At 35.8% G+C, this 54,316-nt stretch overlaps 2 protein-coding genes and 3 non-coding genes across 5 annotated transcripts; 1 reads left to right on the plus strand and 4 right to left on the minus strand.

Annotated features, from left to right (window-relative positions):
- Positions 1 to 7,810: 7,810 nt before the first annotated feature.
- On the plus strand, positions 7,811 to 7,914 carry LOC148549371 (small nucleolar RNA R71). The gene has a single exon (XR_015897971.1). It is a non-coding gene; the product is annotated as a small nucleolar RNA R71 (small nucleolar RNA).
- Positions 7,915 to 18,492: 10,578 nt separating this feature from the next.
- Positions 18,493 to 20,695, minus strand: LOC107612281 (auxin response factor 1-like). Its single transcript, XM_088497402.1, has 6 exons — positions 20,560 to 20,695; positions 20,435 to 20,480; positions 20,293 to 20,348; positions 19,575 to 19,664; positions 18,931 to 19,044; positions 18,493 to 18,788 (listed from the first exon to the last, which is right to left on the minus strand). Exons 4-6 carry the CDS (start codon positions 19,629 to 19,631, stop codon positions 18,654 to 18,656), a joined length of 306 nt encoding a protein of 101 aa, XP_088353528.1. The 5' UTR covers positions 19,632 to 19,664; positions 20,293 to 20,348; positions 20,435 to 20,480; positions 20,560 to 20,695; the 3' UTR covers positions 18,493 to 18,653.
- Positions 20,631 to 22,175, minus strand: LOC110266006 (putative UDP-arabinose 4-epimerase 2). Its single transcript, XM_021109668.2, has 5 exons — positions 22,038 to 22,175; positions 21,462 to 21,575; positions 21,254 to 21,361; positions 21,047 to 21,138; positions 20,631 to 20,755 (listed from the first exon to the last, which is right to left on the minus strand). The coding sequence occupies exons 1-5, from the start codon at positions 22,074 to 22,076 to the stop codon at positions 20,749 to 20,751; spliced, it is 360 nt and encodes a 119-aa protein (XP_020965327.2). The 5' UTR covers positions 22,077 to 22,175; the 3' UTR covers positions 20,631 to 20,748.
- A 6,860-nt stretch (positions 22,176 to 29,035) lies between these two features.
- On the minus strand, positions 29,036 to 29,143 carry LOC148549372 (small nucleolar RNA R71). Its single transcript, XR_015898835.1, has one exon. It is a non-coding gene; the product is annotated as a small nucleolar RNA R71 (small nucleolar RNA).
- Positions 29,144 to 49,366: 20,223 nt separating this feature from the next.
- Positions 49,367 to 49,474, minus strand: LOC148549373 (small nucleolar RNA R71). The gene has a single exon (XR_015898716.1). It is a non-coding gene; the product is annotated as a small nucleolar RNA R71 (small nucleolar RNA).
- Positions 49,475 to 54,316: the final 4,842 nt, after the last annotated feature.

The following is a 54,316-nucleotide window of genomic DNA, read 5'->3' on the forward strand; positions in this document are numbered from 1 at the left end:
CAAAATCTCAACACTTTTCTCCATGAAATTTGAAATTAAGGGATGAAGAACTGAACTAAAATTGTGGCTTATCTCAAGAACAAAGTAGTGGTTTTGTAGAGCTCTTCACGGTGAACGCGTGGCTGTAAATAGTGCGGCAATCAGAGCTCTAGATCAAAAGTTATGGTGGTTTGAAGATCAAACAAGGGTGAGAACTTGAGAGAGTGTTCTTCCCCTTCCCATACTCATTTTCAGCGTGTTTAGTGTGTAGAGAGGAGAGAGAGTGCTGAAAATTATGGTTTTAGGTTTAGTTTAGGTTGGGCCAAGGGCCCAATATGGGTCCGGTTGGCCCGGTTTGGCTCGTTCGGTCCAATCTTGGGCCGATTTCTATAAAATTGGTATCGAAATTCTCGTATCAATCTCCTCTATCATATTAAGCCATAAAAATCACATTTTTGGCTTTCTAGAATAAATTCTCATTTATGGGCTAATTATTCATTAATTAATTGGATTTTACAACAGCGCCCCTGTTTCTGCCTCCAACAGCAATGTCGCCACCGTCTCTCACGTCCTGAGCATCCGTGACACTTGTGTTCGCCGCCTCCGATCCACCAATGTAGCCGCATTCTTCATCACCATCTCTAACGTCTACACTCCTGACATTAGGTTAGGTGTTCACCTGTTCAAACAATGAATTTCATTTTTTATTTGTGATTTGGGTTTTTTTCGATGATTGCATGTTCAAACCGTGAGTTTCATTTTGTTGATTTTTTATGGATCAAATTTTCTGCCATGAATACAATTTTTTGAGCTGTATATCTACTATATAGATTGATCTTTTAGAATAATTGCACTATATGTTATGATTGGCTCTGGAATCTGAAGTAATCACTCGCCTAATTGGAATTATCTTTTTAGTTGTTAAGCCAGTATAAGTTCGCTGTTTAATCCTAAAATTGCTATTTGGATTCTTCTTTCATTATCACTCCAAATTACAAAAGAAAAAATAAATGATTGGTTGTGTGTATACCAATTCCATGAAAAGCATTTGCATTAGTCAAACAGGTTGCTGACCACTTTGCGTTCCTTGAAGTAGTCTTCATATTTTTTATCCATTCACATTTTAAGATTCTGGTTAACAATGAGAATTAAAACATTATCCCCAATAAATTATTGTCAATTTAGTAGATTAAAGTTTTAGAAAAAAAAAAGAATGAAGAAAAGGAATTATGGTAATTGGCTTGCCGGGATAAAATAGTCGGAGTTCTTGCTGAAGCTTGCTGGTGCACGAAATTGTGATCTCGATGGTGCCAACAACTTGGTACGCACAATCGTAATCTCAACTCTTTTTCACAACTCCGCACAACTAACCAGCAAGTGCACTGGGTCGTCCAAGTAATAAACCTTACGTGAGTAAGGGTCGATCCCACGGAGATTGTCGGCTTGAAGCAAGCTATGGTCATCCTTGTAAATCTCAGTCAGGCAGATTCAAATGGTTATGAATTTTTGATAATTAAAATATAAATAAAATATAAAATAAAATAGAGATACTTATCTAATTCATTGGTGGAAATTTCAGATAAGCGTCTGGAGATGCTTTGTTGCTTCTGAACTTCTGCTTTCCTACTGCCTTCTTCCAACCATGCGTTACCTCCTTCCATGGCAAGCTGTATAATCCTCTCGGATGAAAACAAATCCATCTGCGCTGTCACCGCAGGGCTAATCATCTGTCGGTTCCCGCTAGCATCGGAATAGGACCATTGTCCTTTTGCACCCTGTCACTTGTGCCCCACATTCGCAGGTTTGAAGCTCGTCACAGTCATCCCTTCCCAGATCCTACTCGGAATACCACAGACAAGATTTAGACTTTCCGGATCCTAGATCCTACTCGGAATACCACAGACAAGGTTTAGACCTTCTGGATCCCAGGAATGGCTGCCAATAATTCTAGCCTATACCACGAAGGTTCTAATCTTAGATTAGAAACCCAAGAGAATATACTCCAGCTGTCGTCCAATGACTACGTTGAACATCATGTAGATCGCTTTGTAGTTGTCAGGCACGCGACCTTGGCTAAGCAAGTAACGAAGATTGGGTGATTATCACGGGTCACTCCTTCATTCTGACTTAACTGAATTAAGTATAAGAGTATATCTTGGAAAAGAAGTAGGCGTGAATTGAATAGAAAATAGTAGTAATTGCATTAATTCATGAAGAACAACAGAGCTCCACACCTTAATCTATGGGGTGTAGAAACTCCACCGTAGAAAATACATAAGTGAAAAAGGTCTAGGCATGGCTGTGAGGCCAGCCTCCCAACGTGTAAAATATGGCATAAGCTCCAAAATAAATCTCTAAAAGTAGTTTTTATACTAAACTAGTAACCTAAGTTTACAGAAAATGAGTAACTAAGTGCAGATAGTGCAGATATCCACTTTTGGGGCCCACTTGGTGTGTGCTTGGGCTGAGCATTGAAGCTTTTTCGTGCATAGGCTGTTCTTGGAGTTAAACGCCAGCTTTGGTGCCAGTTTGGGCGTTTAACTCCAATTCTGGTGCCAGTTTAGGCGTTTTACGCCAAGATGTTTTAGGTTGTCTTTGAACGCCAGTTTGGGCCATCAAATCTCGGGAAAAGTATGGACTATTATGTATTGCTGGAAATCCCAGGATGTCTACTTTCCAACGCAATTGAGAGCGCGCCTATTGGGCTTCTGTGGCTCCAGAAAATATATTTCGAATGCAGCAGGGTCAGAATCCAACAGCATCTACAGTCTTTTTTCAGCCTCTGAATCAGATTTTTGCTTAGGTCCCTCAATTTCAGCCAGAAAATACCTGAAATCATAGAAAAATATAGAAACTCATAGTAAAGTCCAGAAATATGATTTTTGAATAAAACTAATAAAAATATAATAAAAAGTAATTAAAACATACTAAAAACTATGTAAAAACAATGCCAAAAAGGGTATAAATTATCCACTCATCACAACACCAAACTTAAATTGTTGCTTGTCCACAAGCAACTAAAAACAAAATAGGATAAAAAGAAGAGAATATACAATGAATTCCAAACTTATCAATGAAGATTAGCTTCAATTAGATGAGCGGGACTTGTAGCCTTTTTGCTTCTGAACAGTTTTGGCATCTCACTTTATCCTTTGAAGTTCAGAATGATTGGCATCTATAGGAACTCAGAATTCAGATAGTGTTATTGATTCTCTTAGTTTAGTATGTTAATTCTTGAACACAGCTACTTTATGAGTCTTGGCCGTGACCCTAAGCATTTTGTTTTCCAGTATTACCACCGAATACATAAATGCCACAGACACATAACTGGGTGAACCTTTTTAGATTGTGACTCAGCTTTGCTAAAGTCCCCAGTTAGAGGTGTCCAGAGCACTTAAGCACACTCTTTTTGCTTTGAACCACGACTTTAACCGCTTAGTCTCAAGCTTTTCACTTGACACCTTCACGCCACAAGCACATGGTTAGGGACAGCTTGGTTTAGCCGCTTAGGCCATGATTTTATTCCTGTGGGCCCTCCTATCCATTAATGCTCAAAGCCTTGGATCCTTTTTATTTTACCCTTGCCTTTTGGTTTAAAGGGCTATTGACTTTTTCTGCTTGCTTTTTCTTTTTTTTTTCGCCATTTTTTTTTGCAAGCTCTGTCTATTCACTACTTTTTCTTACTTCAAGAATCAATTTTATGATTTTTCAGATTATCAAATAACATTTCTCCTTTTTCATCATTCTTTCAAGAGCCAACAATTTTAACATTCATAAACAACAAATTCAAAAATATGCACTGTTCAAGCATTCATTCAGAAAACAAAAGGTATTGCCACCACATCAAAATAATTAAACTAATTTCAAGATATAATTCGAAATCATGTACTTCTTGTTCTTTTGTAATTTAAAAAATTTTTTATTTAAGAAAGGTGATGGATTCATAGGACATTCATAGCTTTAAGACATAGACACTAGACACTAATGATCATGTAATAAAGACACAAACATAGACAAACATAAGGCATAGGAAACGAAAAACAAAAAATAAAGAACAAGAAAATTAAAGAACGGGTCCACCTTAGTGATGGCGGCTAGTTCTTCCTCTTGAAGATCTTATGGAGTGCTTGAGCTCCTCAATATCTCTTCCTTGCCTTTATTGCTCCTCCCTCATGTCTCTTTGGTCTTCTCTAATTTTATGGAGGAGGATGGAATGCTCTTGGTGCTCCATCCTTAGTTGTTCTATGTTGGAACTTAATTCTCCTAGGGAGGTGTTGATTTGCTCCCAATAGTTTTGTGGAGAAAAATGCATCCTTTGAGGTATCCTAGGGATTTTATGATGAGGAATTTCCTCATGCTCTTGTTGAGGTCCATGAGTGGGCTCTCTTGTTTGCTCCATCCTTTTTTTAGTGATGGACTTGTCCTCTTCAATGAGGGTGTCTTCCTCTATGACAATTCCAGCTAAATTTCATAGGTGACAAATGAGATGAGGGAAGGCCAACCTTGACAAAGTGGAAGACAAGTCTTCCACCTTGTAGAGTTCTAGGGATATGATCTCATGAACTTCTACTTCCTCTCCATTCATGATGCTATGGATCATGATAGCCCGGTCTACAGTAACTTCAAACTGGTTGCTAGTAGGAATGATAGAGCGTTGGATGAACTCCAACCATCCCCTAGCCACGGGGTTGAGGTCTAGCCTTCTTAGTTGAACCGGCTTGCCTCTTGAGTCTCTCTTCCATTGAGCGCCTTCCACACAAATTTCCCTAAGGACTTGGTCTAACCTTTGATCAAAGTTGACCCTTCTAGTGAAAGGGTGAGGATCTCCTTGCATCATTGGCAAGTTGAATGCCAACCTCATATTTTCGGGACTAAAATCCAAGTAGTTCTCCCGAACCATTGTGAGCCAATTCTTTGGGTTCCGGTTCACACTTTGGTCATGGTTCTTAGTGATCCATGCATTGGTATAGAACTCTAGAACCATTAAGATCCCAACTTGTTGAATGGGGTTGGTGAGGATTTCCCAACCTCTTCTTCGAACTTCATATCGGATCTCCGGATATTCGCTCTTTTTGAGCTTGAAGGGGTCCTCGGGGATCACCTTTTTCTTGGCCACAACTTCATAGAAATGGTCTTGATGGACCATTAAGATGAATCTCTCCATCTCCCATGACTCGGAGGTGGAAGCAATTGCCTTCCCTTTCCTCTTTCTAGAGGTTTCTCCGGCCTTAGGTGCCATTGATGGTTATGGAAAAATAAAAAGCTTTAACTTTTCACACACCAAACTTAGAAGATTTGCTCGTCCTCGAGCAAAAGAAGAAATGGAGAAGATGGAGATGTGTGGTGGGTTCGGCCAAGGTGTGTTGAGTGTGTATGAAGTGTGGAAATGAAGGTAGTGAGGAGGGGTATTTATAGGGTAAGGGAGAGAGGGTATTCGGCCATTTGTGGGTGGATTTGGGAGGGAAATGGTTTGAATTTGAATGGTGAGGTAGGTAAGGTTTGATGATGGATGGATGTGAGTAGTGAAGAGGTTGTGGGAAAGAGGGTAGGATTTGATAGGTGAAGGGTATTTGGGGAAGAGGTATTGAGGTGATTGGTCAATGGTGTTTAGGGAAGAGTGTTATGGAAATGTGTGAAGAGGAGAGAAGAAGAGGTGGGGTAGGTGGGGATCTTGTGGGGTCCACAGATCCTGAGGTGTCAAGGAATTTGAGTCCCTGCACCATCCTGGCATTCAAACGCCCATTCTGTGCCAATTCTGGCGTTTAACGCTAGCTCTACTACCTTTCCTGGCGTTAAACGCCAGTCTGCTGCCCATTTCTAGCGTTAAACACCAGCCAGATGCCCATTTCTGACGTTTAACACCAGCCTGTGCCAGACAGCCCTTTCTGACGTTAAACACCCAGAGTGCTGCCCATTCTGGCGTTTAACGCCCAGAATGCTGCTAGGCTGGGCGTTAAACACCCATTCTGCTATCCTTATTGACGTTTAAACGCCAGTAAGCTTGTCCTCCAGGGTGTGCTATTTTTCATTTTATTTTTTATTTTTCAATTATTTTTGTGACTTCACATGATCATCAACCTAAAGAAAACATAAATAAAAATGGAAAATAAATAAATATAGTTAAATAACATTGGGTTGCCTCCCAATAAGCGCTTCTTTAATGTCAATAGCATGATAGTGAAGCTCTTAGAGAGCTTCACAGAGACTCAGAGCTTGATGTTGGCCTCCCAACACCAAACTTAGAAGTTGAGTGTGGGGGCTCTGTTTAACTCTGTATTGAGAGAAGCTTTTCATGCTTCCTCTCCATGGTTACAGAAGAAGATCCTTGAGCCTTAAACACAAGGTAGTCCTCATTCACTTGAAGGACTAACTCTCTTCTGTCCACATCAATCACAGCTCTTGCTGTGGCTATGAAGGGTCTTCCGAAGATGATGGAATCATCTTCATCCTTCCCAGTGACTAGGATTATGAAGTCAGCAGGGATGTAATAGCCTTCAACCTTCACTAAGACATCCTCTACAAGTCCATAAGCCTGTTTCCTTGAATTGTCTGTCATCTCTAGTGAGATTTTTGCAGCTTGCACCTCAAAGATCCCTAGTTTCTCCATTACAGAGAGGGGCATGAGGTTTATACTTGACCCAAGGTCACACAGAGCCTTCTTAAAGGTCATGGTGCCTATGGTACAAGGTATTAAGAACTTTCCAGGATCCTGTTTCTTCTGAGGTAATTTCAGTTGAAGCAGATCATTCAGTTTATTGATGAGCAATGGGGTTCATCTTCCCAAGTCTCATTACCAAATAGCTTGGCATTCAGCTTCATGATTGCTCCTAGATACTGAGCAACTTGCTCTTCAACAATATCTTCATCCTCTTCTGAGGAAGAATACTCATCAGAGCTCATGAATGGCAACAGTAAGTTCAGCGAAATCTCTATGGTCTCTATATGAGCCTCAGATTCCTTTGGTTCCTCATTAGAGAACTCCTTGGAGGCCAGTGGACGTCCATTGAGGTCTTCCTCACTGGAAATCACTGTCTTTTCTTCCTCTCCAGGTTTGGCCATGTTGGTTAAGGTTATGTCCTTGCACTCTCTTTTTGGGTTCTCTTCTGTATTGCTTGGGAGAGTACTAGGAGGGAGTTCAGTAGCTCTTTTACTCAGCTGACCCACTTGTGCCTCCAAATTTCTAATGGAGGACCTTGCTTCAGTCATAAAACTGAGAGTGGTCTTAGATAGATCAGAGACTACAGTTGCTAAGTCAGAGTGGCTCTACTTAGAATTCTCTGTCTGTTGCTGAGAAGATGATGGAAAAGGTTTGCTATTGCTAAACCGTGCTCTCCCACCATTATTATTATTGAAGCCTTGATTAGGCTTCTGTTGATCCTTCCATGAGAGATTAGGATGATTCCTCCATGAAGGATTGTAAGTGTTTCCATAGCAATCTCCCATGTAATTCACTTCTCCCATTGCTGGATTCTCAGGATCATAAGCTTCTTCTTCAGAGGAAGCTTCCTTAGTACTGCCTGATGCAGCTTGCATTCTAGACAGACTCTGAGAAATCATATTGACTTGCTGAGTCAATATTTTATTCTGAGCCAATATGGCATTCAGGGTATCAATCTCAAGAACTCCTTTCTTCTGAGTTGTCCCATTATTTACAGGATTCCTTTCAGAAGTGTACATGAACTGATTATTTGCAACCGTTTCAATGAGTTTCTGGGCTTCTGCAGGCGTCTTCTTCAGATGAAGAGATCCACCAGCAGAGTTGTCCAATGACATCTTGGACAATTCCGATAGACCATCATAGAATATACATATGATGCTCCATTCTGAAAACATGTTAGAAGGACACCTTTTGATCAATTGCTTGTATCTTTCCCAAGCTTCATAGAGGGATTCAACTTCCTTCTGTCTGAAGGTTTGGACTTCCACTCTAAGCTTGCTCAACTTTTGAGGTGGAAAGAATTTGGCCAAGAAAGCATTGACCAACTTTGACCAACTTTTCCCAAGAGTTCAGGCTATCTTTAGGTTGTGAGTCCAACCATGTCCTAGCTCTGTCTCTTACAGCAAAGGGAAAAAGTATAAGTCTGTAGACCTCAGGATTAACCCCATTAGTCTTAACAGTGTCACAGATGATTTGCAAGAATTCAGCTAAGAACTGATGAGGATCTTCCAATGGAAGTTCATGAAACTTACAATTCTGCTGCATTAGAGAAACTAATTGAGGCTTAAGCTCAAAGTTGTTTGCTCCAATTGCAGGAATTGAGATGCTCCTTCCACAGAAGTCAGAAGAGGGTGCAATAAAGTCACCAAGCATCTTCCTTGCATCTCCACCATTGTTGTTGGGTTCGGCCATCTCTTCTTCTTTTTCGAAAAATTCTGTCAGATCCTCTCCAGAGTGTTGTGCTTTAGCTTCTCTTAGCTTCCTCTTTAGAGTCCTTTCAGGTTCCGAATCAGCTTCAACAAGAATATTCTTATCCTTGCTCCCGCTCATATGAAAAGAAGAGAATAGAAAAGAATAGAAATCCTCTATGTCACAGTATAGAGATTCCTTTATGTGAGTAAAAGAATAGAAGAGTAGAATGAAGAAGAGAGAAGATGAAGAATTCGAACACAGAGAGGAAGAGAGGGTTCGAATTATAAGAAGAAGAGAAATGTTAGTGAATAAATAAATAAATAGAAAGAGATGAGAGAGAGAGAATTCGAATTTTAAAATTAAAATAAAAGGAAAATATTTTTATTTTTATTTTAATTATTGGTTAGTATTCGAAAATTAAGAGAAGAAATAAAATAGAATTAAAAAGACTAATTATATTAAAAAGATTTTTGAAATAGTGTTAGTGATTTTCGAAAATTGGAGAGAGAAAAGTAGTTAGGTGGTTTTGAAAAAGATATGATTGAAATAGAAAACTTTTAAAATCAAACAAAAATTCAAGTAGTTAATTGAAAAAGATTTGAAAATCAATTTTGAAAAGATAAGAAGTTAGAAAGAGATTTTGAAATTAAATTTTGAAAAAGATATGATTGAAATTTATTTTGAAAAAGATTTGAAAAGAAAATTAAAAAGATTTTATTTTTGAAAATTAAAGTTGATTACTTGACTAACAAGAAATTAAAAGATATGATTTTAGAATTTAAAGATTGAACATTTCTTAATAGGCAAGTAACAACTTGAAATTTTTTACTCAAAACATTAAATGCTAGCAATAAATTCGAAATTATGAAATAAAAGTAAGAAAAAGATTTTGAAAATAAAATTTGAAATTTTTGAAATTGTAAAAAAAATCGAAAAAGATTTGATTTTTGAAAAAGATTTGAAAAGATAGTATTTTTAAATTGAAAATTTGACTTGACTTAATAAGAAACAACTAAATTTTTAAAACTTTTTGACCAAGTCAATCAAAATTTCGAATTTTATGGGAAGAATAAGGAAAAGATATTTTTTTATTTTTGATTTTTAATGAGGAGAGAGAAAAACATAAAAATTGATGTAAAACACAAGAAATTAAGATCAAAACTAATAATGCATGCAAGAACACCTTGAATGTCAAGATGTTACCAAGAACACTTTGAAGATCATGATGAACATCAAAAACATATTTTTGAAAATTTTCAAGAAAAGAAAAACATGCAAGGCACCAAACTTAAAAATTTTTATTCTATAGACACTAATAATTCTAAAATGCATATGAAAAACAAGAAAGACACAAAACAAGAAAGATCAAATAATGAAAATCATCAAGAACAACTTGAAGATCATGAAGAACAAAACTCAATGCATGAATTTTCGAAAATTAAAAGGATGCAATTGACACCAAACTTAAAATTTGACACTAGACTCAAACAAGAAACATAAAATTTTTAGTTTTTAATGATTTTAAAAAATTTTTTGGATTTTTCGAAAATTATTTGAAAAAAAATAAGGATTTCAAAATTTTTAATAAGAATTTCAGGAATCATGCAATGTTAGTCTAAAGCTTCAGTCTAAAAAGATTAGACATGGCTAGCCAAGCTTCAGCAGGACATTACATACAACAGCCAAATTGATGGGAATCAATTAGCTCCTGTGATGATAAAAGCATCATCTGAAACTCTGGAATTCATTCTTAAAAATTCTAAAGTCATAGAATAATTTATTTTATTTTATTTTATTTTTTTGAAATTAAAATTAAAAAGCTTAAACATAAAATAAAATTACCTAATCTGAGCAACAAGATGAACCGTTAGTTGTCCAAACTCGAACAATCCCCGGAAACAGCGCCAAAAACTTGGTGCACGAAATTGTGATCTCGATGGCGCCAACAACTTGGTATGCACAATCGTAATCTCAACTCTTTTTCACAACTCCGCACAACTAACCAGCAAGTGCACTGGGTCGTCCAAGTAATAAACCTTACGTGAGTAAGGGTCGATCCCACGGATATTGTCAGCTTGAAGCAAGCTATGGTCATCCTTGTAAATCTCAGTCAGGCAGATTCAAATGATTATGAAGTTTTGATAATTAAAATATAAATAAAATAGAGATACTTATGTAATTCATTGGTGGGAATTTCAGATAAGCGTCTGGAGATGCTTTGTTGCTTCTGAACTTCTGCTTTCCTACTGCCTTCTTCCAACCATGCGTTACCTCCTTCCATGGCAAGCTGTATAATCCTCTCGGATGAAAACAAATCCATCTACGCTGTCACCGCAGGGCTAATCATCTGTCGGTTCCCGCTAGCGTCGGAATAGGACCATTGTCCTTTTGCACACTATCACTTGTGCCCCACATTCACAGGTTTGAAGCTCGTCACAATCATCCCGTCCCAGATCCTACTCGGAATACCACAGACAAGGTTTAGACCTTCCGGATCCCAGGAATGGCTGCCAATAATTCTAGCCTATACCACGAAGGTTCTAAATTTAGATTAGAAACCCAAGAGAATATACTCCAGCTGTCGTCCAATGACTACGTTGAACATCATGGAGATCGTCGCTTTGTGGTTGTCAGGCACGCGCCCTTGGCTAAGCGAGTAACGAAGATTGGGTGATTGTCACGGGTCACCCCTTCTTTCTGACTTAACTGAATTAAGTACGAGAGTATATCTTGGAAAAGAAGTAGGCGTGAATTGAATAGAAAATAGTAGTAATTGCATTAATTCATGAAGAACAGCAGAGCTCCACACCTTAATCTATGGGGTGTAGAAACTCCACCGTAGAAAATATATAAGTGAAAAAGGTCTAGGCATGGCCATGAAGCCAGCCTCCCAACGTGTAAAATATGGCATAAGCTCAAAAATAAATCTCTAAAAGTAGTTTTTATACTAAACTAGTAACCTAGGTTTACAGAAAATGAGTAATTAAGTGCAGATAGTGCAGAAATCTACTTTTGGGGCCCACTTGGTGTGTGCTTGGGCTGAGCATTGAAGCTTTTTCGTGCATAGGCTGTTTCTGGAGTTAAACGCCAGCTTTGGTGCCAGTTTGGGCGTTTTACACCAAGATGTTTTAGGCTGTCTTTGAACGCCAGTTTGGGCCATCAAATCTCGGGTAAAGTATAGACTATTATATATTGCTGGAAAGCCCAGGATGTCTACTTTCCAACGCAATTAATAGCGCGCCAATTGGGCTTCTGTAGCTCTAGAAAATCCATTTCAAATGAAGCATGGTCAGAATCCAACAGCATCTGCAGTCCTTTTTCAGCCTCTGAATCAAATTTTTGCTCAGGTCCCTCAATTTCAACCAGAAAATACCTGAAATCATAGAAAAATACAAAAACTCATAGTAAAGTCTAGAAATATAATTTTTGAATAAAAACTAATAAAAGTATAATAAAAAATAATTAAAACATACTAAATACTATGTAAAAATAATGCCAAAAAGGGTATAAATTATCCGCTCATCACTTGCATATAGGTATTAGATCTCGAAATCACTAAGAACAGCTTACATGAGATTAACCTGTGAAAAGTAAATTTTTAAATTATAATTTATTATTCAGAATACATTTGTTTTAATTTTTTTTACACGTTTTTTGTAAACTTTGTATGTATTTTAATTAATTATTTTGGCCACTTCATGAAGCTCAGTTAAGTTCTTTTCATTTTTGTTTGAAGTTTTGAAATTTAACCTATCATGACAGTCTTAGTTGTGACTTTTCTACTTGTCTAATATATGAAATTATAGGAAATTGTAGTCATGGAACTTATGCCTATTTCGTTTGATTTATGCCTTGGATTGTGTTTTTGTGTTTGGTTCTCTAAAATAGCATAATTAGCATTAAAAAAAGATATGATGTTATTCACTTTTGAAACTAATTAGTAAACTTTCAAAGTACATGAGAATAACATGTGAAAGTCCCCCTATTTCAAATTATGATTTATTATTCAGAATACAGTTGTTATGTTTTTTTATGGGATTTTTTGAATATGGGGTTTTTGAATTTGACGGATTATAATTGCTTAATTTATCATTTATTTTATTTTGTTAAGTTATTTTTCGTAAAGTTTGTTAGTATCTTAATTAAATATTTTTATGATTTATTTTTTCAATAGAATTTTATCATAAACATGAACATCGATGACAATAAGAACTTAGATGAGTCTATCGAATGTGATGAGTTGTGTCTTGGGTATGATAGTAGTTCTGATAAGGAGGAGGAAAATGAGGGTAAATTTAGTGAATCCATTGAGGTGTCGAATTGTAGCTATAAAATTCAATAAGTTGAGAAGAAGTTAAACGAATTAAGCTATGATGACATGTGGGGTATTGAGTTTGACACCGTTGATCAATGTTGTAATTTTTATAGAAATTATGCTAGAGTGCACGGTTTTATTGCGAGGCTTGACGAAAACGGACAAGATTTCAATGGAAACCTTAATATGCGATAGATGGTTTGTAACAGAGAGGGTACACTTAGAGAAAAGTACTTGGAGATGGAGAACCAAAAAAGGATCACAAGCCAATCACACGTGTAATGTGTCAAGCAAAGATTAGATTTCACTATGACTTGATTTTACAAAAGTGGTGGGTCACCAAGTTTGAAGAGACTCACAACCATGACCTCATCCCACCTAAGTATATCCAGTTTGTTCCGGCATATCGAACAATGACCGATGCTGATAAAGCACAGGCTGATAGTGTGCACTTTTATGGTGTTAGAACTTGTCATATAATGGGGTTTATGGTGGCACAAAAAGGAGGCCCGAACAGGACGGAATTCACAAAAAAAGATCTATACAATCATTTTGACAGATCGAGGCGTGTAAAGATAAAAGATGGTGATGCACATGCAACATTGAGTACCTAATTTCTAAGGCAGGTGAGGATCCACTATTGCAAGGGAAGTTTACTTTGAAGGATGGTAAGCTTGATAATTTTGTATGGGCCGATAGATCTAGCATCACTGATTACCAATATTTTGGTGATGTGTTAGTTTTCGACACGACATACCAAAAAAATAAGTATAATAGGCCATTGGTTGTCTTCTTAGGAACAAATCATCATGGACAAACATGCATTTTTGGTTGTGGTTTATTATCCGATGAGAAGCGGGAAACCTATGTTTTGGTGTTGAATATGTTCATGGAGATAATGGGTAATAAACAACCTATAGCCGTGGTGATAGATGGAGATCTTGCAATGAGGGAGGCAATAAAAGAAGTTCTTCCAAACGCTGCACACCATCTTTGTGCATGGCATCTATACCGTAATGCCTGTGAAGCTATAAGAATTCAAAATTCTTAGATGGGTTAAAGCACCTAATGTATGGAAATTTTTTCCTGAAGAGTTTGAGAGAAGATGGCATAACTTGATATCTGAGTATGGGCTTTTTGAGAATGAATGGTTGCAAAAGACATACAAGATCAAAGAAATGTGGGCTTCCTCATATTTAAATGATAAATTTTTCGGTGAAATCAGGACTACGTCACAATGCGAAGGTATCCACTTCTTGATAAAGAATTACATTAGTAAAAAGTGCTACCTTTTGGAATTGATACACAACTTTAATGAAGCATTGACACAGTATTGGAAAAATGAACTCTTATCCGATTTTAAATCATTGTTTACAACTCCTGTGTTGACCACGTGTCTTCAAGACATTGAGAAGCAAGTGGCCGATATTTTCACTAGAAGCATGTTTAAAGAGGTTCGGTGTGAGATAGAAGAAGCTGGAAAGTTAAATGTTGTTACACAGTCAGTAAGCAACAATGAAGTTAAGGTGAGAATAAATAAATATAGGCAACCCGGGAGGGAATGTGAAGTACAATATGATAAAGCCACTAAAAAATTTGCTTGTGATTGTCGTTTGTTTGAAAGTCGTGGCATTCCATGTTGTCATATTTTCTGTACTATGAGACATGACCACATCGATATCATTCCTGATACTCTTGTCTGCACGAGGTGGACTAAAATTGCTAAGAAGGATTATGTATGTTCAGTTACATCCGCATAAACTGACTCTGAAAATATTGCTGGTATTAGATATGGTGCTCTAGCAACACTGTGTTTCACATTATGTGAGTCGGCATCAAAGAACCGAGATGACTTCATGGAGATTAGAGATGACATTTTTGGACTAATCCAAAAGCTTAAAAAGAGACGCGATCCTGACTCCAATGTTCTTTCTAATGCGTGTATGGTCGGTGACCCAACTATTGTGAAGACAAAGGAATCCCCTCGTCAAAATAGATTGGCGGTAAAATCTCGTAAGTGTTCTCATTGTACACGTCATGGTCATACGATTCGAAGATGTCCAAAATTATACAGTAGAGACATCCTACATACTGGTCATCACCAATCGAGTGATGAACTCAATGATGTGAAGGTCATTTTAATTTTCTGTTTTATCAAAATTTTTAAAGATTATTTATTTATTTATTAAAATATTGTCTAATGTATTTTATTATATTGTAGAGTTATTCTGAGGAAGAAACAAATCACCAAAGCAATCATGAGAATAATGTTCAGAGTGTAGATCATAGATATTTTAGTGACAATGGAACAAATAAATTAGCTACACAAAAGAATAAGAATGGAGTTAAGGCTACCGAGGTATGTTAATGTAAACTTCAATATATAAACTTGCCTTTTTATAAGAACCATTCTTATTTTTTTCTTTTCTATCTTTACTTCCTTGTCTAACCTAAAGTCTTGTATATAACTTTTGTAAATATTTTTTCAAAAACAGTAATTTGTAGCAATTATATAGATATATATATTTTCAGATTTCATTAGATACATATTTTATTTTTATTTAGTTAAAATTGTACTTACTTAATCATGTCATGTGAGATGTCTGTATGTAGGATACAAGAGTTAATGACACAAGTTTAAAGTCCAAAAAGTATAAGCGAAGGTGTTCTAATATACATAATGCATATAAGGTTCGTATCGTGAATGGATTACACATATAATAGTAGTATTTTTTTTTACTAAAAAAATATTGAAATTTTGTTGTGTGTATTTTTTTAGAGTGGGCAACCAAATAACCATGATACTGGAAAAACATGTCAACCTAATCCAATAGATCCTTTGAAGCTCCAGAACCAGCATTTGAATGGATTACCTGTGTATCCTACCTTTCCAGAATTTTCCATTCCATCTTATCATCCATACAATGGAACACTATTGTACCAGTCATATTCTCCATATTATTATAATGTGGCTAATGGAAATCTATTTTGGAATGGAGAGGTTCATGATCTTAATGAAAATAAAAAGCAGTGACTCGTGACAGGAAGTCTTGATATCAAGAAGGAAGAACATACAAAAAGTTTTTTTTTTAAGTCTTATGTGACGACATTTTATTGTTTCATAAGTGGAATTATCTGAATTAATTTCAACAGATAGATTATTGAAATTGTTTCATGGTAGGAACTATAATTTCATTACCGTCTTACGTTTTTAATTTGGTTATCAAGATTAAGTCCATTTACAAGCACAAAGTTAATCTTAATTTCACGTTTGTTAAGTATTAAGTACTAATTTATGCATCAATTTTTTGTATCATCTGTTACTCACAACCTATCACACGATACCAATAATGAATTGATGTGATGTTAAGTTATAAAAGAAAAAATTAATTAAATAATAAAATAATTATTGACCGTAAATTGACATAAATTAATTGTAACGTATTAATAAATTAAATGTAACGTATTAATAAATTAATAAGGTCTCTTTTTAAAAAAAAGAAATAAATCATTTATTTATAGTCATCATTATGATGGTTATTATTATGTATAAGATTAAAACATTTATTATTGCATATATCAAGTAGTAATATATTGGTAACATATATATAAGGTTATTTAATATTTCTTTTTCTAATCCTATATAAGTTGTAACGTATTAATAATTTAATACAATATATTTTAAAAAGGATAGCATAAATTATTTACTTATAAATCTTAATCCTAATGTTAAAAAATGATAGCATAAACTGTTTATCTTAAATACTAACTCTCAACTTCTAAAACAAATCATACAAATTTTTAATTTTTAAAATTAATATAAATTAGGGTTTATAATTTACGAGTATAAGGTTTAACATTCAGAGTTTGCTTTAAATTTGAATTACATCTAATAACCTATTAGTAACTATTAGATATTATTATAAGAACTATTAAACTCTTGCACATAATTTTCAACCACTAAACTTTAAACTCTAACACATAAAACTTATTAAACTTATTTAACATCTAGATATAAGCTATAATTATTAAATATTACTATAAATGCCAATTAAATATTACATATAATTAACTTGTTTTATTCTTATATATTATGTTACATATCGTTAATGTATATTTTTACTATTGTTTAGAAATTTGCACTCATAAAAAAAAAATCCTCCTTCCAAAATAATAGTACAATATCAAAAATCTTTTATGAGAAAGATAGAAACTCTTCATAAGGTAAAAATACTTTAACTTGAACAAAATATAACCTCAATATTCAATACTTATTTTTATTAAAATTTATTTAATTTGATTTTATACTTAGATATTTGTGCTTGTCAATGAGGACAATATCCATTGGTATCTTGTTGTGTTTGATATTCACAAACGTCAGATAATTTGGTTGGACTCTAAGCCAAACTATGAAAAAATGGAGAGAAAGGATTTTAATATTAGGAAGCTGGTAATTATTTAAATCTATAACGTTAACATCTATGATTCATATGTAAGCTTTTGTATAGAAGTAGTGTTTATACTAATTTAACTTAACCAATTAACAGGTTATGTACATTGAAGACATGCTTCAAGATGACTCATTTTATGATCTTGAAACCACTGTTAGGCCTAAAATTTCTCGTTTCGCTGATCCAAAGCATATAGAAACTGGAGAACAAAAAATTGGCTCGTAATGATCTAATCTTATCTCTATTTTATTTCTCTTAATATTATGTTGTATATTTTTTTATATGTGATTTTTTTTACACTATTAAAATAGTAATGATTGTGGAATTTGGGTAGCAACTGGGATGAAAGATTGTGCTAAAAATGACAATTATTCCATCAAGGTACGGACACCTTAATATTATTAAATAATTATTAGTTAGTTTTAAATTCATGACTTGTTACTTATATTTTATATTTCAATTTTAGATTGACGACACAACAAGAATGTGCATCGCTCTTGATTTGGTTATCAAACCATACAATACAAAACAAGGAATTATTTTGAAAGCTGCAGAAAAGAACTACAAGAAGATTGAAGAGAAAAATAAGAATTTAGTTAAAAAGTAATTTTATTTGAGTTTAAATTTTTTTGGAACAATGTGGTAGAATTATTGAGATCGTTATGTGTAGTTTTTAATATCTGTTTTCGGAGTTTGAAATACAAGTTTCCTTACTTTTATATTTTGCAAGTTTTTAATAAATATTTTTTTTAGAAATTAAATGCTTAATTTGAGTATTACTTTCCATGAGCACTACAAGAAAAACACTCATTCTGGTACACTTGAAAAGTGTAGCCAAAAGTGAAAAAAAATGATGCCTTAGGCTACGGCTACGCTTTTTGGGCTACGGCTACGCTTTTTGAGGTTATTCCTATTCGGCCGTTGCCTGTTCTCAAAGGCTACGCTTTTCTGCACCAAGGGCTACGCTTTTGGCGTTTGGGAATAGGCTACGCTTTTCAAGTGATGCTGTCTAAGACCAAAAGCTACGCTTTTCAGCTTTCATTTTTCAGAATAGGCTACGCTTTTCAACGCTACTGCATCACTTGTAAAGAGTAGTCACTTTGTATACCATAGCTACTTTTTATAAGCGTAGCCTTAGATCCCTCTTTTTTTTTTTTTTGTATACTATAGCTACTGTATATAAGTGTAGCCTTAGGTCCCTCATTGTTTTTTTTTTATTTTCTATATATATATATATTCTAATACATTTTTTTTCTAAAACCTAATATTTAGTAATATGATTATGTATATAATCCTATTTTTTAATTAAATTAGTTAAAAATTATAAAATAAAAATAAATACATAATAATACCATACAATATTCTTTAAATAATAAAAATTATCCTTTAACAAAATATATTTATAATGAACTAAAAATATTGGGATGATCATAAATGAGTATTCATACATCTCACACTAAATTAAACATACCTATATCAAAATATACATTAGACCACTTAGAATTTACTACTAATAAACTATAAAAAACTAAAATATTGTATCCTACATAAGTATCTTCTAATAAAAGTTATTGACCTTCTGATAGAAGAGAAAAAAATCTTGTTCTTTAAATATCTTGTTCGACGGAAGATCGTATTTGGGAGATTTCTGGTTCTTCATCTGCCTCAAATCTTGTTCTGTAGGTTCTGGCAACTACAAAAGAAAAAAATCAAAATTATATAACACTTACTAAACCCCTTAAAGCTTAAATTTGAAAGCATACATAGCACAAAAATGGAAAAAAATGAAATTCACAAACAAAATCAGAAACAAGGTAAAGAAGTGTATATCATACCAATTCAATGTGACCATGAGGGAAATAGAAAACTCTGTCTTGAACACAAGGAACATCCATTAATGGCCCTGCACAGCCTCCATAGCTCTTTAAACAAATCATCACCAGCCCCACCTGCCACAAAACAAAACACAAACATGTTGGAAACTTTGCATGGTTTTTTTCAGACCAAAAGTTGGAAACTTTTTTCTCTCATTTTTGCATTAAGCTCTTCCTTAGTAACCTCCATGTTCACAAGGCAAAAAGGGTCATTCACTTCATATTGAAAAATTAAAGGAAAACATTAAAAATGAAGGGTCCCAACAACATTAGTCAATTGCTGAAAGAACACAGACATTACTCTTTTTCAGCTCAACACTCACATTAACCAAACATGGTAATAACAAAACCACATGAAAATAAATAAATAAGTGGGAGATATTGAGCAGAGGAAGAGATATTATTAGATCCATTAAGACTTAAAAGAGTCAACTATCTAACGTAAAGAGTCAACCATAGTCTCTTGAAACTCAGCTCCAAGATAGCCACTAGAAACATGGAACCAGTTATCCAATAACAAGTAGTTTGCCACAGTACCAGAAATATATAGATAATAATAAGAGACAATCAAGAAGACATGAAAGGAGAGAATGAAGGGCACAGACCTCATTTTGGATCCTGTTGCATAAAGATTCAACCAATTGATTTCTGTCAAATCCCATATTAACCACTTCCTGAAGAAGCTCTTCGTCAATCTGCAAAACCATGATATTGGTGGATTTTGTAAATGAATAAGTGTGAGTATCAAAATTGTTTAAGGTGGAGTTAATGTCAAAAATAAAAACCAGGCAAATTGATAAACATAAGGACACTATTCTATTCTTTATCAGAAGGTAAGATAAAGAACAAATATGTTCCTTTTGCTTCACTCAAATTTTAACTCCAGTTGGCACAGTCTCAGAGAAAGAACAAACTTTGAAATGCTGAATTCAATGATAGGAATATTTAGGAACATGAAGCTTAATAGTTGACAATAGTTGATAAATTGCCATGAGCCACGAAAATACTGCAGCACATATAATCCACATGCAACAAAAATAATTAACATGAAATCAGTAAACTACTCTAGACAAATGAATAATAGGCCCCATTAGTACTTGATTTTTTTTTATTAGAACATTACCATTTACCAATACAAAGTAAACTGCTGATTAAGAAAGCAACAATCATTCACATACAGATCCAAGAATCAAGCAGCTGACTGGTCAATAAATATATTATGTAGCCTAACTTATTTGAGAATAAGCATACTCAATGAAAAGGTTTCTGCCATTTAATCACTAAATACAGCTAAAATCAATATCTAACTATTCTAACCCTTACCTCTTTGTTGATCAAATACACAAGACTTGTCCCTGTTTTTCTCTTGAGCCCAAAACCTTAACCGTTCCAAGAACTAGAATTTTGGTTACATTTCACAAGGCCATTCGACCAAATTAAACACAGAGGAGAGAAAATCACTCACCTCTCTTTGCTTGTGGTGGTAGTTGTGTTAAAAGAAATTGAATAAACTGGAAAAAATGGAGCAAGAGAATTATCAGAATTTTGAATTAGAGGAGAAAAGAAAGAAGATGAAGTCGCTGTTCTCACCTAGCAAAGAAAGTCGAAGAACAGTTGGGTGAGTGGAACGCAGCTCCCTCTTAAGCTTCAGTCAGCTCCCTCCTTGGCCATCATTCTCTTTCTCTTGGTGCTATGATTGATGAAGAGCCAAAAACTTGAAGAACGCTCCTGTTTTTGCTCCCTGGTGCTTTGGCTATTCCTCTGTTCCTTGCCCTCTCTCTACTGTCTGTGAATTCATGAGGGAGACAGACAGAGACACAATGTTATATTATGATTATGGGTATTTTTCTTGTAGTGAGTTCTCCTATGTTATGTTAGATAGATTGAAGAGGAGGTACCTGTCACAAATTTGAACCTATTCCATCAAGGGTGATTTGTTTAATATGCCACTAAACAAGTCAATCGGTATCTAAATAGACATGTTACTTGTGCAACTTGGAAGGAGAAGCAAATTACAAGCAGAATGCAAACATTCAACTGAGATTGAAGTGCTTGAATAAACTCCAGAAGTACTTACTTGAGAGGATCCTCAGTGCTTTCCCCAACATATGCAATAGCAGCAAAGTGCATCACAGCATCAAACTTATTCTCCAAAAATATTTTATTAACCTGGTAACCAGTTAAGTAGAAAATCTTTCTTGGGTATTCTCCACATACGTTTCAATCAAAGTTAAAAATATGACAACAAAATATTTCTAGTGATGAGGAAAGTGGGTAAGGATACAGATGTCTGATCTCCCAAGTCAACATATATAAATTGAAGCCTTCCTGGTTCTGGAAATAAATTTTGAAGAACTCTGACGGCACCCATATTTCCTCGTGACAGATTGTCCTGCCAAAAAGGAAAAAACAATGTTATGCTTGTCGCAACCACACTGATAAGTGCATTTGATTTTGTCAGAGAAATATTTCATTTTTATTAATAGACATACTACTATAGTGACACGATAATTTTCCTTCAGAAGCCGAAGCGTAGCATGTGAACCAATGTAGCCTGCACCACCTGTTACTAAAACATGAGTTACCCCAGGTTCGCGAATGGCAAACTGGAAAAGGGGGAAAACAGAAACGAAAATGATAAATTAGCTTAAATAAATAAAGAAAATTAGCTTTAGAGAAGGCAAACTCTTATATCAGGATAGTTCAAAGAAAGAAGAAATCTATAACTGAAAAATATATATATCTTGTCTTTATAATTTTTCCCTTACAAACTATCCCCTTTTCTCCTTCTTTCAACTATCTGGCTGACAAAAGTTGTGAACGGTAATTAAACATAACCAAGCTTCACTCTTTATGGACAAAAAATTAAAATAGTTCATATCATTCATCAATTCATCTCTATCAACAATCTACCACTTTTATGATATTTTTCAAAGGGTAATAATCAAACAGCTATGAAACTATAATGAATATGCACATCTCTGGTGTGGAGGGGACAAAAAAAGGGAAAAGAAGCAAAGACATAAAAAGCTCTCAAAGAAAACATGTGTAAGATGACTAGCGATTACCGGACTAGTGGAACTCAAAGATGGAGATTGCTTGATCATGATAATGCATAATGCTGTTAATCCAGCAGCAAGAAAAACTTTTCCAAGAAAATTGCCTTTCCTTTTTGGGTCAGCATAATCCAAGCCTAAAAGACAGAAAAACAGGAGAAATTAAATTGAAGAGGCCACATCTATGATAAGCTTAACAAATCCAATGGCATGAAATAAATTACAGAACTAGACAATGATTCGTCGTAAGCAAAAAGTGAAATTTAAACAAGAAAAAATCAACAAGAATAATAACAAAAATAAGAATAATAATTCAGTTGACACATGGTGAAATTTAATACATGTACTATTTTAATACACAGGAGAAGTCATGACTTGTTAATACATGTACTATTTTAATTTCATGATGGACTCATGCATGTGAATGAATTCAATTTAATTGATGGCTCAAAATCATGATGGATTCATGTGTGAAGGCATTCAATTCAATTAATGACTTGTTAATATGTGTACAAATTCAATTTCATGATGAGTTAGATAAGCATGCAAATATTAGGAATTTTTAAATCTACCCACACCTTTCTCAAATTATGATCAATGTATATTTAGTGGTATAATACAATTGAAGTCATTGTTTTTATGCCCCAAATTAATGTCTTTATAATTTTTTGATTTTGGAAATTAACTATTTCGGTATTTTCCTTTAAAGATACATTAATTTAATTTATTGTCCTTAAACATACCTTATTAAATTATTAATATGTTACTACTTTATACTTGATTGGTAATTAAGAATAAATGTTAAATAATGATTATTAATAATTATGATGACAATTAGTAATTAATATGATACTAATCAAGTTCAATTCAAATTTTAAAACATAAATTATTAATTCGTTTCTAGAATACTTTTTCAAAAGAATGATTTCAAAAAAGTAATACTGGTGAGATTATGTGATAATTTCTTTTATTAAATATAAATACATAAAAATTATTTGTTAGTAATTACACGTATGTTAAAAATATTTGTTGATTATTAGTATCATTATTCAAGTAAATAATATACAATTTAACTTTCCAACCTTGCTTGAAAAAATTCTTAAATGAGACAATATTTTGCTTTATCATTGTGCTTAATAATAATGATGATAATAAATGAATAATACGTTACTAATTAGTTTTAAAAGTGAATAACTTCAAATACTTGCTCATTTAAATACGTTACAAAAAAAATAATTGATCTCCAACCTCTTCTCTTTTCCCAAATCTAAGTCGTAGCCCACAATACTCCGTCTGTCTTACATATATGCTAATTCACAAAAATGAAGCAATTTTGGTCAAGTGAAAGTGAATACAATACCAAAAAAAAAGTCAATTTTATTGACTCTCTCTCCTTTTTATTTGGGTGTGATTTGTAGATTGGCAATGGTGATGTGATGGATTGAAACCAATAACATCTCTGCACAACTCATGATAATCAGAGAAGAGATACCATGATTTGTCAAGTTCCGAAACTCCAAACAAAAATGAAAAAAAAAGCTTAACCGAGCTTCATGATAGGTCAAACTCCAAAACTTCAAACATAACTCAGCTGCATTCAAGAGAAAATTAAATATTAAATTCTCTCTTTAAACTTTTCTTTTCTTCCTTTCCTTCATTCTTTTCTTCCTAAAACTTTAATCTACTAAAGTAGTCAGCAACATGTTTGACTAATGCAAATACTTTTCATGGAATTGGTATACACACAACTAATCATTTATTGTTTCTTCTGTAATTTGGAGTGATAATTAAAGAAGAATCCAAATAGCAATTTTAGGATTAAACAGCGAATTTATACTGGCTTAACAACTAAAAAGATAATTCCAATTAGGCGAGTGATTACTTTAGATTCCAGAGTCAATCATAATATATAGTGCAATTATTCTAAAAGATCAATCTATATAGTAGATATACAGCTCAATAAATTGTATTCATGGCAGCAAGTTTGATCCATAAAGAAATCAACAAAATAAAACTCACGGTTTGAACATGCAAGCATCGAAAAAAGCCCAGATAACAAAAAAAATGAAATTCATTGTTTGAACATAGGGTAAACACCTAACCTAATGTCAGGGGTGTGGACGTCAGAGACGATGATGGAGAACGCGGCTATGTTGTTGGATTGGAGGCGGCGAACACAGGGGTCACGGAGGCTCATGACTTGAGAGACGGCGGCGACACTACTGTTGGAGGCGGAAATAGGGGCGTTGTAATCAAGGTCACGAAGGCTAACGACGGCATAGACGGAGATAGAGAATACGGCTACGCTGGCGGATCGGAGGCGGTGAACACAGGGGTCACGGAGGCTCAGGACGTGAGAGACGGCAGCGACACTGCTGTTGGAGGCAGAAACAGGGGCGCTATAATCGGGGTCACGGAGGCTAACGACAGCATAGACAGTGATGGAGATGGAGATAGACGAAAGCATGAGAGATAGAAGGGATCTGGCAGTGTCGGTGAGCAGTGATGAACAGCGGCAGTGAACGGCGATGGTAGGAGAGGTTCAGATTTGAGGGGTTGGATATTCAGGAGTCTGACTTAGAACAAAAGACAATCACTAGTGTTTTGGGAAGAGAACACTGATGGAAAAGGGAAGAGGTTTTTTATTTTAATTTTGTATTAATTTTAATAAACAAAAATACTTAACCATAGTTAATCATATATGATTAAAGTATATGCGTATTCGTATTTGTATACAAATAATATTTAATATACTTTTGAAATATATTAAATTTTAAGTTTTTTAAATTATTTAATTATTAATTGCTAGAATTAATGATGCCACATGTCTATATTGTATTGGTCCACATATACAAGGTATGAGTTTTATCACAAATGTTGGAGTATGAGAGCTGATGAGCGGATAATTTATACGCTTTTTGACATTGTTTTTAGTATATTTTTAGTAGGATCTAGTTACTTTTAGGGATGTTTTCATTAGTTTTTATGTTAAATTCATATTTCTGGACTTTACTATGAGTTTGTGTGTTTTTCTGTGATTTTAGGTATTTTCTGGCTGAAATTGAGGGACTTGAGCAAAAATCAGATTCAGAGGTTGAAGAAGGACTGCTGATGCTGTTGGATTCTGACCTCCCTGCACTCAAAGTGGATTTTCTGGAGCTACAGAACTCGAAATGGTGCGCTTCCAATTGCGTTGGAAAGTAGACATTCAGGGATTTCCAACAATATATAATAGTTCATACTTTGGCCAAGGATAGATGACGTAAAGTGGCATTCAACGCCAGCTCTCTACCCAATTCAGGAGTTCAGCGCCAGAAATGGATCAAAAACCAGAGTTGAACGCCAGAAATGGATCAAAACCTGGCGTTCAACTCCACAAATGGCCTCTGCACGTGGAAAGTTAAAAGCTCAGCCCAAGCACACACCAAGTGGGCCCCGGAAGTGGATTTATGCATCAATTACTTAATTCTGTAAACCCTAGTAGCTAGTTTATTATAAATAGGACATTTTACTATTGTATTAGACATCTTTGGATTATATTTTGATCTATTGATCACGTTTTGGGGGCTGGCCTCTCGGCCATGCCTGGACCTTTCACTTATGTAATTTTAACGGTAGAGTTTCTACACTCCATAGCTTAAGGTGTAGAGCTCTGCTGTTCCTCAAAGATTAATGCAAAGTACTACTGTTTTCTATTCAATTCATCTTGTTTCGCTTCTAAGATATTCATTCGTACTTCAATCTGAATGTGATGAACGTGACAATCATCATCATTCCCTATGAACGCGTGCCTGACAACCACTTCCGTTCTACCTTCGACTGAATGAGTATCTCTTAGATCTCTTAATCAGAATCTTCGTGGTGTAAGCTAGAATGATGGCAGCATTCAAGAGAATCCGGAAGGTCTAAACCTTGTCTGTGGTATTCCGAGTAGGATTCAATGAATGAATGACTGTGACGAGCTCCAAACTCGCGATTGCTGGGCGTAGTGACAGACGCAAAAGGATAGTAAATCCTATTCCAGCATGATCGAGAACCGACAGATGAATAGCCGTGCCGTGACAGGGTGCGTTGACCATTTTCACTGAGAGGATAAGATGAAACCATTGACAAGGGTGATGCCTCCAGACGATTAGCCGTGCCGTGACAGGGCATTTGGATCATTTTCCCGAGAGAAGACCGAAAGTAGCCATTGACAATAGTGATGTATCACATAAAGCCAGCCATGGAAAGGAGTAAGACTGATTGGATGAAGATAGCAGGAAAGCAGAGGTTCAGAGGAACGAAAGCATCTCTATTCGCTTATCTGAAATTCTCACCAATGATTTACATAAGTATTTCTATCCCTCTTTTATTATATTAATTTCGAAAACTCCATTACTATGTTATATCCACCTGACTGAGATTTACAAGGTGACCATAGCTTGCTTCATACCAACAATCTCCGTGGGATTCGACCCTTACTCATGTAAGGTATTACTTGGACGACCCAGTGCACTTGCTGGTTAGTTGTGCGAAGTTGTGAACCATGGTATTGGCATCATGTTTTTGGCGCCATTACCAGGGAAAGAAAGAGCGATGAATTTTACATAATCAAAGTGTAATCACAATTTCTGCGCACCAAGTTTTTGGCGCCGTTGCCGGGGATTGTTCGAGTTTGGACAACTGACAGTTCATCCTGTTGCTCAGATTAGGTAATTTTCTTTTTGTTTTCTTTTCAAAAACTTTTTAAAAAAATATTTCAAAATTTTCTAACCTGTTTTCAAAAAAAAAAATTTTTAGATTCAAAATTTTTAAGAATGAATTCTAGTGTTTCATGAAGCATGTGAAGCCTAGCTGGCTGCAAAGCCATATCTAAATTCTTTTGGACTGAGGCTTCCAAACCATCAGCACAGAGGCAAGTTACATATTTGATAAGTAATGAGCAGTATATTCTGATATCTTGCTGAAGCTTGGCTGGCCATTGGCCATGTCTAGTGTTTTGGACCGGAGCTTTCATTGAAAGCTTGGCTGGCTAGTGAGCCATGTCTAATTCCTGGACTGAAGCTTTAGACTAACATGGCAAGATTCCTGGAATTCATATTAAAAATTTTGGAATCCTTATTTTTTCTTTTACGAATAATTTTTGAAAAAAAAATCCAAAAAAATTTAGAAAATCATAAAAATCAAAAATATTTTTCTGTTTCCTGTTTGAGTCTTGAGTCATGTTATAAGTTTGGTGTCAATTGCATGTGCATCTTGCATTTTTCGAAAATTCATGCATTCATAGTGTTCTTCATGATCTTCAAGTTGTTCTTGGTAAGTCTCCTTGTTTGATCTTTGCATTTGCATGTTTTGTGTCTTTTCTTGTTTTTCATATGCATTCTTGAATTCTTAGTGTCTAAGCATTAAAGAATTCTAAGTTTGGTGTCTTGCATGTTTTCCTTGCATTAAAAATTTTTTCAAAAATATGTTCTTGATGTTCATCATGATCTTCATAGTGTTCTTGGTGTTCATCTTGACATTCATAGCATTCTTGCATGCATTCATTGTTTTGATTCACAACTTTCATGCATTGCATCATTTTTCTTGTTTTTCTCTCTCATCATAAAAATTCAAAAATCAAATATATATCTTTCCCTTTTTCTCTCATCAAATTCGAAAATTTGGATTGACTTTTTCAAAATTTTTTAAAATCAAGTTGTTTCTTATGAGTCAAATCAAATTTTCAATTTGAAAATCTTATCTTTTTCAAAATCTTTTTCAAAAAATCAAATCTTTTTCAAATTTCTTAGTTATTTTCGAAAATTCCAAAAATATTTTTCAAAAATCTTTTTCTTATTTTTATTCCAAATTTTCGAAAATAACAATAGCAATTAATGTTTTGATTCAAAAATTTCAAGTTTGTTACTTCCTTGTTAAGAAAGATTCAAACTTTGAGTTCTAGAATCATATCTTGTGATTTCTTGTGAATCAAGTCATTAATTGTGATTTTAAAAATCAAATCTTTTTCAAAAACTAATTTCAATCATATCTTTTCAAAATATCTTCTTATCTTATCTTTTTTTCAAAAATTTGATTTCAAAATATCTTTTCTAACTTCCTAACTTCTTATCTTTTCAAAATTTGTTTCAACTAACTAACTAACTTTTTGTTTGTTTCTATCTTTTTCAAAACTACCTAACTAACTCTCTCTCTCTCTAATTTTCGAAAATATCTCCCCCTTTTTCAAAATTTCTTTTTAATTAAATTAATCATTTTAATTTTTTTATTTGATTTTTCGAAAAACTACTAACCCTTTTCAAAATTAATTTTCAAAAATCACTAACTCTTTTTCAAAAAATTATTTTCGAAAATTCCTTCTCTCTCATCTCCTTCTATTTATTTATTCATCTACTAACATCTCTTCCTCACATCACCAAAAATCCGAACCCTCTTTCTCTCTCTCTGAGTTCAGATTTTCTTCTTCTTTTCTTTTTCTCTTCTCTTTCTTATGAGTAGGGACAGAAAAAAAAGGCATTCTTGTTGAAGCTGATCCAGAACCTGAAAGGACTCTGAAGAGGAAATTAAGAGAAGCTAAATTACAACAATCCAGAGACAACTTGATTGAAAATTTCGAACAAGTAAAGGAGATGGCAGCCGAACCCAACAACAATAATGCAAGGAGAATGCTTGGTGACTTTACTGCACCTAATTCCAATTTACATGGAAGAAGCATCTCCATTCCTGCCATTGGAGCAAACAACTTTGAGCTGAAACCTCAATTAGTTTCTCTGATGCAGTAGAACTGCAAGTTTCATGGACTTCCATCTGAAGATCCTTTTCAGTTCTTAACTGAATTCTTGCAGATATGTGATACTGTTAAGACTAATGGAGTAGATCCTGAAGTCTACAGGCTCATGCTTTTCCCTTTTGCTGTAAGAGACAGAGCTAGAGTATGGTTGGACTCTCAACCTAAGGATAACCTGAACTCTTGGGATAAGCTGGTTAAGGCTTTCCTAGCCAAGTTCTTTCCTCCTCAAAAGCTGAGCAAGCTTAGAGTGGATGTTCAAACCTTCAGACAGAAAGAAGGTGAATCCCTCTATGAAGCTTGGGAGAGATACAAAGGACTGACCAAAAAGTGTCCTTCTGACATGCTTTCAGAATGGACCATCCTGGATATATTCTATGATGGTCTGTCTGAGTTATCTAAGATGTCATTGGATACCTCTGCAGGTGGATCTATTCACCTAAAGAAAACGCCTGTAGAAGCTCAAGAACTCATTGATATGGTTGCTAATAACCAGTTCATGTACACTTCTGAGAGGAATCCTGTGAGTAATGGGACGCCTATGAAGAAGGGAGTTCTTGAAATCGATACTCTGAATGCCATATTGGCTCAGAATAAAATATTGACTCAGCAAGTCAATATAATTTCTCAGAGTTTGAATGGAATGCAAGCTGCATCCAACAGTACTCAAGAGGCATCTTCTGAAGAAGAAGCTTATGATCCTGAGAACCCTGCAATAGCATAGATGAATTACTTAGGTGAACCTTATGGAAACACCTATAATCCATCATGGAGAAATCATCCAAATCTCTCATGGAAGGATCAAAGGCCTCAACAAGGCTTTAATAATGGTGGAAGAAACAGGTTTAGCAATAGCAAGCTTTTTCCATCATCCACTCAGCAACAGACAGAGAATTCTGAGCAGAATCCATCTAGCTTAGCAAACTTAGTCTCTGATCTATCCAAGGCCACTGTAAGTTTCATGAATGAAACAAGGTCTTCCATTAGAAATTTGGAAGCACAAGTGGGCCAGCTGAGTAAAAGGATCACTGAAATCCCTCCTAGTACTCTCCCAAGCAATATAGAAGAGAATCCAAAAGGAAAGTGCAAGGCCATTGACATAACCAAAATGGCTGAACCCAATGAGGGAGAGGAGGACGTGAATCCCAAGGAGGAAGACCTCCTGGGACGTCCAGTGATCAATAAGGAGCTTCCCTCTGAGGAACCAAAGGACTCTGAGGCTCATCTAGAGACCATAGAGATTCCAATGAACCTCCTTATGCCCTTCATGAGCTCTGATGAGTATTCCTCTTCTGAAGAGAATGAGGATGTTACTGAAAAGCAAACTGCCAAGTTTCTTGGTGCAATCATGAAGCTAAATGCCAAATTATTTGGCATTGATACTTGGGAAGATGAACCTCCCTTGTTCACCAATGAACTAAGTGATCTGGATCAACTGACATTGCCTCAGAAGAAACAGGATCCTGGAAAGTTCATAATACCTTGTACCATAGGCACCATGATCTTTAAGGCTCTGTGTGACCTTGGTTCAGGAATAAACCTCATGCCACTCTCTGTAATAGAGAAACTGGGAATCTATGGGGTGCAAGCTGCTAAAATCTCATTAGAGATGGCAGACAATTCAAGAAAACAGGCTTATGGACAAGTAGAGGACGTGTTAGTAAAGGTTGAAGGCCTTACATCCCTGCTGATTTCATAGTCCTGGATACTGGAAAGGAAGAGGATGAATCCATCATCCTAGGAAGACCTTTCCTAGCCACAGCAAGAGCTGTGATTGATGTGGACAGAGGAGAATTGATCCTTCAATTAAATAAGGACAACCTTGTGTTTACAACTCAAGGATCTCTCTCTGCATCCATGGAGAGGAAGCATAAAGAGCTTTTCTCAAAGCAGAATCAAACAACGCCCCCACAGTCAAACTCTAAGTTTGGTATTGGGAGGCCACAACCAAACTCTAAGTTTGGTGTTGGGAGGTCTCAACAAAGCTCTGCACATCTGTGAGGCTCCATGAGAGCCCACTGTCAAGCTATTGACATTAAAGAAGCGCTTGTTGGGAGGCAACCCAATGTTTATTTATCTAATTCTATTATTGTTTTTCATGTTTTCTTAGGTTAATGATCATGTGGAGTCACAAAATAAACAAAAAATTTGAAAACGGAATCAAAAACAGCAGAAGAAAAATCACACCCTGGAGGAGCATCTGCCTGGCGTTCAACGCCAGAACAGAACATGGTTCTGGCACTGAACGCCCAAAATGGGCAACATCCTGGCGTTGAACGCCCAGAACAAGCATGGTTCTGGCGTTCAACGCCAGAAATGGCAGCAAATGGGTGTTGAACGCCCAAAATGGGCACCAACCTGGCGCTGAACGCCCAGAGTTGCGTGCAAGGGCATTTTGCATGCCTAATTTGGTGCAAGGGTGTAAATCCTTGAACACCTCAGGATCTGTGGACCCCACAGGATCATCTCAGGATCTGTGGACCCCACAGGATCATCTCAGGATCTGTGGACCCCACAAGATCCCTACCTACCTCATCATCTCTCGTCCCATTCATGATCATCCCTTCTGTTTTCCATTTACCACTCACATCCATACACCCACTACCTTCAAAATTCAACATATGGCCGAAATACACACCTCCCTCCATATCTTCTTCTTCTTCTTCTATTCCTTCTTCTTTTGCTCGAGGGCGAGCAACATTCTAAGTTTGGTGTGGTAAAAGCATAGCTTTTTTTTTTTGTTTTTTGCATAACCATTGATGGCACCTAAGTCCAGAGAAACCTCTAGAAAGAGGAAAGGGAAGACAAAAGCTTCCATCAAGGGTCTATAGCTCAGTGGTAGAACATTTGACTGCAAATCAAGAGATCCCTGAGATATCTCAGGGGATACATTTTCTTCCACACAATTATTGGAAGCAACTAAGGGTGGAACATCAAGAGCACTCCATCATCCTTCATGAAATAAGAGAAGATCAAAAAGCAATGAGGAAGGAGCAACAAAGACAAGGAAGAGACATAGAAGAGCTCAAGGACATCATTGGTTCCTCAAGAAGGAAACGCTACCATCACTAAGGTGGATTCATTCCTTGCTCTTATTTCTTCTGTTTTTCGTTTTCTATGTGAAGTGCTTATCTATGTTTGTGTCTTCATTACATGATCATTAGTAGTTAGTAACTCTGTCTTAAAGTTATGAATGTCCTATGAATCCATCACCTCTCTTAAATGAAAAATGTTTTAAGTCAAAAGAACAAGAAGTACATGAGTTTCGAATTTATCCTTGAACTTAGTTTAATTATATTGATGTGGTGACAATGCTTCTTATTTTCTGAATGTATGCTTAAACAGTGCATATGTCTTTTGAAGTTGTTGTTTAAGAATGTTAAATATGTTGGCTCTTGAAAGAATGATGACTAGGAGACATGTTATTTGATAATCTGAAAAATCATAAAAATGATTCTTGAAGCAAGAAAAAGCAGCAAAGAACAAAGCTTGCAGAAAAAAAATAGGCGAAAAAAAAATAGAAAGAAAAAGAAAAAGCAAGCAAAAAAAGCCAATAACCCTTAAAACCAAAAGGCAAGGGTAAATAAAAAGGATCCCAAGGCTTTGAGCATTAGTGGATAGGAGGGCCTAAAGGAATAAAATCCTGGCCTAAGCGGCTAAACCAAGCTGTCCCTAACCATGTGCTTGTGGCGTGAAGGTGTCAAGTGAAAACTTGAGACTGAGCGGTTAAAGTCAAGGTCCAAAGCAAAAGAAGAGTGTGCTTAAGAACCCTGGACACCTCTAATTGGGGACTTTAGCAAAGCTGAGTCACAATCTGAAAAGGTTCACCCAATTATGTGTCTGTGGCATTTATGTATCCGGTGGTAATACTGGAAAACAAAGTGCTTAGGGCCACGGCCAAGACTCATAAAATAGCTGTGTTCGAGAATCATCATAATGAAATAGGAGAATCAATAACACTATCTGAACTCTGAGTTCCTATAGATGCCAATCATTCTGAACCTCAATGGATAAAGTGAGATGCCAAAACTATTCAAGAGGAAAAAAGCTATAAGTCCCGCTCATATGATTGAAGCTATGTTTCATTGATAGTTTGGAATTTATAGTATATTCTCTTCTTTTTATCCTATTTGATTTTCAGTTGCTTGGGGACAAGGAACAATTTAAGTTTGGTGTTGTGATGAGCAGATAATTTATACGCTTTTTGACATTGTTTTTAGTATGTTTTTAGTAGGATCTAGTTACTTTTAGGGATGTTTTCATTAGTTTTTATGTTAAATTCACATTTCTAGACTTTACTATGAGTTTGTATGTTTTTCTGTGATTTCAGGTATTTTCTGGCTGAAATTGAGGGACTTGAGCAAAAATCAGATTCAGAGGTTGAAGAAGGACTGCTGATGCTGTTGGATTTTGACCTCCCTGCACTCAAAGTGGATTTTCTGGAGCTACAGAACTTGAAATGGCGCGCTTACAATTGCGTTGGAAAGTAGACATCCAGGGCTTTCCAGCAATATATAATAGTCCATACTTTGGCCAAGGATAGACGACGTAAAGTGGCGTTCAACACCAGCTCTCTACCCAATTCTGGAGTTCAGCGCCAGAAATGGATCAAAACCAGAGTTGAACGCCAGAAATGGATCAAAACCTGGCGTTCAACTCCACAAATGGCCTCTGCACGTGGAAAGTTAAAAGCTCAGCCCAAGCACACACCAAGTGGGCCCCGGAAGTGGATTTATGCATCAATTACTTACTTCTGTAAACCCTAGTAGCTAGTTTATTATAAATAGGAAAATTTACTATTGTATTAGACATCTTTGGATTATATTTTGATCTATTGATCACGTTTTGGGGGCTGGCCTCTCGGCCATGCCTGGACCTTTCACTTATGTAATTTTAACGGTAGAGTTTCTACACTCCATAGATTAAGGTGTAGAGCTCTGCTGTTCCTCAAAGATTAATGCAAAGTACTACTGTTTTCTATTCAATTCATCTTGTTTCGCTTCTAAGATATTCATTCGTACTTCAATCTGAATGTGATGAACGTGACAATCATCATCATTCCCTATGAACACGTGCCTGACAACCACTTCCGTTCTACCTTCGACTGAATGAGTATCTCTTAGATCTCTTAATCAGAATCTTCGTGGTGTAAGCTAGAATGATGGCGGCATTCAAGAGAATCCGGAAGGTCTAAACCTTGTCTGTGGTATTCCGAGTAGGATTCAATGAATGAATGACTGTGACGAGCTCCAAACTCGCGATTGCTGGGCGTAGTGACAGACGCAAAAGGATAGTAAATCCTATTCCAGCATGATCGAGAACCGACAGATGAATAGCCGTGCCGTGACAGGGTGCGTTGACCATTTTCACTGAGAGGATAAGATGAAACCATTGACAAGGGTGATGCCTCCAGACGATTAGCCGTGCCGTGACAGGGCATTTGGATCATTTTCCCGAGAGAAGACCGAAAGTAGCCATTGACAATGGTGATGTATCACATAAAGCCAGCCATGGAAAGGAGTAAGACTGATTGGATGAAGATAGCAGGAAAGCAGAGGTTCAGAGGAACGAAAGCATCTCTATTCGCTTATCTAAAATTCTCACCAATGATTTACATAAGTATTTCTATCCCTCTTTTATTATATTAATTTCGAAAACTCCATTACTATGTTATATCCGCCTGACTGAGATTTACAAGGTGACCATAGCTTGCTTCATACCAACAATCTCCGTGGGATTCGACCCTTACTCACGTAAGGTATTACTTGGACGACCCAGTGCACTTGTTGGTTAGTTGTGCGAAGTTGTGAACCATGGTATTGGCATCATGTTTTTGGCGCCATTACCAGGGAAAGAAAGAGCGATGAATTTTACATAATCAAAGTGTAATCACAATTTCTGCGCACCAAGAGCAATCACCTATTTTAATTATTATGATGATTCTTTCTTATATTTCAGTAAGTCAATCATCAATAATCAATAATTATTATCATTATATTATTCTACAATAGATTGTATTATGGCATCAAATTATATTCTAATAATATTCTATGTTATATTTTTTTTAGTAACTATTATTATGATTTTTTCTTATATTTTAGAGAGTCAATCACAAAAAATTAATAACTCAATAATCATTATCATTATATTATTCTACAATTGGTAGCATTTTGGTGCCAAGAATGTTGACATGGCGCGTTCTGGTGCCAATATGCATACTTCTCTCTTCTCAATTTATTTTAAAAAATATCTTCATTATAATTATACTAATTGCCAACTATTAATATTTTTAATCATTCTAATTATATTAATTGTCAATCATTCAAACTGTAAATCATTATAATATAATTTTTAATTAAAATAATTAGTTATAAATATGATATTAATATTAATAACTTTATTAATATTTTCTATTATGTATGTGCATATCCTATTAGTATCAAATTGATATTGATATGAATAATTAATTCTTAAAAATAATTTTGTGCTACTAAAAGTTATATATAGTATTTTTTTGTGGTTCATGAGTCAAGATTTAAAATTCAAAGCATTTTGTTTAATTTTTTAATTTGTTATTCTTTCTTAACTACTTCACATAATAAAAATATATTTTTCGTTTTTCATTGAAGTTTATCCTTTTAAGATACAAGTTATAATTCTTTATGATATTTTTTTATGTAATCATTATATTATTCTTTTGATAATTTGATAATTTGATAATTGTTTTTACTTAAATTTATTCTTTTCATCTAACGTTCCAATACGATTTTCCTTTGTCGCAATCGTTTACAATGCACCACACTTATCAAATACCACATCGAGTTGTATTCACTGATTCAGGTTCTAGTTACATAGATGTAAGAGTTTATCAAAGGGGCAATACACTCTATTTTACTGAAGAATGGTTGGATCTACTCATATATTATGACTAACCTAATGGAATGTTGGTAAAGTTAGTTTTCTTAGGAGGAACTTAATTTTTGATTGAGCAATTGCTTGCTTCCAAGGAGTTTTACAAGCCAAGTTCAAATTCCATTCTCTCCATACTTTTTTCATCTGCTAGAAAATCTTTGAAGTAGAGCATATAATGAGATTGTATTTTCTCAATTTAGGTTGAATTTTCAAAGAATCATGTTAGATTTTGAGATGTAATTTCAAAGAATAGTAATGTGTTTAAACTTTATTTTAAATTTTTTTTGTAATAAAAAATAATTTGATAACATTATGATTCAGAAACAACCAGCCTTCTGGTGCGTCAAGGCAATGTCATTGATGAGAATAAAGGTCAAACTTTAGTTTCTTGCCGTATTATATGGATAATGAATGTTGAATCTTATTTAACAAGAGGATGGTTTGTGTAACACCCTACCCCACGTAGCTTTACACCTAGGTCATAAATCAAAGGTGGTGAGGTGCTATGACCTCTAAAAGCAAAATACATACAAATATATAGCAAGGATAATATATCTAAGAGCCTTGAAAGAAAGGTACAAGCAAGAAAAATAAAACTGAAATCGCACCGCTCTCGAAAAGCGTTAAGATAGAATGCTTATACAAAAAACAAAAAAGACATACATATAGATATGGAATTCCAAACAGAGTTGTATAACAAGCTCTAGTCTCAACCTGCGAAGCAAAGGCCGACTAGAAATATATATGTATGTATATATATATATATATATATATATATATATATATATATATATACAACCCAAAAGAAAATATAACAAAAGTAAAATCTTATTTTCTCCAAATCAACCTCTCAAAGGGATATACAAGATAACAATACAAAAGTGGAGAATGTAAATATACATATGCTAAATACAAAATGAAGTCCCCAAAATGAATCTTCGCTTCCAAGAAATCAATCCAGTACGCTCAGTGAGGTGCATCACGTCCTGTATCTGAAAAGCAAAAATTCCCAAAATGGGTGAGAACATTTCCAGTTCCCAACAAGATAAAAGTTCCAAACAGAGATGATATAAAGACTACACGAACCCTTTTGGAAATACTAAAACTTCAACAGACAAAAATCCAAGTCTAGAGTTATACTAATCCAAAATAGGATAAAGTATTGTAGGCCTAACTAACCATTGCTTATACATCTCTGGTTTTCACTCAACTTTTCTCTTTTCATCAAATCTCAAGTCTCTCTCAGGTTGTCTCTTTTCAGTTTCTCAATTCTCAATACCACAGAATTTTGGAATTGAGTTCAGTAAGAGCAAACACAAGTAATAATAGGCAAACACAACAAAAGCAATTACAACATATATAATCAGATAGCAGTTAGACAGAAATTATACAATAGGCAATCCACGTACAAGATACACACTCAAACAATTTCATATATATGCATATTATGCATACTTGTATTATTGGCCATGAGCTCACGTGTCGGTTACTTTGCCAGAATCTGACACATCTAGTAGCTAACCCAGACATTGTCCCTCTACTATTTTCTCGCATATATGTATACTATATGTGTCTTGCAGAGTGAGTGCCATGTACACCTCGTAGGCAGAATTTTCTATATTGTCTCGCAGGGTTTGTGCCCTGTATACCTCGCAGACAGAGAGAACCATGAAACAAGTGGGATATCACCACTGTCCTTGTTTTGGCATAGCTCGACTTAGAGCAAGTGGGATATTACCACTGTCCTTGCCAAGAGTAAATAGCAAATCAGAATGCAAGCGAGACTTACCCCACGACCTTGTCTCGCAAGCAGGATGAACCTCCGTCCTTGCCTATCTAGCCATTTAGGCCACAGTTAATCTCATTATCTCATGAGCGGGATAACACCACCATCCTCACCGTAGGCAGGACAAAATCAGCATCCCCGCAAAGCAGTTTACGCACTGATCAAGCGGGATGACACCACCGTCTTTGCCAGGCAAGAAGTCACAACCACATTCTAAATTAATTCACGATTCTATCTAGTTTAGAAAGATTCAACCTAACATAACCCCAGTCATTTCTCAAGTTCTCACTCTCATTAAAATGTCAGTGGGATTACACCACCATTCCCACAACAATATCATCCGGCTAACCAGGCATCAAACCAGGAACAATTCAATTCAAACTATGCCATAAGCTCATACTCAGTTCAGGCCCTAAAAATTGGTAATCGGACTTAAAATAGGTGTTACGAGGGCTTACAAGCTTGCCAGGAAGGCCAAACACTGAAAACAAAGTTTATTTAAGAAAACAGGACTTCAGCGTATGCATGCCTCGTGCATACATGCAACCCCCGCGCACTTCCCTGCTCGTGCATGTGCATTCCTTGTGCGTACGCACGCTTGATGCTCGAAGGTAAACATGCGTACGCGACTTCCTCTAGCGCGCGTGACCTCCAATCTTTCTGCATAACTTAAAAATTTAGTTTTTTATTCCAATTTCAAACCCTCATAACTTTCTCTATAAAATTGTTTTTCCTCATCTTTGGATGGTTTTAAATATCTTTTAACAAAATTTAATTTAAGATATATTTCATCTAATTCCAAACTCCGAGTGCCGAGTTACGGTCCATCAAAGCTGGCTAAAAAACCATTTTTTACCAAAATTCTGCATAACCCAAACTTTTATCATTTCTCAAATTCATTCCTTTTAGAACCAACCCAAACCACATTTTAAGCATTCTCAATGTTCCATCATCATTCTCAAATTATATCATAATCATTCAAGATCTATAATATCAATTTTCTAGTAATTAGTCATTTTTCAATTCACATCAATTTCTCTATTTTACACTTCATCAGCTTACCTGGTCACGGACTCTGGCCCAAATTTCTCATCATTCATCAACATAATCAATAAATATTATTCATTTCATAATATCATAATTAATTTCAATCATACATACTCATATCCATACTCAACAACATTAAATTCACAATTCTTAACAATTACTAACAATTAACATTCACCCAACTAATCACAAACATATGCAAATTCCATTCAATCCTATCCTAGGGTAATTAACCTAGGCATTCACCTAACTTTACATAATGCCTACCCAAAACATAAACTCGAACTTCAATATCGGTGGTTTCCAAGCCCTTGAATCCCTTCCTCACCAATTTGAATCAAACTTCAATCCAAGCCTCCAAGCTTGATAAATTTTCCTCCAATTCAAAAGCTTCGCACCAATCCAAGCCAAAATCAATTCCAAACAAGCAACTAAACCATTTCACCCAAAAAACATAATCAACTTATCATTTATCATGTGGTTCTTATTCAAAATTAGGGACAATAAAAGGATTGGATTTTCTTACCTTTTACCGCTCAGCATCGGGTCAAAATCTCTCTTTAGATTGTACTTGAGCTTTCCTTAAAGTATCAAAATCACAATATCTCAATACCCACATAACCAAAAATGCAAAATAGTAGAGGATAGGAAACTGGGAAAGAATCTTAGAGTTTCTTACCGAAATGTTTAGATAGAATTGAAGAGAATTTCGAGATGAATGCGTGACCACAAATGACTCGTCAGTCGAAGCTCTGCATCGAAAGTTATGAGTAATTGAAGTTGAAGGTGAATAGTGTCAAGGGTTTCATCCTTTCTTCTCTTCTGTCTTCTCCGCAGCTGATCCTTCTTACTAAATGGGGGAAAATGAAGCTAAGTTGGCTGAATTGTGGGTTTATATATGGGGCTTGGGCTTGGTAAAGATCCAAATCTATTTTTGGTGCGTTTGGCCCAACTTTGGGGAAAAATCTTTAAGATAAGTGTTTTAATTTGTATCATAATTATTTTTACTTTCCCAAATTATAAATTTTAAATTCTCAACTTTATTCACTCATAAATTAATTTTCTCACTCACAGTACTGAACAAATTTAAGCCGGTACGCGCCTTTTCACGATTAGTTATATTTTTGCGCTAAATTTTATTTTCTCATTTAAATTTTCACCGGCTAATCTCCAAATTATAATTTATTAATTTCTCAACCTTATTTGCTTAAAAATTAGTTTATTTACTTATAATTTAATCGGGTTTTAAAGTTTGAATTTGTACGAATTCTAAATCTTCGAACTGATCACATTATTTCAGTTGGTTGTCGTTATGAGAATAACTCTAATCTATATGTGTATAAGATCTAGAATAGAATAAATATTATTTAAATAGTTTAGTTCTAATATTAGTATTTGATTAGATTAGTTTTAGAGAAATTTGAATTGTTACCTCAATTTATATATTATGATTATTATTTTTGATTATGTTATTTTAAAATTTTTTAATATGAAATTTATCTTTTTTTAATGTATTTTATTTTTATTGATATTAAGTTAAAAAATCTGCTAATAATAAATAATAGTTTTAGATTATTACTCAAACAAAAACCAAATTATGCATACTATTTGTAAACCGCGGGTAATTAGTAACTAAATAATCAATAAATTAATTTTTATTTAAAAAATTAAAAAATCAAATTTTATAGTTTAATGAGGTAGAAATATTAAAAATACGAATTTCGACATTAATATTAAAAAAATTGGCCCAAAATTGGGCCGACAGGCCAAACCGATTGAACTGAAAAAAAAGGTCCAAAGCCCAACCCAAATTCCACTAATATTAAGCTTTAGCACAATCTCTCTGCTATATGATATGCAACACGCTGAAAGCTCGGCCAAAAGGAGAGAATAGCATGTCCAAAATCACAAACCCTTGGTTTGATTTGAAATCAAGATAACTTTTAATTCGGAGCTCTGATCGCTGCACCGTCTGCGGTCATGCGATCACCGCGTCGAGCTATATAAAACCCACCGAACAGTTTAGTTGGTAAGTCACATTTTCTTACCCAACTTCTCCTCCTATAATTTCGAAATCCTTGAGCCTTAGTGTTGAGATTTTGTTGAATTTTAATGTTTAGGAACATATTAATCTTGAGAAAATGTTGGGTCTTGCCTCAATTTCGCATTAGTAAGGTGAGAGAACTCTAACCCTTGTGAAAAACCTGTGGTATAGTAAAACCCTATTGATTGAGTAGTGTTTATTGGTATTAGATATGAATTATGGATTTTTGAGGCATGTTGATAGAATTGTAGGCTAATTGGTGGTGTTGGTAAGCTGAATTTGGGCTACAGTAACTGAATTTTCTTTTTGGTGCACTATTTGAGGCGGTGAGCATTTGCAGAACGATGATAACTTGTGGTGTTCTGAGCTAGGGAGGAATCAACCAAGGTATGCTTTTGATTTATTGTAGATAATATGTAATGTCATGCAAAAACATATGCTAGACAACCATAGGATAGGTTGGATTATACTAGTATCTGATGGTTAGTAATTGATGCAAATGTTGAACTTCTTATGATGTTGTGTTGAGTAATGTGGTTGATGTTTGATCAAATGGTGATTTTGGAGAATGACAATGATACATTGATGATTGAGCATAAAGTGGTATTGGACATGAATTGTGGGGTTGAACTTAATGAAATTGTATATTAGTGTGCCATGGAGTGATTGAGAAGGGTTGAGATATGGTTTAGCTTGTTTCGTGTTGTTTAGAAGCTTGAGATATTGGTTTTGAATTGAAAACTTGGTAAACATAGAGGTTTGTGATTTTTGAGAAAAATTGATTTTTGACTAAATTTCGGAGGGCCATAACTTGGCTTCCGAACTCCCGAAATTATTTCGTATGAAAACTGGGTCCGTGAAATTTGCGCCGTTTGAAAGACAGGCTAAAAATGATTTCTAAAAAAAATGTTATGTGCGTCAAAAATTTGTTGTGTAAAAGAAAATTCTGCAGCACTTAACAGCTTTTTAGCATTCTTAAGGGGCATGCGTACCCGAGTGCACACACGACGCGACCGTTTGGTTCTGTTCAAACGTTCTCGCGTACGTGGGAGTATGCCTGCGTATGCGAGAGGGAAAATTATATGCTCGTGTATGTGGGCAAGTGCCACGCAACGCGAGTTATCTGTTCTGTCCAAGGGGGCTCGCGTACACGGACAGTGGTCGTATACGCAAGTGGGGTAAATGACACCCCCGCATACGCGCAACATGGCTTGCGTATGCGGGATCCTGTTTTTAACAACATTGTGTTTTTGTGATGAATATTGGCCATGATGAATAAGAATAATTGAACTTGAATGAAAAATGATAAATGGGGATGAGTAGTGATGAGTATGTTTGAGTTTTTTCTCTGTTGTAAAGTATGTCGGACACTATATCCCAAGAGCGTGGCGGGAGCTATATTCTAAGAATGTGAGAGCACTTTACCCTGGTAAGTGTGTTGGGCACTGTAAGACCCAGAACTTTTGAAAAGTTATTATGAACTAATTTTTAATTATATATGTTTATTTACAGTTTAAGTTCATAAATTATTTGATTAAAGATAATTAAAGACAGTTCTGATTAATTGGATTTGAAATAAATTAAGGTTTTTATCCAAACTCTATAATTATGGATTATTTTTCTATTCACAATTTAAAGTTTTAGAAATTCAAAGAATAATGATATTTGGCTATTTGAATTAGAATTTTATCTCATTTTATAAGTACGGAATTATTTTCTATATTTAAATTATAAAATTAGTAGTTGTAAAATAATAAGATTTTTATTTGATAATATTTTTATAAATAAATACTTTAGGTTTTGTTAATAAAAAAAATTAATTATATTGTATTATATTTTCAATTAGAGCATTTGATTGAGATTAATTAGTATTTTGATACAACAAATAATATTTTTAACTAGTCTTATGGATTAAATTAGATTTCAAATTAATTTTCTATAACCCCTAATTTTTATTAAAATTACCAAGAACACCCTTATACCTAATTTTACCAAAACAAACCCTACTCTAACCGAATTGAACCCTAACTCCCCTAATTCAAGCAACAGCCACAGCCCCCACTATCCTAGACACACACACGCATAAACAAAAGAAAAAGAAAGAAAGAAAGAAACGAAGAAAGGCAGAGGGAAATGGGGAAGAGAGATCCGAGGGAGGAGAGCGCCGGTGGGGGAGGGAGGAGCTTGCGCCATCATCGCGGACCGCCGCTGCCACTGCGTCCTACTGCTTGCGCCACCATCGTCGTCCAGGAGGCTGCCGCTTCTGTTCATCGTCGCCGTTTATCCTCACCTTGCTGTCATCCTTGAAGTTCACAAAGAGAGACACTAACGGAAGAGGGTGGCACGCACGGGAGAGGAAGAAGCTGCCTCTACGCCGCCGTCGTTGACGAGCTCAGCCGCCTCGCCTTTGACGCCGCCGAGGGTTAGCTGCTGGTGAGAAGGCACTGTCGCGTTGGTGATTGCCGTCGAGAGGGAAGTCGTTGGGTCGCACACATACATACACACACACACACACACACACAGAGAGAGAGAGAGAGAGAGCACAGGGAGCAGAGGAGAGAGAGGGGAGACCCGCGCCCAGCCACCGCGGCTTCTGCCGCTCGAGACCTGCTGCTGTCGCCAGAAAAACACTACCAGTAAGGTTTTAAGTATTGGGTTTCATTTCTTTCGAGTTTCCGTAAGCGTTACAATCATTGGGTGTTAGTTTCAGTTGCCGTCGCCGGAGTCCAGTCGCCGTTGCCGCTTGGGGTGGCTGTCGAGGTTGCCGGCAAACCGGTTCAGATACCGCCGCTGCTTTGTTTTGTCATTACAGTAAGTATTTTATTTCGGAGACCCCTGGATTAACCTTCTATTACGTGTATTAAAGTATTTGCGATGTTAATGGTCTTAGGATTTAGAAACTGAGTTTGCATGTGGCGTTTGAGGCTGTTCTGCTATTGAGAAAGCAAGCGGAGCTGAGGTTTTTATTGCCATCGATTCGGGTCGAGATGAAAGTATTTCTGTGAGGCATTTGGGTTATGGTTTTGAATTATCGAGGTAGGAGCCTTTTCAGAAAATTACACTTTATGAATTGGAATTATTATATATGGATATTGATGTGAGAAAATGTATCTTTGGTGATTGTATAAGTCTTATGTATTGTTGGTTGTCTTGGATGAATATAAATGCTTGTTTGGCTGGGTTATTGTTCGGTTTTGTGAAACTGACTGTTCTTGAAATGCTTCTTTAAAGTTATTTTGTAAAAGTTTTGAAATCGAGTTTAATCTGTTGGAAATTGATTTAAGATTGAATTGGTGTTCTTAAACTCTAAAAACGAAACCAACTTGATTTTGAACTGATTTGGTTTTGAGCCCGTTAAAGAGGGTTGTAGAATGGTTTGGTTGGGACCCAGAAAGGGTGGAAGAGTCCAAGTTTTAGGGGAGGTGCTACCGAAATTCCTGTGAAAATCTGAGATTCTATTAGAAATGTTATTTGGAAAGTCATGAGTTTTAGACTTGTACTATTTTACTTGAACTATTTAAGGAAGTGATGAATTGTGTTTTGAAATGACTTATTGAAAAGAGAATTATGATTTAGCTTTATTTCCTAAGAAATGTATTTTTATTTTTGGGTGCAAGACATTTAGAAGAAACTTATGTTTTAAGCCGTTTTAAATGTGAAAAGGGTTTATGTTTCTGAATTTAACTTGATGATTTCAATTGGAGGAGTTTAAGTGATTTTGAAGGATGGTGAATTTTGATTGATAATACTTTCTTTTTTGACGTTTTAGAAGGAAGATTAAAGTATTCTTTAAATTCTGAATTTTGCTCTGAGCCGTTGGAAACGCTTCAGATTTTATCAGGAAATTAAAAGTGGTTTTTGGTTTAAGTAAAAGAAATGGTTTTGAAAATTTGTTCGGAGTAATAGATTACACGATTGGGTTTGGCTTAAACTCTATTTTTATCTATTCAAATCCAAAAGTTAAGGTTTTAAGGATTTTAAATGAATTTGAAGGAATGAGTTAGGTTATCCCCCCTTAAAGACTTGAGACTCTGCCGAGAAACTTTTGTTACCAAATCCTGTTTTAGGATGAATGATTTTGAATCTCTCAGAAAATACTTTTGATTTGGTGTGGTTTTTTGAAACGTTATGAAGAAATGTTGAGGAGGGTGGCCTTGTTTTGAAAAAGAGAATTTACATTTGAGGGAAAATGGCTTATGCGCCTGAAAAGATTTTAGAAATGGGATTTTAAAGTTAAGGCTGGAAGGAATTGATTTTTAATTTCAAAGTAAAGTGATTTGAGAAAAAATGATTTATGGCTTGAGTGATGATTATATGAGTTTGATGATGTTGGATGGTGGAAGTGCTGTTATGCTATAAGCTGGATGGCTGTATTGATGTTAAATTATGGCCGAGTATGAATATGGATGGTCATTGATTTGATAAGGTGATTGTTGCACTTCCAATTATCTGAGATACGAGTTTCCCTGGGTGAAAGCAGTGGCTAGCAACCACGTGCTCCAGGTTGAGACTCGATACTCTGCTGACCCTATGTCGTAAGTGTGGCCGGACATTGTGAAAGTTCCGGATGAGCTCGCCCCCGTGGATAAACACCATTGTGGGTGTTGTGTGATTATGATTATGATTGTGAATAACTTGAGTTGGGGATGCACGACAGAGGGATAGTCCAATGGTTAGTGATGAGCGGATAATTTATACGCTTTTTGGCATTGTTTTTAGTAGGATCTAGTTACTTTTAGGGATGTTTTTATTAGTTTTTATGTTAAATTTACATTTCTAGACTTTACTATGAGTTTGTGTATTTTTCTATGATTTCAGGTATTTTCTGGCTGAAATTGAGGGACTTGAGCAAAAATCAGATTCAGAGGTTGAAGAAGGACTGCTGATGCTGTTGGATTCTGACCTCCCTGCACTCAAAGTGGATTTTCTGGAGCTACAGAACTCAAAATGGTGCGCTTCCAATTGCGTTGGAAAGTAGACATCCAAGGCTTTCCCGAAATATATAATATTTTATACTTTGGCCGAGTTTAGACGACGCAAAAGGGCGTTGAACGCCAGTTCTACGCTGCAGTCTGGAGTTAAACGCCAGAAACACATCACAAACCAGAGTTGAATGCCAGAAACACGTTACAACCTGGCGTTCAACTCCAGAAAGAGCCTCTGCACGTGTAACATTCAAGCTCAGCCCAAGCACACACCAAGTGGGCTCCGAAAGTGGATTTATGCATCAATTACTTACTTCTATAAACCCTAGTAACTAGTTTAGTATAAATAGGACTTTTTACTATTGTATTAGGCATCTTCAGATCATCCTGGATTGTATTTTTGATCCTGTGATCACGTTTTCAGGGCTGGCCTCTCGGCCATGCCTGAACCTTTCACTTATGTATTTTCAACGGTAGAGTTTCTACACTCCATAGATTAAGGTGTGGAGCTCTGCTGTTCCTCATGAATTAATGCAAAGTACTACTGTTTTCTATTCAATTCAACTTATTCCGCTTCTAAGATATCCATTCGCACCCAAGAACATGATGAATGTGATGATTATGTGACGCTCATCATCATTCTCACTTATGAACGCGTGCCTGACAAACACTTCCGTTCTACATGCAAACAAGCTAGAATGAATATCTCTTGGATATCTAATACAGGGGACCGAGTCCGAGTTATCAGTGTCTTCGTGGTATAAGTTAGAACCCATGGATGGCCATTCCTGAGATCCGGAAAGTCTAAACCTTGTCTGTGGTATTCCGAGTAGGATCTGGGAAGGGATGGCTGTGACAAACTTCAAACTCGCAAGTGCTGGGCGTAGTGACAGACGCAAAAGGATAGTAAATCCTATTCTAGTATGATCGAGAACCTCCAGATGATTAGCCATGCCGTGACAGAGCATTTGGACCATTTTAACAGAGAGAATGGGATGTAGCCATTGACAATGGTGATGCCCTTACAGAAAGCTTGCCATGGAAAGGAGTAGGACTGATTGGATGAAGACAGCAGGAAAGCAGAGATTCAGAGGAACGAAAGTATCTCTATACGCTTATCTGAAATTCTCACCAATGAATTACATAAGTATTTCTATCTTTATTTTCTATTTATTTATTATAATTTGAAAACTCCATAACCATTTGATATCCGCCTGACTGAGATTTACAAGGTGACCATAGCTTGCTTCATACCAACAATCTCCGTGGGATCGACCCTTACTCACGTAAAGTTTTATTACTTGGACGACCCAGTGCACTTGCTGGTTAGTTGTGCGAAGTTGTGAAGTTATGCTTGGACCATGGTATTGTGCACCAGTTATTGGCGCCATTGCCAGGGAGAGAACGAACAACAAATTTTACAACCTCAGAGTAACAATTTCGCATACCAAGTTTTTGGCGCCGTTGCCGGGGATTGTTTGAGTTTGGACAACTGATGGTTCATCGTGTTGCTCAGATTAGGTAATTTTCATTTTGTTTTATTTTCAAAAAATTTTCAAAAAAAAAATCTTTCAAAAATTTCTCATCTGTTTTCGAAAATTATTCTAAAATTTTTAAGAATGAATTCTAGTGTTTCATGAAGTATGTTGAAGCCTGACTGGCTGTAAAGCCATGTCTAAATTCATTCAGACTGGGGCTTCTAACCCAACATTATCAAGAGCAAGCCAGTTGTTGCTAATCCACCTGCTGCTGTTCCTGATCCACCTGATTTACATGCTAAAGCTTGACTGGCTATTAAGCCATGTCTAACCCTCAAATTGGAGCTTTAGACTAAGAGTACAAGATTCCTGGAATTCATATTAAAAATTTTGGAATCCTTATTTTTCTTTTTCACACTAATTTTTGAAAAATCCAAAAAAAAAATTTAGAAAATCATAAAAATCAAAAAAATATTTCATGTTTCTTGTTTGAGTCTTGAGTCAATTTTTAAGTTTGGTGTCAATTGCATTTTTCTAAAAATTCTTGCATTTTTTCGAAAAATCATGCATTCATGGTGTTCTTCATGATCTTCAAGTTATTCTTGGTAAGTCTTCTTGTTTGATCTTGATGTTTTCTTGTTTTGTGTCTTTTCTTGTTTTTCATGTACATTTTTGCATTCATAGTGTCTGAACATGAAAAATTTCTAAGTTTGGTGTCTTGCATTTTTTTTTGCATATAAAAATTTTCAAAAATATGTTCTTGATGTTCATCATGATCTTCAAAGTGTTCTTGGTGTTCATCTTGACATTCATAGCATTCTTGCATGCATTCATTGTTTTGATCTAAAATTTTCATGCATTGCATCATTTTTCATATTTTTCTCTTTCATCATTAAAAATTCAAAATTCAAAAAAAATATCTTTCCCTTTTTCACTTATAAATTTCGAAAATTTGGATTGACTTTTTTAAAAATTTTTAAAATCTAGTTGTTTCTTATGAGTCAAATCAAATTTTCAATTTGAAAATCTTATCTTTTTCAAAATCTTTTTCAAAAATCATATCTTTTTCACTTTTCTTATTTATTTTCGAAAATTTTTAAAAATATTTTTCAAAAATCTTTTTCTTAATTTTATCTCACAATTTTCGAAAATATCATCAACAATTAATGTTTTGATTCAAAAATTTCAAGTTTGTTACTTGCTCGTTAAGAAAGATTCAAACTTTAAGTTCTAGAATCATATCTTGTGATTTCTTGTGAATCAAGTCATTAATTGTGATTTTAAAAATCAAATCTTTTTCAAAACTAATTCTAATCATATCTTTTTAATCATATCTTTTTAAAACATATCTTTTTCCAAAAAATTTTGATTTTAAAATATCTTTTCTAACTTCTTATCTTCTTTTCTTTTCAAAAATTTGATTTTCAAAATTTGTTTCAACTAACTAACTAATTTTTTGTTTGTTTCTTATCTCTTTCAAAACTACCTAACTAACTATCTCTCTCTAATTTTCAAAAATACCTCCCTCTTTTTCAAAAAAAAAATTCTTTTTAATTAATTAATTGTTTCAACTTTTAATTTTAATTCTAATTTTCAAAAATCACTAACTCCTTTTCAAAAATTATTTTCGAAAATTCTCTTCTCTCTCTCATCTCCTTCTATTTATTTATTCATCTACTAACATTTCATCTCACCCAAATTCGAACCCCCTCTTCCATCTGTGTTCGAATTTTCTCTTCTTCCCTTCTTTACATTACATTCTTTTCTTCTTCTACTCACACAGGGGAACCTCTATACCTGGGTAAAAAGGATCCCTATTATTATTTTTCTGTTCCCTCTTTTTCATATGAGCAGGAGCAAGGACAAGAACATTCTTGTTGAAGCAGACCCTGAACCTGAAAGGACTCTGAAGAGGAAACTAAGAGAAGCTAAAATACAACAATCCAGAGATAACCTTACAGAAATTTTCGAACAAGAAGAGGAGATGGCAGCCGAAAATAATAATAATGCAAGGAGGATGCTTGGTGACTTCACTGCACCTAATTCCAATTTACATGGAAGAAGCATCTCCATCCCTGCCATTGGAGCAAACAATTTTGAGCTGAAATCTCAATTAGTTTCTCTAATGCAGCAAAACTGCAAGTTTCATGGACTTCCATCTGAAGATCCTTTTCAGTTCTTAACTGAATTCTTGCAGATCTGTGATACTGTTAAGACTAATGGAGTAGATCCTGAAGTCTACAGGCTCATGCTTTTCCCTTTTGCTGTGAGAGACAGAGCTAGAATATGGTTGGACTCTCAACCTAAGGATAGCCTGAACTCTTGGGATAAGCTGGTCAAGGCTTTCTTAGCCAAGTTCTTTCCTCCTCAAAAGCTTAGTAAGCTTAGAGTGGATGTTCAAACCTTCAGACAGAAAGAAGGTGAATCCCTCTATGAAGCTTGGGAGAGATACAAGGAACTGACCAAAAAGTGTCCTTCTGACATGCTTTCAGAATGGACCATCCTGGATATATTCTATGATGGTCTGTCTGAATTAGCTAAAATGTCATTGGATACTTCTGCAGGTGGATCCATTCACCTAAAGAAAACGCCTGCAGAAGCTCAAGAATTCATTGACATGGTTGCTAATAACCAGTTCATGTACACTTCTGAGAGGAATCCTGTGAGTAATGGGACGCCTCAGAAGAAGGGAGTTCTTGAAATTGATATTCTGAATGCCATATTGGCTCAGAACAAAATATTGACTCAGCAAGTCAATATGATTTCTCAAAGTCTGAATGGAATGCAAGCTGCATCCAACAGTACTCAAGAGGCATCTTCTGAAGAAGAAGCTTATGATCCTGAGAACCCTGCAATAGCAGAGGTAAATTATATGGGTGAACCTTATGGAAACACCTATAATCCCTCATGGAGAAATCATCCAAATTTCTCATGGAAGGATCAACAAAAGCCTCAACAAGGCTTTAATAATGGTGGAAGAAACAGATTTAGCAATAGCAAGCCTTTTCCATCATCCACTCAGCAACAGACAGAGAACTCTGAACAAAATACCTCTAATTTAGCAAACTTAGTCTCTGATCTATCTAAGGCCACTGTGAGTTTCATGAATGAAACAAGGTCCTCCATTAGAAATTTAGAAGCACAAGTGGGCCAGTTGAGTAAAAGGATCACTGAAATCCCTCCTAGTACTCTCCCAAGCAATACAGAAGAGAATCCAAAAGGAGAGTGCAAGGCCATTGACATAACCAAAATGGCCGAACCCAATGAGGGAGAGGAGGACGTGAATCCCAAGGAGGAAGACCTCCTGGGACGTCCAGTGATCAATAAGGAGTTTCCCTCTGAGGAACCAAAGGAATCTTAGGCTCATCTAGAAACCATAGAGATTCCATTTAACCTCCTTATGCCATTCATGAGCTCTGAAGAGTACTCCTCTTCTGAAGAGAATGAAGATGTTACTGAAGAGCAAGTTGCCAAGTTCCTTGGTGTAATCATGAAGCTGAATGCCAATTTATTTGGTAATGAGACTTGGGGAGATGAACCTCCCCTGTTCACCAATGAACTGAATGCATTGGATCAACTAAGATTGCCTCAGAAGAAACAGGATCCTGGAAAGTTCCTGATACCTTGTACCATAGGCACCATGACCTTTGAAAAGGCTCTATGTGACCTGGGGTCAGGAATAAACCTCATGCCACTCTCTGTAATGGAGAAACTGGAATCTTTGAGGTACAAGCTGCTAAAATCTCATTAGAGATGGCAGACAATTCCAGAAAACAGGCTTATGGACAAGTAGAGGACATATTAGTAAAGGTTGAAGCACTTTACATCCCTGCTGATTTCATAATCCTAGATACTGGAAAGGATGAGGATGAATCCATCATCCTTGGAAGACCCTTCCTAGCCACAGCAAGAGCTGTGATTGATGTTAACAGAGGTGAACTAGTCCTTCAATTAAATGAGGACTCCCTTGAGTTTAAAACTCAAGGACATCCTTCTGTAAACATAGAAAAGAGGCACAGTAAGCTTCTCTCAAAATAGAGTCAACCAGAGCCCCCACAGTCAAACTCTAAGTTTGGTGTTGAACTCCCATATCCAAACTCTAAGTTTGGTGTTGGGGAGTCTCAACAATGCTCTGAACATCTGTAAGGCTCCATGAGAGCCCACTGTCAAGCTATTGACATTAAAGAAGCGCTTGTTGGGAGGCAACCCAATTTTTATTTATCTAATTTTATTTTTATTTTATTGTTATTTCATGTTTTATTAGGTTCATGATCATGTGGAGTCACAAAATAAATATAAAAATTGAAAACAGAATCAAAAACAGCAGAAGAAAAATCACACCCTGGAGGAGGATCTTACTGGCATTTAAACGCCAGTAAGGAGCATCTGGCGTTGAACGCCAGAAACAAGCAGCATCCTGGCGTTCAGACGCCAGAAATGCACAGTGAAGAAGAGCTGGCGCTGAACGCCAGAAACAAGCATCTGGCTGGCGTTCAACGCCAGAAATATGTTGCATCTGGGCGCTGAACGCCCAGAACAAGCATCAATTCGGCGTTTAAACGCCAGAATTGCATGCAAAGGCATTTTACATGCCTAATGGGTGCAGGGATGTAAATCCTTGACACCTCAGGATCTGTGGACCCCACAGGATCAACTCAGCATCTGTAGACCCCACAGGATCCCCACCTACCACCACTCACTCTCTTCCCTCTTCTCAATGTTCATCCTCTCTTCCCAATAAACACTCTTCCCCAAAACTCTTTACCAATCACCTCAATCTCTCTTCCCTATCACCACTTTACCACTCACATCCATCCACTCTTCCCCATACACCTACCTCATAAACTCCACCTACCTTCAAAATTCAAAATCAATTTCCCACCCAAACCCACCCTATATGGCCGAAATTAACCCCCCCTCCCCTCCCTATATAAAGCCCTCCATTCTTCCTCATTTTCACACAACACAACCCTCTCTTCCCATTCTTGGCCGAATACACCTCTCCTCCATATTTTCTTCTTCTTCTTCATCTATTCTTTCTTCTCTTGCTCGAGGGCGAGCAATATTCTAAGTTTGGTGTGATAAAAGCATAAGCTTTTTATTTTTCCATTACCATTGATGGCACCTAAGACCGGAGAATCCTCTAGAAAAGGGAAAGAGAAGACAAAAGCTTCCACCTCCGAGTCATGGGAGATGGAAAGATTCATCTTCAAAGCTCATCAAGACCACTTCTATGATGTTGTGGCCAAGAAGAAGGTGATCCCTGAGGTCCCTTTCAAGCTCAAGAGAAATGAGTATCCGGAGATCCGACATGAAATCCAAAGAAGAGGTTGGGAAGTTCTAACAAACCCCATCCAACAAGTCGGCATCCTAATGGTTCAAGAGTTCTATGCCAATGCATGGATCACTAGGAACCATGATCAAAGTAAGAACCCGAACCCAAAGAATTATCTCACCATGGTTCGGGGGAAATACTTAGATTTTAGTCCGGAAAATGTGAGGTTGGCATTTGACTTGCCTATGATGCAAGGAGATGCACGTCCCTACACTAGAAGGGTCAACTTTGATCAAAGGTTGAACCAAGTCCTCATGGATATATGTGTGGAAGGAGCTCAATGGAAGATTGACTCAAAAGGCAAACCGGTTCAACTTAGAAGACTGGACCTTAAGCCTGTGGCTAGAGGATGGTTGGAGTTCATCCAACGCTCCATCATCCCCACTAGCAACCGATCTGAAGTTACTGTGGATCGGGCCATCATGATTCATAGCATCATGACTGGTGAGGAAGTAGAAGTTCATGAAGTCATCTCCCTTGAACTCTACAAAATAGCCGAAAAGTCCTCCCCCTTGGCAAGGCTAGCTTTCCCTCATCTTATTTGCCATCTATGTTACTCAGCTGAAGCTTTCATAGAAGGAGACATTCCCAATGAGGAAGAGAAGCCCATCACTAAGAAAAGGATGGTGCAAACAAGAGAGCCCACTCATGGAGCTCAAGAAACACATGAGGAAGCTCATCATCAAGAAATCCCTGAGATACCTCAAGGGATGCACTTTCCTCCACAGAATTTTTGGGAGCAAATCAACATCTCCCTAGGAGAATTAAGTTCCAACATGGGACAATTAAGGGTAGAACATCAAGAGCACTCCATTATCCTTCATGAAATTAGAGAAGATCAAAGAGCAATGAGGGAGGAGCAACAAAGACAAGGAAGAGACATAGAAGAGCTCAAGGACATCATTGGTTCCTCAAGAAGGAAACGCCACCATCACTAAGGTGGATTCATTCCTTGTTCTTAAATTCTTTGTTTTTCGTTTTCTTTATGTTAAGTGCTTATCCATGTTTGTGTCTTATTACATGATCATTAGTATTTAGTAACTATGTCTTAAAGTTATGAATGTCCTATGAATCCATCACCTCTCTTAAATGAAAAATGTTTTTAATTCAAAAGAACAAGAAGTACATGAGTTTCGAATTTATCCTTGAACTTAGTTTAATTATATTGATGTGGTGACAATACTTCTTGTTTTCTGAATGAATGCTTGAACAGTGCATATGTCTTTTGAAGTTGTTGTTTATGAATGTTAAATATGTTGGCTTTGAAAGAATGATGACAAGGAGACATGTTATTTGATAATCTGAAAAATCATAAAAATGATTCTTGAAGCAAGAAAAAGCAGTGAATACAAAAGCTTGCAGAAAAAAATTAGAAAAAAAAAAGAGAAAAAGCAAGCAGAAAAAGCCAAAAGCTCTTAAAACCAAGAGGCAAGAGCAAAAAGCCAATAACCCTTAAAACCAAAAGGCAAGGGTAAATAAAAAGGATCCCAAGGCTTTGAGCATCAGTGGATAGGAGGGCCTAAAGGAATAAAATCCTGGCCTAAGCGGCTAAACCAAGATGTCCCTAACCATGTGCTTGTGGCGTGAAGGTGTCAAGTGAAAACTTGAGACTGAGCGGTTAAAGTCAAAGTCCAAAGCAAAAACAGAGTGTGCTTAAGAACCCTGGACACCTCTAATTGGAGACTTTAGCAAAGCTGAGTCACAATCTGAAAAGGTTCACCCAGTTATGTGTCTGTGGCATTTATGTATCTGGTGGTAATACTGGAAAATAAATTGCTTAGGGCCACGGCCAAGACTCATAAAGTAGCTGTGTTCAAGAATCAACATACTGAACTAGGAGAATCAATAACACTATCTGAACTCTGAGTTCCTATAGATGCCAATCATTCTGAACTTCAATGGATAAAGTGAGATGCCAAAACTATTCAAGAGGCAAAAAGCTACAAGTCCCGCTCATCTGATTGAAGCTATGTTTCATTGATAGTTTGGAATTTA

The sequence above is a fragment of the Arachis ipaensis genome, chromosome B8 (assembly GCF_059453495.1).
Source record: "Arachis ipaensis isolate K30076 ecotype BB chromosome B8, ASM5945349v1, whole genome shotgun sequence".
Taxonomy (NCBI): domain Eukaryota; kingdom Viridiplantae; phylum Streptophyta; class Magnoliopsida; order Fabales; family Fabaceae; genus Arachis; species Arachis ipaensis.

Bases quoted from the DNA above. Each gene is read 5' to 3' on its own strand.
- LOC107612281 (XM_088497402.1), bottom strand. From the start codon at position 19,631: ATGGGATTTGACAGAAATCAATTGGTTGAATCTTTATGCAACAGGATC. The intron at 19,045-19,574 runs GTCTGTGCCCTT...GTTTTGTGGCAG, and splicing joins GCAACAGGATCCAAAATGAG to GTGGGGCTGGTGATGATTTG. The intron at 18,789-18,930 runs GTATGATATACA...TTTCTTTTGTAG, and splicing joins CTCATGGTCACATTGAATTG to TTGCCAGAACCTACAGAACA.
- LOC110266006 (XM_021109668.2), bottom strand. From the start codon at position 22,076: ATGATCAAGCAATCTCCATCTTTGAGTTCCACTAGTCCG. The intron at 21,576-22,037 runs GTAATCGCTAGT...CCCCTTTTCCAG, and splicing joins CTTTGAGTTCCACTAGTCCG to TTTGCCATTCGCGAACCTGG. The intron at 21,139-21,253 runs GTATCCTTACCC...ACTGGTTACCAG, and splicing joins ACTTGGGAGATCAGACATCT to GTTAATAAAATATTTTTGGA.